This window comes from Lolium perenne, chromosome 6, assembly GCF_019359855.2.
Source record: "Lolium perenne isolate Kyuss_39 chromosome 6, Kyuss_2.0, whole genome shotgun sequence".
Taxonomy (NCBI): Eukaryota; Viridiplantae; Streptophyta; class Magnoliopsida; order Poales; family Poaceae; genus Lolium; species Lolium perenne.
Window position 1 is genome coordinate 192,928,720 of NC_067249.2, and position 72,089 is coordinate 193,000,808.

Below are 72,089 nucleotides of genomic sequence, written 5' to 3' on the forward strand. Positions count from 1 at the left end.
CATCTTCATCTTCAAGACATACTTGACACTTGATATCCTTCATCAATTTCTTCTTATTGCAACCTTGAAGCCAACATATGGTTCAAGAATTGCCTATGGATAACTCCTACAAATATAACTCAATGAAAACATTAGTCCATATGGATTGTCATTAATTACCAAAACCACACATGGGGGCTCCATGCACTTTCATATTCTCTGTTCGGTCTGCATACCGTATGTTGGTGAGCACAAAGAGGAGGCGTACAGCCTGGCTTGAGGGTAAGGCAGCATGCTCTGATCATCAACGAGAAGGAAAGGACTGGACCTCGCTGTGGAAGGTCCAGGTACCGGCCAAGGTTAGAGTGTTCCTCTGGAGGTTGGCTAAACACTCAATTCCGACGGGCGATGTCCGTTTCCACCGCAATATGGCAACAGACAATTCATGCTCGCTGTGTGGGGCGGCAGACTTGTGGCGCCATTCTCTCCTGGAGTGCAACATGAGTCGCAGTGTGTGGGCGCTAGCGCCGGGCACGGTCACGGAGCACATGGAATTGACGTCTGAACCGGAAGCGAAGCAGTGGATTTTTACTATGATTCGCTCCCTGAACCATGAAGAGCTGACGAGATGTTTCCTGACACTCTGGGCCATCTGGTTTGCAAGACGGAAGGCTATCCATGAAAATGTATTCCAGAGTCCACTATCAACTCATATGTTTGTCGAGTCTATGATGAGAGATCTCGAGATGACTGTCACACGATCGACAAAGAAATCTGTTCCAGTACAGAGCGCAGAACCAGCTAGGTGGGTGGCACCACCGCAGGGATATGCGAAGATAAATGTCGACGCAGCAGTGCGGAAACAAGGAGAAGTAGGGGCAATGGCTGCGGTGTGCAGGAGCGAGGATGGGGTTTATCAAGGAGCCTCGGCAGTGGTTATGCAAGGTGTAGTTGATCCTGTAGTCCTTGAAGCGCTGGCCTGTAGGGAGGCGTTGGCTTTGGCTGCTGACTTGCAGCTAACAAGGGTCAAGGTAGCCTGTGATTGCTTGGAGGTCATCAAGAGCATGGAGGGCAGCTATTTAGGCAAATATAGTGTCATCCTCCAGGAGATCAGGAGGAGAGCTGGTGACTTCGCTTCGGTTCTTTTCGTCCACGAGCGGAGGTCTTCAAACACGGAGGCACACGGGCTTGCACGCTCGTCTGTTTATCGCGAGCATGGTCGCCACATCTGGTTGTTAGAGTCCCCAGATGAGTTTTGTATCCCTAAAAATATTATGAGTTAATAAAGTGGCGGCTGCTTATCTCAAAAAAAAAAAAAAAGCCAACCTAACTCTCCAAAATCTCTTTCTATAAATAAATATATAATTTCTCTGTTCATAAATAGATTTCTTACATTTGTCTAAATTTAAATGTATCTATAGTGTACGTAAATTCAAATTTTAAAAATTCTAAACATCTCTTTATGAGGTAGTATAAAAGATTGAAAGTGGGGTGATCTGAGAGATCTTAACTGTATAACAACAACATTCCACGATCAGAAACAAATCCATATTTAGCGCTAAACTATTTAAAGTTTTCTCTTTCTTTACAAGTCTTAAATACAATATATGTAGATTCATCTGATGTATTAAATGATGGAATGGTTTGGAAAATGTAAGATGGAAGGATCAAAAGATGCGTATATCAATCCACAAGCCTACTACTACCAGTTTTTCCGGGACCGCAATTTTCAAATGATTTTCTGCAAGGTGATATGTATTTATTATTATTATTATTATTATTATTATTATTTTCCTTGAGATGATATAAAGCTTATGGTAATGTGTACATTATGAAACTATACTGTTCGAACAACTTGATTTGATTGTAGAAAGTAAAAAAAGGGAACCTATAAATTATGCAGCATCATTAATTAAACTAATGTAGTCGACAATGTACATGTGATTTTCATGTCTAATACAACATGTGTCTGTCTGGATGTTTCTTGAGAGATGAGATGTAATTTTCATGTGTGATACAACAAGCCCCCATAAAAAAGGTGCGATATAACAAACCCCAGACCAAATGTCTCTCGTGAAATGACATCAAGTGAACTCTCATGAGATTACATTTTTTAGAGTAAGCAGTAGGACTCTACTGCGGTCTTTTATTAATGAAAATAGCACTTAGATCAACAATTGACAATGACATAAAACTGGGTGGATCCTCAAACCAAGCATTTGGTTCGGTATTACACGCCTTGGCTAATAAATGAGCAACAGAGTTTGCCTTCTCTAGAACAGTGATTAAAATCTACTTTTGTGAAGAAAGTGGCTTAAATACAAAAATCTTCAACAATTGGTACCGCAACAATCGCCGTAAATACTCCATCCTTCAATATCTTGATCATCTTCTGATTAGATCATTAGCTTATTTTCCCCCAATTAATTTCCACCTTTTTGTGATATGGGACGATAAAGGAAATTTTCTTGCAGCTTCTAATGAACATATTGATTTTGCTCTTGATGCAGCTACTATGAAAGCATTGGTAATCAAACAGGGCCTCTATTGGAAAATCCTATTGAAGGATGTAGCAAATAAAGTATTCCACGGAATTGCAAAATATAAATTATAAATAATGTGTATTTTAGGCTACATAAAAATAACAAAAATGTGGATATGAGTACAGTGGTTTCAAATCTCCAAAAAAAACATCTAGACTCATTTTTGTGTAGCTTAGAGTACAAATCATTTTGAATTAAGATTTTGCATGTTTGTGGATACATTATTAGCTACTTTCAGGATTTTTCTTCACGATTCTTTGAAACTTGTAAACATATTTTTCGCTTTTTTTTAATTACAATAGAGAACAGTGGAGCTCGCGAGCATTTTTTTTTCGAGGGAAGCTCGGGAACAAAAGGACTTTCCGCAACGTTGGCACGTTGCCCCCGTTCTGAACTTTTCCTGGCCCAAACAGCCCAACACCATCTTCTCCCTTTCGCTTCTGGACCTGGCCATGGCGGCGCGCCGTACAACAGCGAGCCCGCGCTGCCGGCGCTCGCCCCTCCTTGCCGCTCCTCCCTCTCCCTCTCTCTAGTTCTCCCTCTTGCATCCCCGCGTTCTCCGTCGCCTAATCCCTGACCGGGCTGCCGCGTCCGCCCTCACTCCCTGCCCGCCCCCCGCCACGACAGTGCCACTGCGCCGGATTCCTGCTCGCGGCTCTCCCCGACGCGTCCGTCCTCCCTGGTCGCTCCCCACAGCTGCAGGGCGGACGACCTCCACGACGTTGGCTGCGCTCTGCCCGGTCGCTGGTCGGCATTCGCGACGGTGTACTCTGCGCTGCTGTCCCGGTCATCCACAGTGCAAAGTGAGTTTCCTCCTTTTATTCCCTTATTTAGCGAAAAGTGTATTTGGCTCATGGGCTCCAGTGCTCCTGCTGTTTAAAAAAATTCGAAAATCATACATATTTGTTTCAAAAAAATCTGAAAATAAATCTACACATAACAAATGACGTAACCTACAAGCGTGTAAAATTTTAATATGAAATTCTTTATATTGTAGACTACATAAAAAAGACAAAATCTGTTGAAATTTGGAGATTTGAAATATGCATACCCAGATCCACACGTTTGTTATTTTTGTGTAGCCCAGAATTTTTTTGTATTTGAAATTGAAATTTTGCACGTTTATGGGATAATTCATTGGCTACACCATGATTTTTTTTCTAATTTTTTTTGAAACACATAAATGTGATTTTTATTTTTTCTAAAATAGCAGGAGCACTGGTGCTCAGGAGCACCAAATCTCTGTCCCTTATTTAGTATAGTTCGTGACGAGTCGCAAAATTTAGAAATTTTCCGTGTTTGTGTGTTAATGAAATGCTGTAAAAAAATGCTGCTGAAATGCTGTAAGCGTGGTGCTGAAATGCTGTCTTGCTGAAATGCTGTCAAAGTGATACTGTAATCATGTTTAAGATGAACTGCTGCTGTTAAGAAGTTGCTGAAATGTATTTAATTGATGCTGAAATGAGAGGATGCGAGAGAGTTGTGTGTGAAGAGATAAGAGCACAATTGTCTTTGTATGTAGGAGTTAGAGCATCTCCACTCGTCCCCCCGACGAGGCCCCCGAGCGACGTTTTTTCCATCCGGACGGCGAAATTCGGCCCAGTCGCGCCCCCGGTTCCTCGTTTTCGTCCGGATTTGGCCCTTAATCCATCCGGCGAGCCCACGCCACCCCCGGCCCCCCGGGGCGCGCTCGGGGACTCCGGACGAAAGATTTTGGCGCGAAACGGCGTGTGGACCCGCGTAGTCGGCGACTGGAAAACCAAATCCTGTCGATTTTCCCTCCAATTTGCTTGCATATCCCCATTCCCTCCAATTTGCTTGCATATCCCCATTCGCTCCCGCCGAAATCCCCCAATCTCCTCGTCTTCCAGCTCCAGTTCCTGGCGGCGTCTTCTCGTCCACCACCACTCTCCTCCTCGTCTTCTCGTCCACCACAATGCCGCCGAAGGCGCCGGCGAGGAAGATGCGGGCGAAGAAGACGAAGCCGCCGGGCATGTCGAACGCCGAGTGGGCGGCGGACGAGCAACGGCGCGACGTGGAAACAAGCGCCAGGGCGGAGAGGGTGAAAAGAGCCGCCGCCAAGAGGTCGGCGGAGGCGGCCCAGGAGGAACAAGCGAGGCTGATCAGCATGGCCTATAGCGGCGGCATGTTCCCCGGCCAATGGCCGACGCAAGGTACAACAAGTTCCCCGTCTTCCTTCTCGCCTTCGCTGTACTCGCCGTCGCCGACTGCCGTGTTCCAAGAGGGCGCCTACGTCCAACCGTCCAAGCCCACACCGTCGCCGCCCGAGGTTGACGTCGGCGGCGGCGGCCTGTTCGAGGGCACCTCGCCGGCCCTGCGACGAGGGCCGCTCACGTTCGGTGCGATGGCGGCGCCGAACGAAGAGGAGATCCACGAGATGATCACCTCCGCACCACCGCCGCCGCTGCGAGCCCGGGGTTCTTCATGACCGCCGCCGCTGCGTGCCCGGGTTCTTCACGCAAGAGGAGACGAGGGCGACGGCACCGTGGCGGCGCGCAACGAGCATCGGGAGGATGTTGCCGACGGAAGCCAAGCCGTCGAAGAAGAAGGCGAGGAAGAAGAAGAGCCAACTCAATCCGCCGCCAACTTTGTCGAAGGGGAAGAAGAAGAGGAAGAAGGACTCGCCGCCCGCCGAACCGCGTATCAAATGGACGCCGAAGGAAGAGGAGTGCCTCGCCGAAGCTTGGATGACCGTGTCCACGAACGGCATAATCGGGGCCAATCGGTCGTTCGACACATATTGGCTTCGAGTGAAGCGAGCGTACGAGGAGCGCAAACTCGTCGATCCCTACTTCAAGAAGACGAACATGAACGTGTTCGGGAGACAAGGCAATGGCCACCCATTGGGGGCTCATGCGAGACGGCGTGCGGCAAATGGCACGGCATACGGGAGGAGTGCGAGAAACGGCCGATCAGCGGCCACGACTGGGAGCAAAAGGTATGCTTCGTCGACCACCGCATCACCGAGGTACATCGTCGTTAGCCGACCCGTATCGCCGTGTTCTTTTTCCCAGCTGCGCCGAGCTTTGGACATGTACACGGACGACACCGGCTGCGGTTTAAGTTCCTCAACGTCTCGCCCGCCTCGAGAAGCTGCGAGAAGTGGAAGGAAGTCCGCACGACCCTCTCGAAGAGCAAGACCGAGCAAGTACAACCCCGACGCTCCGGCGGCAAGCGCGACGGAAGGGCGCCCCGAACTCAGCCGAAGAAGCTCAAAGAGCTCAAAAAGACGGGCAATCCCGCCGACGGGATGCGGCGTCGATCGACAAGTGCGGGCCGACTTGAGGACGCACGCCGACGGGAGGAACGACAAGTTCGACGGCAGGTGGCGGGAGATGCTCGCCAACCAAGGCGTCCGGATCGCCTGTCGAAGACGACGGCGGCGGCGAAGAAGAGGAACACGGACTTGGCGTTCCTCATGGGCGGCGGCGACATGGAACCGATGGACGAGGAGACGAGGAATTGGTACCAGGGCCACCGCAACGACATCCTCCGAGCCACTCCGGCCAGTCCTTCGTCGTCTCCGCCGGCTCCTACCTCGTCTGCCTCACCATCTACCTCGTCGACTGCGGCTGCTTCGACGTCCACTGCCGCTGGTTCATCATCCGCCGCCGCAGCCGCTTCGGCCACGACGTGTGAGGAAACTGGTCCGTCGGACGAAGCCGTGCCGGCCGGGACTGCCGACGAGCCTGTTTCCGTGTAATTTCCCTCCGATCGCCGATCTGTGGCTGATCCTTTTGCTCCTTTTGCCGATCAACTGGCCGTACTTGTAGCGCGGGACGGCGGTTTGTTTGAATTTAAACTCTATCCGCCGAACTCCGGGTGGACGACTGGAAATACGGTACTCCCCACGCCTTAATTTCGTCCAATCCGGAGGTAGTTTCGTCCGGATTTGGGCGTGGGGAGCCCAAACGAGTGGGGATGCTCTTACTCTCAGCTTGTGTCTAGTGCTATTTTGGCATAAAAAACTAGCTTGCAATGATATTTTGGCAAGCTTGGTTTTCGAGTCGTATTTTGGAACTTTAGGTTTTCAATAGCGGTATAGTGGCTGTTCGCTCTTGCAGTTTCCATTATGCTTGTCACTTACAAAGCTGTATCATTTACAGGGAGAACCAAAGCATGGAGGAGGGTTTCAACAAGAAGAGAGCCGTGTTGACGTTGTCGCAAGAACCGGAGGTTGGGGCAATGGCGGCCGCGCCTGTGGGGACTGTACACTGGTCCAAATGGTCCTCGCTCCCAGGCGACCTCGTCCGCCGCATCGCCGACTCCTTCCTGGCCTCTAACGACCTCGACCACTACATGTGCCTCCGCGCCGTCTGCACCTGCTGGCGCTCCGCCACCGATGAACCCAAGGATAACGCCTCCGACCCCCGCTTCCAGCCGCGCCGGTGGATCGTCCTCGACGAGGTCTTCCAGACCGAAGGCAAGCTGCTTCTGTTGAACACCGACACCGGCCGCTTCCTCCACAAAAAGCTTCCACTGCTCCGCGAATACTACGTTGTGGCCACCACTCCCAGCGGCTTCTTCGTCTTGGCGGACAGGAGCCCTCCTCATGCCGCTCGTGTTTTCAACCCTCTCACCGGTGACTTGACCCGTTTCGTGGCGCCCATGCCCCCCGAGGTGGGGGTTGCCGAGGTCATCTGTGACAAAGGCGCGCTCTACCTCCATTTTCTCGGTGACTCAACATGCAAGATTTACATGGCCCTTCCGGGAAATCAAGGTTTCGTCTCTACAGACTGTGGGAAAAAAGTTTACAATATTTTCCGGGATGCTATCCTAGGTGGTGCCTACCCACAACGCATCTCTGGGCCGGCATTGGTTGCTGCGTTTGGTGAGTTGTACGATTATGTGAGTTCTCCTCATGGTGATCCGCTCAAGGTTTTCTCCAACCTTTCTGAAGAAGCTGCAAACAATATCCGGTTCCGTTTTTTTGTAGTGGGTTTGGATGCACAACTTTTTCTGCACATCGAAATACAAGGAAGAACCCCCTTTGTGTTTAAGATGAACAACGGGATTGGTAAGATCGAGCCTGTGGAGAGCATCGGCAGATTTGCCATCTTCATTGGTCACCACGGGTGCCTAGCTGTCGATGCTGATAAGTTCCCAGGCATGGAGGCAAACTGCATCTACTACACTCAAGACTTGGGTTCGTCGGCTCACATCTGCAAGTACAATATTAAAGACAAGAAAGTAGAGAGGCTCTCTGAAGTCGCCGAATTCATGAAGCAAGACAAGAAATTTGTCCTCGTTACTGCCCGTCCATCCACAATCATCCAGCTTCTCTGCAGTTACACAATCAAGTGCAGGGATTCTGAACTAGTCTGGCAACAAACACTATAAGGCACAGGGATTCTCAAATCTCAACTGGCCATGCAACAACTGGTATAAGGCGCCGACCAATCTTGTTCTGAACTGCCCTTTTGCTAAGTAACTCTTCATGTTGCCTGTCTAGTGTGTTGGTTTGTTGGTTTGGTTAGGCCTTGGCATGAAACATTTTGTATTACATCTGGCAGTGACAACCTCTGCATATAGCTCCTGCATTTGGATCGCCTTGCCTCGTTACTTTCATTGGGCTTTGTTAATTTTTGAATCTGCTGTTGGTAAGAAAGAGGTTTAATATTTGCTCACTGGTGGTGGACCTGGTGGTCTGTGGAACTGTTGTATGCTGCCTGGGCTCAGAACATGGTGCGCGTGTGAATATTTCTCGTATTTGTGTAATGATCCTGGGCGTCTATGCTTAACTCGTTTGGTACTACTACCAGCACTTGCATTTTAATCTGTGCCTTGTTGGATTTGTGCGCATTTCTGTAAAACACAATTTGTCCCATCATCTATGCAGAGTACTAGTACTCAGGATGTGCTTTGCATCTCGGCAATGCTGCAACTAATTGTTTTCTACGTGTCCACTTGTCTTGTTTTACTTAGCATTGCAATGTGGTGCTTAATTCATGGCAGTAGTAAATGGCGTCCCATTTTTTTTCTCAGGTTCTGAATTTAGCTCCTGCGTTGGACTGTCAACATAGTACTATGCCTTGTTGTACTACATATTAGCAGTGCAATCTGGTGCCTTGTTAATTTTGTAATGTCATGTAGGGAGAAGAAACAAACAGGTTTTACATTACATTACATTTAGCGTGTCAAGGTGTGGGATCCCATGGGATGTCATTTTATACTATGTAGTTCAAATTTTGATGTTAAAATTTGTACTAAAAAAGTCAAATTATCTGATACTACACTATTAAAAGTGAGAGAGGGTGGTGATCCAATACATCGTGGCCGTCAACAATCTGATCAAATGGTTCACATGAAATTGTCCGCCAGACGGACCATGGACGGATCGTGCTAATCCAGTCCCCTGGAAAAGCATCCATAGCATAACTTCTCCCTTTTTTGTTTCTCAACCGCAGACATGCGCCGCCCACGCTGCTGTGCCCGCGCGAGCACGCCGCCGCCCTTTTCCCTGACGTTAGGTGGCTTGCCTGTGCCCCAGCCCTCAGCTTCAGCCTCCGGCCGCCCATCGGCGTCGCCACACGCCCGCGCCCATCGTCTTCGCACACGCCCGCGCCCATCGGCCCCACCACTCTGCTTCGCGCCTAACCATCACCGTTCACGCGCAACCGTCGCCCGTCCGCCCCATCGTCACCGGCAGCCCGGCCGATTCGCGCGCATACGACCTCATCGACGACGCCATGGATTACTTCCAACACGGCACCGGCAGCCCCGCCCATCCGCGCGCCTACGGCTCATCGAGGACGCCGTCGACTACCCCCCTGCACGCCGTCGACCTCGCCCCGCCTTCGCGCGCCCCTGCATGTCATCGATCCGCAGGTGAACAAGTCTCCGACCGCCAGCAGAGAGACTCTTAGCTCAGTGCTTCTCCGCTTGGGTACAATCAACTCAATTGTTGCTTTCCTAATCCTTTTTCGCGAAAACGCAAAAGACTTGCGTTTCGATGCATTGATAGAAAGAAGGTTTATATGTACATGCCCCCCGTGGGGGGCCAACACTCCGCACTACAACTCAACCCAAGAAAAAGAGACCCTATTCTAGGGGAGAAGAAGGCGAACACCCCGGGCTCCTGCGTCCGCCCATTGCCGCGCTTCAGTCCTGATGTCGTCGAATAAGGATGGCACCGAGGGCTGTGCATTGTCGAAGATCACAACGTTCCGATGCTTCCAGATCCACCACGCCGTGAGCATGATGATCGACGAGGTACCTTTGCGCAGCAGGCGAGGGGTAGTACGCACTGCCTGCGACCACCACTCCGCAAAGTCGCCCTCCGAAGGAGGTCCCGAGGTGGATCGAATCCACGAGAGGACCTCGAACCAGATCGTCTTGGAAAAAGAGCACCCTGTGAGAAGGTGCGTCATGGTCTCCTCAGCCTGGTCGCAGAGTGGGCATCTAGGCTTTCCTAATCCTAAACTAAACTAAATTGCAAATATCTTCAATGTGTGTGTACTCGCTATGGAATTTGGGGATTTTCTCAGGGTCTGACATATCATCAATTAGTGCAGACAATATATCATGGATATATCTTAAATGTGTGTGTGCACGCACTTTTTAATTTGGGGCATATTTCTCACATGCATGACATATCACCAATTACTTGAGACAGTATACCAGGGATAGTTCTTATAAAATCTCCATAGATTCACCCAAAAAATCCAGAGCAACTCACTATGATTCTAGAATGGAGATACATGTTTTAGTTAAAAATCATTTGTAAAGTCCAGTTTTACAGTCATGCTTTTCTGTTCAGATATTACATGAATATTATTCAGAATGTAGTTTATTGCAATTTGTGAGGTTTTCATAAATACAATTTTCCATGGACCTTCTCCACTATGTATAGGCGGTCATGCTTTTGTTTCACACAATTTCATCTTACAAATTTTCTTATACATATACTTAATCGAATATGGATAGTTCTTCGTCACAATCTGTGGGGTTCACTAATTTAAAAACCTCACGAACTCAGCCACAAGTGTGGCTGCAAATACCAGGAGTAGAAATAAACCAACAAGTTGTCGAGGTTGGTATGCCCGGCTGTCCGCTGAGAAAAAAGGCCGAGTACCTAGAGAAGCAGCTTATGGCTTGACGGCAAAAGAATGCTGCAATTGTCTCTGAAAATTTAACTAAACCTCAATCGAGTGGCCAAGGGTATTGTGCCTGTTTGATCGATGAGAACAAGGTGGAATCTGGACCATCCTCACGAAGGGTGTCACCTGGTAAGATGAAAATGGATTCTGTCTACCATTCATATGAAGACACTTGTGGTATCATCAACTGTTTCTCTCGACAATGTAGGTATGTTGCAGATGGGGTCCGGACATTCCTGTATTATTGATCAAGTGTGAACACCAGCTGTACTAGGTACAAAAATCATCCCACAAATTTTTATGCATCACTGCTCAATTTAAAATATTCTTTCCATACTATGACCATCAGCAAAACCTAGGGGCAAACCATTTCAACAGTTGGTATTTACCTCCCTGAACCTGTATTCTCACATGGCCAACTTTAGGTTACATTGTCAAGGGGCGTGTCAAGGTAGACCACTCGGATTTTGGCCAAGGCAAATAAAGACATAGATCCCATGGGGAAAAGTAAGCACATTGTGTACAGATAAAATAGGTTTCTTCTTCCTTCATTCTGGTTATTTATTAATATTAGTTAATGTTCTTTCTGCATATATATTTTCCATATCCTTTTTATACTACTCTTTCTCCTTTTCTGATTTGTGTATGTTTGTGTTATGCAGCAGCTTCAGCAGCTGTGACCAGGTTATGACATAGGAGTTGTCCACATGTCTTGATGACTTGTAAGGTTTCTTACAACCTATCAGAATTCTTGGTTTCCTTCTTTCTCGAGAGTCTTGCTGTTTTTCTTTTTGCTACGTTGTTCCATCAATGAGATGTAAATGACAATAAAATGCAAACATAGGTCTGTGTATTTCGAGGAGCTCCAACTACCTCGCCACCTTGCCACTGTCATAGGTACATCTTTGTCTCCTCTCTTTGATGCTTTCACTATTATAATGCCAGCTCTGATTCTCCAAAGTATGGCTGATTTGTGTATTTAGGAAAACAATTCACAGTTGCCAGAAAGTAGTTAATAAATTGGCTACCTTCTATACTCTGTTCTTAATGTACAAGTACGAGGGCTACTCAAATCATAAGAAGGCGGAGGTGCATACTTAACATTGTTTTTTTGTGTGTACATCAAATAGAGACCGTAGGCTTCTGATGCACTGAAAAAGTTAATCTTTTTTCTTTGAACATAAAGGGCCAGAGGGTCCTGGAATCTGTATTATATCGGCAGGGGTCTTACAACTTCAGGAAGGACAGATAAGAAAAAGGAAATTACAACAGAGTCCCTCAGTTTTACAACAAACACCCCAGTTGAAAACTCGAAAACGCGATCGAGTCCTTGGTCGATGCCGATGATGGTTGACTCTCCGGCGTGGCCGCCGCTGCTTCCACCGGGGACGAAACCACTTGGGGAAGCTGCAGCGATGGACGCCACACCGAGGTCGATGAAGATCCTCACCCGAAGGAGGAAGAAGAAGCTCGTGCCGCGATGGCCGAGCGCAGCAGGGCCACCCTTGTGACCGGAGATAGCCACGGCGAAAAGGCGCCGCCGCTTGGAAGCTGTTGCATGGATCACAGATTCCAAAGATCCACCGGACCACCATCTGCAGACGCTGACGACGATGCTCTCACCCACAACCTCTCCCTCGCCACCAAGGCCGGCCGAGAGGAGGGGAGGAGCAGCACCACAACGGAGAAGATGGTTGCGCTTTATGAGACAGGGGCTCACCAGAAGAGGATGCTCCGGCTCCTTCTTCCATGGAAGCTTGCCGGGGCGCTCTGATGGCAACTGATCTGTGCCGCGCAGATGCGTCAGAGCAGCGGAGGACCCCCACCAGCCAGCAGATCGAGCGGAGTTGTCCCTGCTTCTCTCCCTCTCCTCGCCTCCACAGCCGACCAGAAGGAAGAGAGACAGGAAGACAACAGCGGAGATTGCTGGATGGCCACCCTTGACCTTATTGACGGAGATAGATGCGCCAACGGTGGAAACCAGCAGCTCCGCCCATCGGAGCTCGCCGGAGAAGAACCACCACCAGTTGCACAAGATCTGGTCAAAAGAGATCCGTGCACGTCTCCAGACACTGGCACAACGCCAAACCTACAACTATACACACTAAGAGGACTGGCGCGGCGCCTCAGCCACTCTCCGGCGGCAACGCTGCCGGAGAGGGCATTGGCCCGGCCAGATGCAGTGGAGAAGCCGCTCAGCTACTGTAGCAGGGTGAGAGAGGGAGGGGGGGGGGGGGGGGGGATGAGCTGTTCTGAAAAAGTTAATCTGATACTGCCTATGCTAGGGTGATATCCAGGTCCAGCCATTTTTTTGTATGATTATGTCATAAAGTAATGAGTTCCTTCCGTAGCCATTTTAACCAGCGGGTATATGCTCTATATCTATGCAACCATAAATGATCTTCTGTAACACATGTATACTGCTGATATATACTTTCTATGTTCTTAGATATAAGTTTTGCTTTTCATGCTTGTAGCAGAATGGATATCCTAATTATCTAAATATATGTAACTTCAAAATTTCCCATTTAAGATTTAAGATTTTATTCCTGCTAATTGTTAATAATCTACATTTCAAATTTTCTCTGTCCCAGTGTTTGAGCTCACTTTCAATACAGTTTTGAGTTTCAGATTTTTTGTTGATTTTCATTAGGGATAGCTCCTGGGACTAAACATAGTCCATACAACTTTTTTTTACTTACCCGTGTCATTGAGAGCTACCGCTGCCAGGCTCAGCAAGCTCTCGATCGGAAGACTCATGGCTAATTAGCTATGTGTATTGTGTGTTGCATACCGTCCTTACATGGTTGGGCATGAGCCACATTCAAAATTGCTCTTTAAAAAAATCCGCTAAAAAATAAGATTCATAATGAAATCTTTTTATTGTAGATTGTAATACGTGCGTGGCACGTGCACCTTTACTTAACATGTAATGCCCTATATATGTAAGAAGGCTATATCATATAAGCTATTTCAATTTTCCAATCTGCTTTGAATTCACAACCATGGTTTACTAAGATGATAGATAAATAGTGTCACTGACTTAGTTTTGTCAATATGTTTCAGGTTATGTATTATGAAGACGAGTTTACTCGGAGCCCTCCTCCTAAGTTATGATTTGGCATGACATGTTTCTTGTTTCCTGCACTTCCTCTAGCATTTGGAGATATGTGCACGTTGAAATATTGAGGAATTTGGGAATTGGCCAAGTCAAACAACTCAAATTTTCTCTGTCCCAGGGTTTGAGCTCACTTTCAATACAGTTTTGAGTTACAGAATTTTTGTTGATTTTCATTAGGATAGCTCCTGGGACTAAACATAGTCCATAGAACTTTTCTTTTTTACTTACCCGTGTCATTGAGAGCTACCACTGCCCGGGCTCAGCAAGCTCTCGATCGGAAGACTCATGGCCAATTAGCTATGTGTATTGTGTGTTGCATACCGTCCTTACATGGTTGGGCATGAGTCACATTCAAAATTTGCTCTTTAAAAAAATCCGCTAAAAAATAAGATTCATAATGAAATCTTTTTATTGTAGATTGTATTACGTGCGTGGCACGTGCACCTTTACTAGTACTACAAGTGGGACAAAAGTGGGATCCCACCTGACACCCTTAATTACATTTGCTTATTGGTGGTCAGTGGAACTTCTGTTCAAGGCTCAGAACAGGGTTTGCAAGTTTTTTTTTTCTTCTAATGCTCCCTGGCATCTACCCTTGTACTAGCTGCACTTGTAACTTGTTCCTTGTATTTCCGCGTGATTCTCTGTTAAGTACTGAATATACGGTTTGCAGCTCGTCGTTGCTGAGAAGAAAACCTGAGACGCTGTCTGCATATAAATATGCGAGACAGAGTTGGTCCTGCTGTTTCTGAAGGGAATTTGTTGAATCTCTATGTATATTTTCCGAACATGCGTTTGCTCTTCACAGTTACTGAATTTTGTTTAAATCATACGTATGAATTGATTTGATGATATACTATGAAACAAGAGGTTGAAATTTCCTTGTAGCGCTGCGACGGTAAGCAGAGAACAATAGCTGAAGCTAACATAGATCAGTGGGTGAGCTTGTACATGCATATCACTAGTGGAAAACAGGGCTTTCATGAGAGCCTTTTGTCGCGGGCGCGACTGCATCCGCGACAAATGGCGTGGCCACGTTGCCCCAAAACCATTTGGAGCGAGCCGGGCCTTTTGTCGCGGGCCGGGGTCTGAGCTCTGGCGCCTCCTGCCGGCACCCCTTTTGTCGCGGGTCGTAATACGGCCCGCGACAAAAGGGCCATGCCTATATATACACGCAGCCAGCCCCCCCCCCCCCCCCCCCCCACCTCCCTACATTTTTTTCCTTGGTGGTCAAAGGTGGAGGTGTATGCTACCTCATTTTTTCTTCATGTGCACAAGAGGTGTTTGATGGAATGCTTGTGAGGGATGCCACTTGATTTTATTTGATAAAATTTCTCCTCTTTTTGATCCTAAAAGGTTAGCAACTATTTTCTCGTATATACATAGTCCGTACAAAACTAATTTTAGCAAGGTGATTGCATCTGATACATAATTGTACTTATGATGCAGATGAGTCATCCATGGATGTACGGTAACCGATGTGCTCCCGCTTTCAGAGAGGGCGTGAATTCTTTCCTGCTTGTGGCCGAGGCCAACAAGTCGAAGCAAGGTTTTATGTGCTGTCCATGTCTGAAATGTAAGAACGAGAAGGATTACTCTTGCTCAAGAGACATTAAGAGCCACCTGCTTCGGTTTGGATTCATGTCCAGCTATAATGTTTGGACCAAGCACGGAGAAGAAGGGGTTATGATGGAAGACGGCGAAGAAGAAGAAGATAATGATGACAGTACCGATCTATGTTCTCTGAATGCGATGATACCGCAATGGAAGACAATGAAGAAGGAGGTGAAGAACAGGCAGCAGATGATCCTGTTGATGATCTTCGTCGGGCCATTTCTGATTGAAGAAGAGACTGTGGCACGGATAAGGAGAGGTTGCAGTTCGACAAGATGTTAGAGGACCACCACAAATTGTTATACCCAGGTTGTGAAGATGGGCAGAGAAAGCTGGGTAGCATATTGAAATTGCTGAAATGGAAGGCAAAGGTCGGTGTGACTGACTCGGGATTTGAAAAATTGATGATAATATTAAAGAAGTTGTTTCCAAGAAATAACGAATTGCCCGTCAGTACATATGAAGCAAAGAAGCTTGTCTGCCCTCTAGGATTAGATGTGCAGAAGATACATGCATGCATTAATGACTGTATCCTCTACCGCGGTGAGAAGTACGAGAATTTGAATAAATGCCCGTTATGCGGTGCATTGCGGTATAAGATCAGAAAAGATGACCCAGATGATGTTGAGGGCGAGCCACCCAGGAAGAGGGTTCCTGCGAAGGTGATGTGGTATGCTCCCATAATACCACGGTTGAAACGTTTGTTCAGAAACAAAGATCATGCCAAGTTGTTGCGATGGCACATGGAAGAACGTAAGAAAGACGCGATGTTGAGGCACCCTGCTGATGGTCGGTAGTGGAGAAACATCGGGAGAGAGTTCCCGGATTTTGCAGGTGAGGCAAGGAACTTATACTTTGGTCTAAGTACAGATGGCATGAATCCTTTTGGGGAGCAGAGCTGCAGTCACAGCACCTGGCTCGTGAATCTATGTATTTACAACCTTCCTCCTTGGTTGTGCATGAAGCGGAAATTCATTATGATGCCAGTGCTTATCCAAGGCCCAAAGCAACCGGGCAACGACATTGATGCGTACCTAAGGCCATTAATGGATGAACTTTTGGAGTTGTGGGCCAAACCAGGTGTACGTGTGTGGGATGAGCACACCGAGCAAGAATTTGACCTACGAGCGTTGCTATTCGTAACCATCAATGATTGGCCTGCTCTTAGTAACATTTCAGGACAGACGAACAAATGATACAATGCATGCACATACTGAGACTGAAAGTAAATATTTGGGAAAAAACAGAAAAGTTGTGTACCCGTTCAATCGTCGTTTCCTTCCGCGCAAGCATCCCTTAAGGAAAAAAGGCAAGCATTTCGATGGCGAGGCAGACCGCCGTCCGAAGCCTGTCCCCCGTAGTGGTGCTGATATATTTGACATGGTCAAGGATTTAAATGTTATCTTTGGAAAGGGTCCAGGCAGTCGACCTGTTCCGAAAGACGCTGACGGACACGCGCCCATGTGGAAGAAGAAATCTGTTTTTTGGGAGCTAGAATATTGGAAAGTCCTGGAAGTCCGCTTTGCAAGCGACGTGATGCACCTGACCAAGAATCTTTGTGTGAATATTCTAGGTTTTCTGGGCATGTACGGGAAGACAAAAGATACACCAGAAGCACGGGAGGACCATGAACGTCATAAAGGACGAAACGGCAATCATCCAGGGCAGTTTGTAGGGCCTGCCAGCTACGCTCTTACCAAACAAGAGAAGGAGATCTTTTTTGAAGCCCTATTCAGTATCAAGGTTCCGTCTGGTTTCTCGTCGAATATAAAGGGAATAGTAAATATGAAGGAGAAAAAATTTCAGAACCTGAAGTCCCATGACTGCCACGTGCTTATGACACAATTGCTTCCGGTTGCATTGAGGGGACTTGTACCAGAAAATGTTCGACTAGCCATTGTGAAGATATGTGCATTCCTCAACGCAATTTCTCAGAAGGTAATGGATCCAGAAACTTTGTCAAGATTACAGGAAGATGTGGTCGAATGTCTAATCAGCTTCGAGTTGTTGTTCCCACCATCCTTCTTCAATATTATGACGCACCTCCTCGTTCACCTAGTTGAAGAGATTAGAATTCTCGGTCATGTATTTCTACACAATATGTCCCCTTCGCGAGGTTCATGGGAGTCTTAAAGAAATACTAGACCATGATAGCGCGCGTTTGCCGCGCCCGTCCAATTTGAAAATAGAATGATAGAAAATTACGTTAATATAGCGAGACACAAAACCTAGAACTTAAGTTTCTAGTTCCTCAACGTATATAAACTCTGGTTAAAAGATTGAATGGCTCAAATTGAAATATACACCACATACCAGGTAGTGAAGTATATAGAAACATGGAGAACTTTTCCTAAAAACATTCTTGTTGGAGGCGATTATACCACGCATCGGTAATTCCAAATGAGGTGTGAAATGTGACTAAATAGTACAAAGAGACTCATCAGGTATGTTTCCGCGTTGCTTGATGATATTTTCCAGTCTTACCTTAAAATTGGAAATATTATCTTACTTTACACATTTTTTTTTTACTCAAATGGCTATACATGAGCACAAACAGGTCGTAGCCAACGAATAAAAAAAGCAGTGCTAATTGATGATAGGTCAAAAGGATGCATGTTTATAAGATTGCTATACCATCCAAGACACTCATCAGTACTACTTGAAGCTCATTTTTGTCAAGCTACCACATAATTAGTGCTAACATACTCTAGTTGCTACCATTAAGTACAAGGCCCGCATCCATTTAGAAGTTCCCAATTTGACACACTAGCATCACCAAGCAACAATAGTGGGGTAGGGTCAATCTGTATATTTTGTTGGGCCTTAAATATGAAGGTATTGTAGCTACAATCAAAATTATACGTAGCAGGTAAGGAGACTAAGGCAGGGAACCATCAGATTTGTTGGACCTTAGTTCTAGTCACAATAAAAAAGATCCTACAAATGCATGTTCGTACAGAAGAAATATATATAATTACACAAATTATCTGGTTACATGTAACCAACGAACATATAGGAGTAAGCTAGAAAAAAATGCGATCAAAATTAATCATGTGAGCCCACTGGTTAAACTTCATCTCAGGTTGTCCGAATTACAGTTCATGGGAAATTTAATGTTGATACTACTATGCCACATAGACAAATCTAACCAAATTGAAATGAATATTAGAGTTGTACATAATGCCATTTAATTATAAGCTATCTTTGCAACGGAAACCAAAAATGGAGATAGCTACATGGATCCTGTTATTTTTTCAAGATTCGAAAATGGCATTTAAAGTTAAAAAAAAAACTGAAAAATCTTAGGTACAGTAAATTGTGTATTCTATGAGTCTGCAAAATCTGAAGGTGAAATACCTAACTAATATTCTAGGCTACACAAAAGTTACAAAACCTGGCAAACTTTGGAGATTTGAGAAGTTGTACTGTTCACTATCTTAGATCAACAATTCTGTCATTTTGCACAACCCAGAATACAAGCTGTTTCACACTGATTTTCTGCACAATTGCAGAATAAATCATTACCCAGATGTACAATTTTTCAGATATTTTGGAACTTTGAAATACCGTATCGAATTTTTCATAAAAATGGGTTACATATTGCCCGAGGTCCAAAAGTCTGCACTCATCTTTGCAAGCTTATTTCCGAAACAGAATACTGGAAGGCTGCAAAGAATAATAAAAGTGTCCATTAGATACCATAATTCAGAATTGCACAACGGAGCATGAGATTGTAAGTGAAAAAATGATGTTACAAGTTACAACTGTTGGAAACTATTGAAAAAAGTATTCACATGTACATATATGTTCCTTTGTGTACATGTAAATTTTCATGGAAAGGAAAATTTTTGCAGCCTTTGTTAAACAAACAACTTTGGTTCTTAAAAATTGCTGACAATGTACACGAACGCAAACAACTTGTTAATATACTGATAAATATTAAACCTTTCTGCCAATGTTATTTTCCACCAGGGAGTATGTCCTTCTCAAAGACTACCGTCCCTAGACTCTTCTTCGGCCACAACTCGTAAAACTTAGAGAACACAAAAATATTAGAAAACCAAAGCCACAAAAAGGTGCTCGCAATTAAGAGCATAGCAAACTGCATCAATACAATGAAAATGAATCAACTTAAGGAACATATCGATTTAGAGTATTTGAGCAAATACCGTATATGCCACCAATTCCATGACAAAATGGGCTCAGATAGTAAAAGACAATGAACATTGAACATACTTTCTCATTGGATAATTACTCCACTATCCATGAGAATAAGAGGAATCTGGTTAAAGTGTGTAACCTCCAATGTGGACTAATGTTCATTATATGTGTTTAACAGGAATAAAGACAGAATTTTAAACAGGAGGCTAAATTAATAGGAAAGAAATATTTAATGTACCTCATGTTTTAATAAATAAATCGAAAAGGGAGAACGACTGTGTTGTTTCTAAGGCTACCTTCCCGGTGACTTCATATAAAAGGTATGCTATCATTTCACTTCAGGCCAAGATTTCAAAATGAGCTAGAACAACAACAGTACAAAGATGAGAATATCAGATATAAGTCAAAAGTGTGTGTCTAATGCACACATGTAATATTCCTAATACAAATGGTAAAAGTTGTGGCAGTAACATAATGACAAAAGTATGCTAATATCTTGTCGACTAAGTTACATATGTAATATTTCTATTACATATGTGAAAAAAGGTAATGACCAAAATATTCTACAGATTTTGCAGAACAAAGTTAAACACATAACTTGGAAGGATTCTTTGAAGATCGATAGAGAGAGGTGTGAGTGTGACAACACATTAAACATTTCTCTTAACAATGTACAAAATTGAATACGACCAAACCTTGAATTGCTGCTGGAAGTAACTGAAGCCCTCTTCTTGCATGATTTGGATTAATCATGGTTTCTAGAAGATTTATTTTGCTTTGGGTTTCATCTGTAGTCATTGGTCAAAGATGACACTGATATTTTGCTGCATAGGAAAATTAGGTTGCTAAAACTGATTTAATTAATCAGATTGTCATCTACCTTTGTAGGTGCAGGTTCTTGTTTTGGTGCCTCACATCTGCAGAAATGCATCACACACTTGCGCTCCATAACTGAAGCCGCACGTTGAACTGCTAAATTATTCATGGGCGGCAAAGCATCATTAGCATCCAAATTTAGCCCTGAGAAGGAATCTTTAGCACTAAAAAACTCGTTGGGCAAACTCACTTACACCACCTCACACAGGAAAATATAAATTGTATAGCAAAACAGCGTGTTATATCAAAACCAAACAATCACGTTCTAATAACTGGGCTAGCTAACTCGAGGTTTTGTTGAAGAATTCGGTAGACCTTGGCATCGGTACATGTCTCAGCCGAAGCTAATGGTTTAATTAACATAGCTAGAGCAAACACTATCCTACACACAAATATTCTCGTTCGTTATGGGTTCCTACCATGTGGAACCAAGAGTGCTCGTGCCAGAGCGTCCTCCCGCAGCTGCGACTGTGGTGCTGAGCATTAAATTCGTCGGAGACAGAGGCATGGTGTTCCCGTTGATCCGAAATGATGTACGATTGGATTCCCAACAACCAAAAGAAGAAGCATAAACACAAATGGGGGAGGAGAGGATTCGTACTCAGCGACAGAAGGTTGAGAATGTGCAGCTCTCTGACTCATTGAACGGCGACGACATCTCCTGGCGGCTCTGGCCATCCATATGAATCGGATCGAGGGGTGCGCGGTAACGGTAGGGGGAAAAACATAGCTGGCATTGGGAAGCTGACTCTTCAGCAGTGGTCGCCGCTGCTCGAATTAGCATGCGGCCATGCACTAGGGAAAATTTTCTCCCGCATACTACTTCCAATATTCCCCTTCACATCTTCCTTCCGCTCATTCGCCGCACACCCAGGCTGAGATCAGGAGGGGATTGCGTAGAAGTGTAGAACGGCGTGGTCGTGGCGGCGGGTGGGGGGCATGGAGGACAGGAGAGAAGCGGATGCATGGATTGCACGGGACGGTTCTCCTGTACATACTTGTTGGGCCTATGGAATGGGTTCCACTGTTGGTCGGCCCAATCAACGAGAGCACGTCCAGCTCGGCCTGCGGAGTAGCAGCCCTAAAACGTTTAGGCGGCCCATTTGACGCAAATCGACGATCCGAGGCAGTTTCAGCGTCCTTCGGCGAGATGAGAAAATCAGGACCGTCGAACTACACAATCGGACGGTGGAGAGCTCAAAATCGCTGTGGAGGGCTGTAGGTGGTTGAGTTATACTGTTAACTAATGTTCATAACCGAGCTAGGCCGGAAGGAAGTATCTCAAGACCAAGCAAACGACAAAAAGCAAAAAAAGAAAGGAAGTTTCCCAACTCGGAGCACAGCCCAAACAATTGATCCCAGCACTCAAAGTGTTTGATGTTCCCAAGCTGTACCGGGAACATGGTGAAGGTTTCAATATGGAAGAAGCTGCGATGCTAGCGGCTTCGATGGACTGTACCGTGGAGGAATTGCTGGGTGCCGCAGATGTTGCCCATTGCTGAAGTAGCTCCTCAATTTGTCTACGGGGCCGACTTGGTCAGCAGAGAGCGGCTGCTTAAACTGCCAATGCATATGCGAAATTTGCATCAGTGGTACCTTGATGCTGCAAGGAGAATATAACTTTCATCGTGGCGAAGATCCCATTTGAATATTACTACCGAAAGGAGGAGATCCATATTGAGATGAATGAACTCTGGCAGTTATTCAATTTAGAAGCCCTCGACAAATCTCTCATGAGCTGCTATTGCTTGTAAGTTGTTAACTACATATAAGTTCATTTTCATTCAGTTCATGTTCGTTTTCATTGCATATACTCATTATATCTTATGTGTTCTCTTATGCAGACTGAAGATCAGTGAATGCAAAAGTAATAATATTATCAATATTGGGTTTGTTGACCCAGATAAATTACATGTTGAAACGGTAAAGCATAAACGCGAAGAAACGGGGGGAAACCTACTAAGGTTTTTGGGGGAGCAACATTTCTGTGATTCAATACTGTTTCCTTACAACTACGAGTGAGAGTCTTAATGATCTTTTATGCACATTCAATTTTTCTTACAACTACGAGCTTCCACTGGATTCTACTAGACATTCAAGTTGAGAGGGGAATAGTTGAAGTAAGGGACCCATTGAGTAGAGGCGTGGACGGGTTCTGCGACTTGCAGAAGTTGCTCCAAGTGTAATTTCCTTCATCGCCGCGCTATATCTTTCGTGACATATCAATTAATTATCCACTCATTTAATCATTATTTTGCCTGGCAGGGCTTGATTGGAGAGCTTTCAGGAACCATACTAAGGGTACCTGGGCAGAGAAGCTAACATTTACTCCTGTACCGTGCGCCCAGCAGCCACAAGGGACGAATCTATGTGGATACTACGTTTGCGAGTCCATTCGCATGTTAACCACAGAGAAGCAGAACAATAATAAATTCAACGTAAGCAATAACATTCACAACTTTATTTATTATCGTCAATATTTCGTTATCAAGATTGATATAGTCATACTCATCTCATTTTCATATATAGGTCGACTTCATGCGGGACACACTCCAACCAAAGGAACACCTACTAGGAATTGCGGAGGAAGTGGCGAGACTTTTGGTTAGAGAAGTAATAGACAACAACGGCTTGTTTAGTCCAAATAGGCGCTCTCCCTCTCCCACCAAATAGACGGTCTTTAGTCCCGGTAGTCGTGAGCTCCATGTATATATGTAAGGGAAATCTACGAATATGTAAGGGGAATCGACTTTTGTTTGATCGATCTATATGAATGAACATGTACAACTTCTAGTAGCGTACAAATATATGCAACTTTTATTTCGAATGAAAAATGAAATAAAAGGGGGCGGTGGCGGGGGGGGGGGGGGGGGCTGCACCCCTCAAACCCTAAAGCGGCAGCGTTCTGCGCGCGCCACGTAGAGGACCGTTTGTCGCGGGTGGTAATACAACCCGCGACAAAAGGGGCTGTCCCCTGCGCGCCCCGCGCCTACCACGTGGTGGACTATATGTCGCGGGTGGGAAGCGACCCGTGACAAAAGGGTTGGCCTTTTGTCGCGCCTTCGTTGTCGCGGCTGGCCGCCCGCGACAAACGGCTTTACGAACCGCCACAAATGGCCTGTTCTCCACAGTGTCTAGAGCCGTGGACAGACTAACTTTTCCCGTATCCGAAGCTCTCTCTCGAAGTGGCAAAAGCAAGATATCCCTCGCAGGGAGGGGCCTGGCCCGGCCTACTGTAAACTGTTACAGGCCGGGAGTGCAGTAGGCTGAAATTATTTGTTGCGCCCCATTGTTCCTTTCGCCCGTCTCATCGTGTTCCTCTCTCTCTGTTTGTTACCCTTCCCCTGCACTTCGAATGCGTTTGGATTGAAGAGAAGGCAGAGTGTTAGGTCAGGCTTCTCTCATTAACCCTTGTACTGATACCCCACGCTACGGCCTTCTGTTGCGTGCGGAAATTCATGTCTGCGAGCTGGAGTTTGTTCTTCGTGTCTACCACTAGCTTCTATGTTGAATTCTGTTTCCGTGCTCTTGTTTTCCATGGGGCCGAAGAAAAGTGAGCTAAGGAAAGATGTTTCTCGCGTGACGACATGGCAGAGAGTGCCCGAAAACCTGAATGTGTACCAAACGTGCATATAAAATTTGTAGATAATCCATTGGCATTGTCAATCTAGATCATCATTGATGTGCATGGATCATGTAACATTGACTAGCAGCATCGAGCCAAGCAGGTTTGGGCGCACGTCGTTCACGTTATTGCTACCTTCACGCATGCCACTTCGTGTGAAGGCGCTGATTCGCCGGCGTCAGCCGGATCTATCCGCCGCCGACGAGATCGGCACTGATATGTCCGAAGCGGGAGGACGTGGACGTTTGCTAGAAGTTCCGTTCGGGCTGGTCAAAGGCGATAGGCCTAACTATATACAGTACCCAACCCAAGTCTAGCTGTTGCACGTTTGCACTTGCACCGATTGGATTTGATGAGACCGACTTGCATGCCTCGTGGGAGTTGGGGGCAAGGAGCTCAGCATGCTGGCGTTACCGAGTTGCGAAATGGAACATCTTGACACAGCCTATATATGGCCTCGTGTCGAGGCCCGGAGAAAACTCTGCTAGTGCTTGGCCAGTTAGGTGATGGGAGATCGGCGACGGAGATATCGCATCAGAAGATCGACAGCGATGTCGCCACGACACGGCCGGAAAGAACAGACGAACGATCAGTGCCAAGGACAGCGAAAAGGATGGCACTTCGGGGAGATCAAGCAATCTGGTTTGGAAGAAAAGGGAAAGATCGATCGAGCAACCTCTCAACTAACGAGGAGCGCAAGCTAGCTCGCGTTTGTATCCCGGAGCAGGCAGAGGCGCATATATTCTTGTTATGGCTGCAAGAAAACCTCGAGAATCGCGAGTGACTCGAGGTTAACTTGTCTTATAGTTCTATTTGAGATTGACCTGAAAATAAGTTGAACTAAGTTGAGCGTTTTATGTAGCTCGACCTAAAAACAAGCTAATCTTGAGCGACCATGCCCGTTCACTCAGATTTCAGCTCGTTAGCTCGAAACAATATAATCTTTTCTAATAATTTTGTAATATCTTAAAAGTAAATAGGATAATTTGTTACGTTCAACGATGTGAGTTTATATTTTCCTTTTTCTATGTGCAACAAAATCTGGAAGGTTAGTTATGCGAGTATTTTAGAAAACAATGGCATGTGGATTGCCCCTCTAAATAGGTACTATGTGTCTTCCGGCCACAGTTTGACTGCAGACATTTTTATTATTTTTATTTTTGTTCAAATAATATTTAGTAATGTTTTGTTCTGTTGATGGGGAGTGGTGTATTTGGCTCATGGGAGTATATGCTTCCTTTGTTTGAAAATATATCTTAAACATATTTTAAATGTCACAAAATTTGAAACGAAAAGTTTGCACACACATCTTCACATGCTACACGTCCACAAAGTCGTTTCATGAAAAAAATGACTTGTCATGTAGCGTGTGGAAAAAAAGATAAAATTCGGTGCTAAAAATAAGACGTTTCACAAGATAATTTTTTGTTTTTTTACATAGATCACAAAAAGTATCGGTTTTTGGTGAAAGTTGATGAACACACTCGTATATTATGGAGATGTATATGTAGAATTTTTTGTCAATTTTTTTTCGACACTTCAAAATATGTTTTTCTGGTAGAGGAAGCATATGCACCTGGGAGCCAAATTGAATTTTTGTAGATGTCGCCATGTGTCTTAGTAGTTAAAAATTGCATTCATATATGAGAAATTTTCTTGTCAATTTTAGCTCGAATCTAGCTCGAGATTTACTCAAGATCGGTACAAGCTGAGTATGAGCCAATTTTACCGCTCAATCTTTCGTTCAACTCAATCAAAGCTTGCCCAAACTTTAAGATGGGCCAAGCTAAGCCTAACGCAAGTCATTCGAACTCAACTCGAGTGGTGCCTCTTGATACATGCGCAAAGATCAAATTAATCCCCGTGTACCAACATGGCGAAATTAACAATTTGCTAGTTGAGAACTAATTTAATTCTTAGTTAAGTGTATGAGTTGCAACTACAATCGAGATTTTTTCAGTTGCAAATAGAGATGCAACTAAAAAATTCAAATTGTTAGATTTATTTTAGACTCATACTAGTCATAAGTTGCAAGAGAGAATTGATAACTTCATCTAACTGATGGTGGGGTAAGATCTAGACACCCCCATAAACTAAACAGTCTTCTTATCTTGTCTGAACAAGCCCCGGTTGTTGCAGCTGTTCTCGTCACCAGCCTCCATTATTTCTCAAATTAGTGTGGCTTTCCATAATCCATTAGCTGAACCACTATCTCTAGCTGACGCAGCTCTCTTGGGCACCATCTGAAACACATGATGGGAATAAAAACGGAGTAGAGTTACGGGGTCTAAGTAAAAAAAAACGCAATTAAAATGAAAAGCCTCCTTTTGGATTTCATTTTTTGTTGATGAGGTGGACATCGTGAGATCAATCACTAAAGTTAAAGGTGGCGAAAGAAACACATCAAATGGGCGGAGATGCCGGGAGCTTTCAGTTCAATGATTTTCCTGTCGAATCTTTCCTTGTTTTCTAGGGACAAAACCTACTCAAAGCAACAAAAAGGGCCAACTAACTGCTCACTGATAGCGCTAGTGCTAATTCCCTAACCACCGCGAAGAACTAATGCAAGTACATGCCCTTTTGGATTTGACATGTGTACTCTAGAGAATGAGAGAATTTGACTGAGCCATTGGATTAAAAGTCAGCAGGCTTAATCATAAGAAAATAGACCCTACCATCACCTATGTTGCGTGAAATGGACGAACGGGTGTTCTCTGGATAATTAAAGGTAGATGATCCGGTACAGTTAACTCTCCCATTCCTAATCCTGTAATCCAATTGGGAGACGAAACTACATTATGTTATTAGAATTACGAGAGCAGATGATTAACCTAGAGTATTTGACAAGTTGCTTTCTCTGAACGAAGAATGCCTTGGTAGAAACTCACAGGGCAGATGTGCCAAAGTACGGCTGATGGCAGCGGATGGGAGGATTCGCTGCCGACAGGCCGATTTTCGGCCGAGATACGGCGCCGCATTGTTCTTCGCCAATTCGGGTGTAGAAAGCATCACCAGCACACAACGCTATAGGAAAGAATCAGAATGTGTGGTCGTCACTTACTCAGATACCAACACGTGTGGAAGAAGAACAACGTGTGATCCGGTGGTAATGGAAAGATCTTCCACTTCCGCTCAATTCATGAAGTTCTATTAACAATAATTACTTATTCGTCAGGTGTAGTTCTTTCTTCTACCCCATCGAAAGAAGTTCTATACAATCACGAGCTGGTGGTTCTACGAAGAGTAAATATCACGAAACCATGACTATTGAGTCATAGTTATAGAAACCACAATTTCTAGTGCATTCTCAGAATAATTATATTTACAGTTCATAGATATTGTAACGTCTAAGTTCTGTGGCTCGCCCGTGATACAAACAAAATAAAATTGGTTGCTAAGTGTTCAACCATCTACTTTCCTCCGATTCATATTACTTGTCGCTAGTATAGATGTATCTAGAACTAAAATGTGTCTAGATACATTAATGTTAGAGATAATTAATATGTATCGGAGGGAAGTAGTAGGTTTCGGTCCTTTGCTCATTCGGTGTGGTTTAGGCGATCAATGAGGTGGTGTCATTCATTTGGTTACTCGCAACACCTGCTTGAATCGTAGTGGCTTTGTGCATTATCAAAGTGTTTTTCATGTGGAAAAGGTGGTCCAAGTGTGGTGGGTTTGAGATATTCAGTCATATAAAAGCATTGGAAAGGAAAGACATTTCTTCGAAAACAAAACTAGTATGAATAAAATTTCAAAAGGTTTATGGGAAAAATATTTGTTTCAACAAATTCTGAAAAAATGCTAAGAAAGTAAGAAAGTCAAGAATGAAGAAATATTATGTGAGAACACATTTTATTTCAACATCTAGAATATGCATAAAATCTTGTACAAAATTCTGATCTAACGAATGATATATTTTCAAACATAACCCTCCAAAATTGATCAAATTGCTACATGGTTTCTCTAGAATAGCTTGTACCTTTTCCGAAACTTTCTATCTTTCTCCACTTCATTCATATATTTGTATATGTATTTTTTGGAGAAAATAATGTATCCATTTTCTGAGTTACCAAAATTCCGAGTTACCATATGTTGTGGGTATACTTTATGGGTATATCAACGGCATGGCCAAGATCCGGCAAGCCCGGGTGGCCCATAGTTGGTGGTGAGGCATGTGGCCCATCGGGCGGCCCAGTTGCTGTAGATCATGAAGGATGAAGTCCAGCCCAGGAACGAGGAGCCGGATCCCAACCGACCTACGAAGGAGGCCGGATCCGTTGAAGCCCATGAAGTATCCGGATCCAGCACGGCCTAGAAGGAAGGCGGATCCTTGACGTACACGGCAAGACTTTGTACTGTAGTTAGGCAACTTGTATTCCGGCTAGGACTCTCCATGTAAACCCTAGATCCGTGCGCCTTTATAAGCCGGATCCCGGGAGCCCTAGAGGCACAACCACAACTCATTGTAACAACGCGAAAGCGCCCAGATAATTCCAGACAAGCAGCAGTAGGCCCTGTCATCGTGCAGGTGTTCCGAAGCTGGGTAACTCGCGTACCACCGTCCCGTGTGCACTCCGCCCTATGGCCCCTACTTCTTCTCCCCCTCGTGAGGATCCCTCCTCCGAGGTACCGTCGAATAGGCAACGACAGTTGGCGCCCACCGTGGGGCCTGTGGCGTCTGGAGGCCGGAACCGGGAGGGTTCCGCCATGGGAAGCTACGACGACACCATCGCTGTGGGGCGCGTCCTTTACGCCGGAAATCTGCCGATCGTCCCTCCGGATGAGTGCTGGATTCCAGCTAGGACAAACCCCGTCAAGCTCTCCATCGTCCCAATTGGCGGCATTCACATCTTCATCGGGGAAACCGTCGATTCCGACGGAAACCCACTCGTAAGTAACGCAGACGCGACCGCCGCAGAGCTGGACGCTGTCGCGAAGATCCGATCTGAGATGCAGGAGCTTCCCAAGGAAGATTCCGCCTCGGATCTGGAAATTTCAAAGCCCACCCAATCCGCCCCTGTGCAGGAAACAACCGTGGAAGACCAATGCAGATCCGCCTGGGTCTCCCAGGTGTTAGAAAAGCAGAGGTGCCACTTCGTACACTTCTTGGCCCATACCGCCGGAACCGCCCCTCAAGAAGCCGGAGCCGGTCCTGAGCAGGTAGAGGCACCGGAAAACGGCGCAGATCCGGATCAGGCTGAGCCTGTCGGAGAAAGCGAAACTCCGGTTGAAGAGTCGATTTTGGGCAATCTGAGCCCAATTTCCGGAGATACCCCCTCCATGGAATCTGATGACTTCGTCCGCAAACTAGGGGAGTACGGCTTCGGCGATCAGCCTGAAGTCGACTCCGCCCAGCCTAAGCAGGTTCTCGCAACGGTAGCAGCGCTGGGACAAACCGGATCTGAAGAGCCAGCCAGCCAATCCGACCCCCAACCATCCCAACAAGGATCTCCAATGTCTCGGGTGCGACCCCACAGGGATTCTTCCTCGGAGGAAATCCTGTCAGCAGAGGAGATGGTCGCGCGAGCAGTTCTTAACACACCTATAACCCCGGGCGAAGCCGCAGATCTGGAGGCCCTAGAGGCCACTAGAAAGGAAATGCTGGCCACAGCCAAGAAGCTCGCCGATACCGAAGCCGCGTTAAGGGAAGAGAGGGCAGAAGCTGCAGGATTGGCGGAAAACTTCAACAGACAGGACCGCGAGATTACTGCTACACTCGAGCAGGTCAAGAGCATGAGGGCTGAGTGGGAAGTAAAAATGATCTATGCGCAGGCGGAGGCCGATCGAATTGTTAGAGAAGCAATTCCGCCTCGCAGGATACCCTTCAACACGCCCGCAGAGCACCAGCCGCTGGAAACCCCAAAGGACAACATGCAAAAAGCTGCGGAATTGCTGAAGAAGAAGGACGAAGAGGTTGATATCAACTATCTCCGCACACTTGTCGCTTCAGCAATGCAGCAGCAAAGCAAGGCGGATACTTCGCGCAGGCTGGAATCCAATCCGGATAACTGTGTATCTACCGCGCAGAAGGACGCCCGCGCTAATCGACATCCCGACGATGAATCACACACCGGATCCTCGGAGCGCAGAAGAAGGACCAGGGAACACCCAAATCCGATTCCTGTTCCGTCAAAGACGCCTTCGTCAGATCCACGAAAGGGAAAGGATGCGATGTACTCTGGACGAGACAAATACCGCAACCCCTCTCCTCCGCCCAACGGTTACCCGCGACCCCCTCGCCGCCGTAGTCCAGCCGGAAACATCAGGCCCCCAGGGCATGGTGGGATTGTTATCCGCGACAACGTGCTGCCAAGAAACAGAAACAGGGAGCGCTCGCCGGAACCTCGCCGGAACCAGAACAATGTTCATGAGCCCGAGCCCAGGAGGAGTCGGAATGAGGACCGCGGTCCAGAACTTCGCCGGAACCGCGGTCCAGAACCTCGCCGGAACCGCGATCCAGAACCTCGTCGGAGCCGGGACCCAGAGCCTCGCCGGAGCCGTGACCCGGAGCCTCGCCGGAACGACCAGGGCAGCCAGCGCCAAGGCGAAGGCAGCCACAGGAGCCGGAGCCAGCACCAGGAAGGCCGAGGAGATTCAGATGGCGGAAGCAAGAAGTCGGACCGCCCACCTCGCAGGTCTCCCTCACCACCACCTAGCGGTGGCGGCGGAGGTGGAGGCGGAGGCAATGGTCGGAGATCTCGCTCTCGCTCAAAGTCTCCTCGCCACGACTCGCGCGACGCGCGGGACCGCCTTAATGAGTACAGAACCGACTACATTGGTCCGAAGTGCTTTGGCAGGATGATTCGAGAGGAACCAAAGCCAAGGATGAACCTCAAGCTACCCGGAAATCTGAAGCATTATGATGGCACCGAAAGGCCGGATACCTGGATTGAGGATTACTATAATGCTGTAACCTTCGCCGGAGGAACCCCTAACATCGCCTGCCGCATGCTTCAGTTGTACCTTGTAGGTCCAGCCGGATGCAGCTCAGCGACCTCGAGAAGAATTCCATCTTTTGCTGGTTCGACCTGAAGAACGCTTTTGAGAAACACTTCAGGGGCACCTACAAGAGACCTGCCACAACAAGCGACCTGCAGGCATGTATCCAGAAGAAGGGCGAAACATCGAGGAATTTCCTCACCCGATGGTTGGCATGCAGAAACGAGTGCGAGAACGTCGACAACCGCACAGCAATGCACGCCTTCATTGGGGGCTTGCAGCGAGGAGGATTGCTGCGACACAAGCTAACTTGCTTGGTTAATGCAAATAAACTGACGTTGGACGACATGATCACCATCGCCAGCGATCACACTGCCGCCGATGACGACGCAGGCGGTGATCTCGCAGCTACAGCAATCCCCCTGCATCAACAAAAGAAGAACCGTGACAACGGTAGCAGCAGCAGCCATAAGCGCAAGAACCACGATGACCGTAAGAGTGGCGGATCCGAGATGGTCGCCATGGCGTTTCAACGTGGAGGTCCGGGGAGGCGGAAGAGGACACGGACGTGGAGGCGGAGCCGGCGGGGGTCGGCGGCATACCTCTGAGGTCACTGCTGGCGGATCCCGCGCTCCGCAAACCTACGAGGAGTACAGAGACATGCCCTGCCTGGCCCATCTGGATCCGGTTACAGGGAAGTCCACTCACACCAACCGCAACTGCAAGTGGGTCAATGATCTAAAGAACGACCCGGAGGCAGGATACAAGCGCGCCCGGAAGCACCGACCACGTGGCAAAGGTGGCAAGGGAAAGAACAAGGACAAAGAGGATGATAGTTCTGAGGCGATGGATGAGGATGATAACTCGCCGGATCCCAAGGCAGGACCCGCAGGAAAATCCAACCCATTCGACAAAAAGAGCGTGGGGGCTTACCACACTTTCCTCGGGACTCCAACAGTACGCGCCTCCAAGTCAGCTACCCGGATCCTGAACGCCATAGTTCCGGGTGTGCCGCGATACGTCAGGTGGTCGGAAATCCCGTGCACATTTGATAGGAAGGATCACCCCGCAATTGTGCCAAAAGAATGCTACGCCTTGGTTGTAAGTCCCCGCATAGATGGGTATGACTTCTCCAAGTGCCTCATGGATGGCGGAGCCAGCTTGAACATCATGTACCTGGAGACTCTAGAGCGGATGAACCTCACCAAGGAGCAGTGAAGCACAGCAACACTGAGTTTCATGGCGTGGTTCCGGGTAAGAAGGCGAACTCCCTCGGCAGCATCACACTTCCCGTGGCTTTTGGCGATGTTCATAATTTCCGCGAAGAGAAGATCACGTTTGAAGTTGTGCCCTTCAAGAGCTCCTACCACGTCATCTTCGGCAGGCCCACCTACCACAAGTTCCACGCAAGAGCGTGCTACATCTACAACAAGCTCAAGATTCCGGGTCCTAAAGGTATGATTACCGTATCCGGAGACTACAAAAAGGCTCATGAGTGCGAGTTAGGCGAAGCCGCCTTCGCAGTCTGTGATATCTGGAGAAGAGCTAAAAGGCTACAGAGCCGCGGTGGATCCGACTGAGATGCAGACCACCAAGAAGCAGATCTCCGAGCAAAAAACCTCCTTCAAGGCCGCGATAGAAACCAAGAAGCACGACCTCATCAAAGGCGACTCTTCCAAGCAGGTTTCAGTCGGAGCCAACATGGACCCCAAATAGGAAGACGCGCTCGTCGAGTTCCTCCGCGCTAACATGGATATCTTCGCATGGCAACCTTCTGACATGTCCGGAGTACCTAGGGAACTCGCCGAGCACTACCTCAACATAAATCCGGGGGCTAAACCGGTGAAGCAAGCTATGCGACGCTTTGGAGATAAGAAGCGCCGCGCCATAGGAATGGAACTAGCAAAGTTACTAGAAGCAGGTTTTGTAATAGAAGTTATCCACACCGATTGGGTCGCGAATCCCGTCCTTGTACCCAAAAAGAACACTAAAATACTAAGAATGTGCATCGATTACTCTGGCTTGAACAAGCATTGCCCGAAGGACCCGTTCCCCTTGCCGCGCATTGACCAAGTCATTGATTCGACGGCGGGGGCGGAACTTCTGTGTTTTCTTGATGCGTATTCCGGGTATCATCAGATCCGGATGAAGGAATCCGACCAAAAGGCGACTTCATTCATTACCCCGTTTGGTACTTACTGCTATGTTACTATGCCTTTTGGTTTGAAAAATGCAGGTGCTACTTACCAACGTACAATGCAGCGGTGCCTGAAGGACCAAATTGGCCGGAACGTGCACGCTTACGTCGACGACATCGCGGTCATGACCCGGAAAGGATCCGACTTGATCAGCGACCTCACAGAAACCTTCGACAACCTCCGCAGGTACAAGATGATGTCGAATCCGCTGAAGTGCGTCTTTGGCGTGCCAGCCGGAAAACTCCTTGGCTTCATAGTCTCTCACAGAGGCATTGAGGTTAACCCGGAAAAGATCAAGGCAATCCTGTGCATCAAAAGGCCAACTTGTCTCAAAGATGTGCAACGACTAACTGGTTGTGTTGCAGCAATCAGTAGGTTTGTTAGCCGTCTTGGCGAGAAGGCGCTACCTCTGTGAAGGAGATATGCCCTAGAGGCAATAATAAAGTGGTTATTATTTATATCTTTATGTTTATGATAAATGTTTATATATCATGCTAGAATTGTATTAACCGAAACATTAGTACATGTGTGATATGTAGACAAACAAGAAGTCCCTAGTATGCCTCTTAAACTAGCTTGTTGATTAATGGATGATTAGTTTCATAATCATGAACATTGGATGTTATTAATAACAAGGTTATGTCATTGTGTGAATGATATAATGGACACACCCAATTAAGCGTAGCATAAGATCTCGTCATTAAGTTATTTGCTATAAGCTTTCGATACATAGTTACCTAGTCCTTATGACCATGAGATCATGTAAATCACTTATACCGGAAAGGTACTTTGATTACACCAAACACCACTGCGTAAATGGGTGGCTATAAAGGTGGGATTAAGTATCCGGAAAGTATGAGTTGAGGCATATGGATCAACAGTGGGATTTGTCCATCCCGATGACGGATAGATATACTCTGGGCCCTCTCGGTGGAATGTCGTCTAATGTCTTGCAAGCATATGAATGAGTTCATAAGAGACCACATACCACGGTACGAGTAAAGAGTACTTGTCAGGAGACGAGGTTGAACAAGGTATAGAGTGATACCGAAGATCAAACCTCGAACAAGTAAAATATCGCGAGACAAAGGGAATTGGTAATATATGTGTATGGTTCATTCGATCACTAAAGTCATCGTTGAATATGTGGGAGCCATTATGGATCTCCAGATCCCGCTATTGGTTATTGGTCGGAGTGAGTACTCAACCATGTCCGCATAGTTCTCGAACCGTAGGGTGACACACTTAAAGTTGGATGTTGAAATGGTAGCACTTGAATTATGGAATGGAGTTCGAATATTTGTTCGGAGTCCCGGATGAGATCCCGGACATCACGAGGAGTTAGGAATGGTCCGAGAATAAGATTCATATATAGGATGTCATTTTATGTGAAATAAAATGTCGCGGAAGGTTCTATGGAAGGTTCTAGAAGGTTCTAGAAAAGTCCGGAAGAAACCACCAAGGAAGGTGGAGTCCACAAGGGACTCCACCTCCATGGCCGGCCAGCCCTAGATGGGGTGGAGTCCCAAGTGGACTCCACCATAGGGGGCCGGCCACCCCCCACATGGGAGGTGGGAATCCCACCTTTGGGTGGGAGTCCTAGTTGGGCTAGGTTTCCCCCTCCTATGGAAGGTTTTGGGTTTGGGTCTTATTCGAAGACTTGGACACCAACACTTGGGATCCACCTATATAATGAGGGGCCAAGGGAGGGGGCCGGCCACCCCAAGACCATAAGCTGGCCGCCCCCCCTTGAGTGGCCGGCCACCCCCTCCCAAACCCTAGCTTTGCTCCTCCACTCCATATTGCCCGCGTAGCTTAGCGAAGCTCCGCCGGACTTCTACACCGCCACCGACACCACGCCGTCGTGCTGTCGGATTCAAGAGGAGCTACTACTTCCGCTGCCCGCTGGAACGGGGAGGTGGACGTCGTCTTCATCAACAACCGAACGTGTGACCGAGTACGGAGGTACTGCCCGTTCGTGGCGCCGGAACCGATCGTGATCAAGATCTTCTACGCGCTTTTGCAAGCGGCAAGTGATCGTCTACCGCAGCAACAAGAGCCTCCTCTTGTAGGCTTTGGAATCTCTTCAAGGGTGAGACTCGATACCCCCTCGTTGCTACCGTCTTCTAGATTGCATCTTGGCTTGGATTGCGTGTTCGCGGTAGGAAATTTTTTGTTTTCTATGCAACGTTATCCTACACTCTGTACAAGCTGCTGAAGAAAACAGACAAATTTGTCTGGGACGACGCAGCTGACGCAGCTCTTCGAGGGTTGAAGGAAATACTTACCTCCCCACCTATCTTGGCAGCCCCAGCAGAGTCAGAGCCAATGCTCCTTTATCTGGCAGCTACCAACAAAGTCATCAGCCTCGTCATTGTGGTGGAGCGAAAGGAAGAAGATCATGAATACGACGTCCAAAGACCTGTCTACTACATTAGCGAGGTCTTGTGGAATCAAAACAGAGATACCCTCACTTTGAAGCTAGCTTATGGTGTGTTCCTAGGCAGCCGGAAGGCTGAGACATTACTTCCAAGAGCATCCAAGATGTGATCGTGAGCAAGGCTCCGCTGTCAACAATTCTCAACAACGCTGACGCAACAGGACGTACGGCTAAATGGGGCATTGAACTATCCGCCTTCGACATCGCTTACAAGCCCAGGACTGCGGTTAAATCCCAAGTCTTGGCAGATTTCGTCGCAGATTGGACAGAAACTCCGGATGCAAGTCTGGAGCCGGAACCAGAAACATGGGTCATGCACTTCGATGGATCCAAGCAGCATCAAGGCTCAGGAGCCGGAGTCACCCTGAAGTCCCCTACCGGAGAAGAACTGCGATGCGTTCGCGAGAACCACTTCGAAGCTACAAATAACATGGCGGAATACGAGGCTCTACTACACGGTCTGCGCATCGCTAAGGAAATTGGGATCAAGCACATCATATGCTCTGGAGATTCCGACCTGGTGGCACAACAAGTAGCCGGAACACAGAACGCCGAAACTCCGTCATGGCGGCCTACGAGAGATGAAGTTGATGAGATCGCCAAGTGCTTCCTCGGATACGAAGTCAAGTACGTCGGAGAGACGATAACACAGCGGCGGACATGCTATCCAAGCTCGGATCCGGCGAGAAGCGAATTCCGCTGGCATTTTCTGGAGCATCTCCGGATACCCTCGATTAAGGCGCTAATCCGGAAAACCCGGAGGTGGCGGTGTCTCCGGCTAGGGAGGTGATGGCTATCATTCCGGCTTGGACACAGCCTTTCTGGACTACCTCGTCGATCAGAAGTTGCCAGAGGACGAGGTCCTCGCACGACAGATCGTCAGACGAGCGAGAACCTACACAATTGTTGATGGACAGCTCTACAAACGAAGTGCAGCAGGGGTGTTTCTCAAATGCGTCTCCAATCAAGATGGCATTGAAATCCTCAGAGAGATCCATGCAGGGGATTGCGGCATCACGCCGCTCCCAGATCCCTCGTTGCCAAAGCATTCCGGCTAGGATTCTACTGGCTCACAGCTAAAGAAGATGCTAACAAGCTGGTAAAAACCTGCCGAGGTTGTCAGTACTACGCTACTCAACCAAACGCTCCAGCCCAAGAGCTGAAGACCATACCTATCACCTGGCCATTTGCGGTCTGGGGGCTTGATATGGTTGGTAAGTTAAAAAGATCATCTCCTGGTGGTTTTGAATACCTTCTGGTCGCTGTTGACAAATTCAGCAAGTGGATCGAGGCAAAGCCAGTGAGAAAAGCCGATGGTGCTACGACACTAAAATTCGTCTGCAGCCTCGTGATGAGATTCGGCATCCCACACAGCATAATCACAGATAATGGCACAAACTTCGCTCAAGGAGAGTTGAGGGATTATTGTGACACAATGGGGATTCGACTGGACCTTGCATCTGTGGCTCATCCACAATCTAACGGTCAGGTTGAAAGGGCTAACGGTCTAATATTATCAGGAATTAAGCCGCGCCTTGAAGAACCACTGCGACGAGCAGCTGGAGCTTGGGCTGACGAGTTGGAAGCTGTTTTATGGAGTTTACGAACTACCCCTAACAGATCAACAGGGTTCACCCCATTTTTCCTGGTATACGGATCCGAAGCCGTGCTTCCCTGCGACATCATCCACGATTCACCGCGAGTTTCCGCCTACAATGAAGAAACAGCTGACGAGGCCAGACAGCTATCTGTGGACCTGATCGAGGAAGCTCGGAACCTAGCTGATCAGCGCTCCGCCATCTACCAGCAGAAGCTCCGACGCTATCACAGTCATCGAGTTCGGAATCGCTCCTTCATGGCAGGAGACCTGGTCCTCCGCCTTCGACAGGTGAAAGACCATAAGCTGCAATCTCCATGGGAAGGACCCTTCGTCGTTAGCAAAGTGCTCCATAACGGGTCGTACTACCTTGTTGATTTCCGCGAGCTGAGGGATAGACTTGCTAACTGGCACCGGAAACGCAAGCGTGAGGATCCGGATGACATCTACGATGAAACAGATCGCCCTTGGAACATCGCACAGCTACGTCCTTTCTACACTTAGCATATATTTTCCGAGTTATAAACTCTGTAATAGTTATACATGATCAATGAAATAAAGCTTATGGTTCACTCTTTGAGTCTTTTACCTCCTTTACTTGTTCATTTTAGATCGTGTATGTTTTTTCCGACTAAAACCGTAGAGCGGGATATTTCCGCCTAGGCGTGTATGAAAGTTGTGATTTCCAAAACCGTCCTTTAGGACGTAAGCTTAAGTTTTCTGATTAAGTTGTTATCTGTTGCGAACTTGTGGATTCCTAGTAGCGATTTCCGGCACCTATGCCTGGGGGCTTGTTTCCGCGGTTATGGACGGACTGCCATTGGGCTTCGTCGCCGCTGGCGAGCATTTCCGGCTAAGGTTTTCCGGCTCGCGGAAGGTCAAGCGGGTAAGCCGGAAAACAACGAAGTCAGCACTTGCTTTCCGACATAAAACGAAACATGCACATAATATTAACGGATAGCAGGATAAGTGTTTCCGCCCCATGCATAATCGTTTCGTTCCTAGCTACTTAAGAATTTAAAGTCTTATTACAAACCCTCGCTGGGGCCAAAATGATGCATTGTCTTTCCCGCAGGAATAAAAGTTTTCATTCCCCCTTAGCCGGAGAAGTCTTGCCCTCTGGATCCTTTTCCTTGGCGCCTTCGGCCGGAGAAGACACGTCTTCGTCACTTTCTTTTTCTTCAGAAGCTGCAGTGCTGGTCTTGGGTTCTTCTTGGGGAGCGTCCTTGGAGCTGGTCCAGGTATATTGAGTCCCGGATTCCGCGGGTCGCGCCTTCGCCTCGAGCTCCTTTTGAAGTTCCGCTTCCAAGGGCTCGTCTGCGGGAAGAACGACCTTGTCGTAGAATTCTTCATGCCGGATCCTGCGCGCGATACGGGTGTCGTAGCCGCTCACTGCATCCAGCAGCGCGTTGACATCCGCATCCGGAGGAACGCCCGTGGTCACTTGATCAAGATCAAGATCCGGATTATGTGCTAAGCACATGGTCAAGGCCATTGCAGCTGCGCCTCGGGCTGATGATGCTTGTAGATCCGTCACCAGCTCCGGAAGAATGTCCATCTTTCCAACAAGCTTCCGGACGTTGCAAGTGCGGCTCCTCTTGATGAATAAGTTATAGCATATCTTGCGGGAGGCGGAGATGAGATCTTTGCAGTCATCGCCTGCGAGTTGAAGAAGGTCATCCCGTGGGAACAAATTCCGGCGCTGTTCCGGATACCCAAGCGGCTCTGCATAAAAGATAATCAGGATATAAGCATGCAATTTGAGCGCAAAGTAAAAAAGTCGGAGCAAACATCTTGACGAGGTTCCGGTATCGTACCCAAGATGTTCTCATTGAGCAAGTCCCAGTGATGCTCCGCAGTCTCCATATACTTCCGGAGTCCATTGAGCTCTTTCTGCTGCCTCTTGATGGTTTCGCTGTCAGCATTTTTCTTCAGCAACAGCTCGCCCTTTTCCCTGATATGTTCGGAGTTTTTCTCCGCCAGCTGCTTCTCGGCCTGCTCCCTCTTTAGTTCCGCCTCCTTTAATTTCGTTTCCAAATCTTGGTACGAGGAGCGCAGGTTCTCAAGTTCAGACAAGGCTGTAGCAAGGGAAGAGGATGCACCTATAATAACATAAGTTAACAGCAAGTTTCAAGTCGGAATCTGACCAATGACGAAGAAGACGGAAACCAACCTTGGGCGTCCGCCAGTTGTTTGGCCAGCTCCGCATTTTCATCCTTCAGAGTCCGGATATTTTCCGCTTGATTCAAAGTAACGCGGCGCTGAAGGGCGATGTTCTTGTGCAGTTCATAATGCAGCGCCTGTTGTTCCTGTAAGACAGAGCAGGAGTAAAAATTCCGCCTGTAACAGTGGTTTCCTCAAAAGCATTATTGCCGGAACTTTTCCGCCTAATGCTTGGGGGCTACTGATCCAATTTAAAAACCTTCCCGGAAGTAATCTTTCTCTAAGCATCTAAGCGCTAACTACTTTTTGAGTTTCCGCCTACATGCTTGGGGGCTACTGGGGAGTACCTTTTGCTTGCAGACGAGCTTGTCGAGGAACTGGCCGACGTTCTTCTTGAAGTCCTGAATTTCCGATGTTCCGGCGTCAGGTTTCCCCCAGGCATTGTTCAGCATGGCGTTGAGTAAATCTTGTTCAAGCTCCCATTTCTCCGCCTCGGACAGCTTGTTGAAGAACTTGGTAGCATATGCCTTGGGGGTGGAAGTGGTGTCAGCCGGATCTCCAAAGTTCTTCGGAAAAACGACAATGTCGCCAGCGCCTTCTCCAGCCTTCTCAGAAGAAGTGACTTCAGCCTCTCCTTGGCCTTGTTCTTCCGCGTCTTCTTGGGCAGGGCCTTTGGCCTTAGGATCTTCTCCGCCCACTTTCTCGCTGCTAACCGAAATTATTTCCGGTGGAGTGTTTGCGGCAGGAGGGGGAGATGGATCAGCCTGAGGAGGAGACGGCTGAGGAGTAGGGTGGGAGGCACTTGGCGGAACTGGGGTAGAAGGACCAACTGCCGGAGACTTTTTCATATACTTGGTGATAGGTTCTTGGCTGGTGGTCCGCGTGGCAGTGGTGTTCGGATTCCTGCAAACAAGTGAAAGGGGTTAAATAAGAGATAATTTCGCTAAGATAAAATCGCATCATGTTCGGAAACTTACGGGGCGCCGGGGATGATGGGGCGCGAGCGCTGACCAGCTGTTGAAAGCATTCTCAGGCGCGCACGCTCCGCTTTCCTTGAGTCTAGCGGAGGTGGCTTTGTGGTCTTGGGCTTCTTGGCGGAGGCCTCGCCGCTAGCTCCGGCTTCAGAGCCGGAAGCCTTGGCGCGGGGACGCTTCGTAGGACGAGGGGCCGCCTTGCGGGGTGCCTGTTCCTCTTCCTCCTCATCGTCTTCTGGAGCCTCCTCCGCCGCGTCGCCGGTGACAGGGACGCGAAGAATGGTGCGGAAGCTTTCCTCCGCCAAAGTGTTGAGCTGGAAGGAAAATGAATAAAAGTTAGAGTTAACATCCAAAACTTGTGAAGTTTGAAGCAATGAAAAGAACAAAGCTTACCGGAGGACACTTGTCGTTCGTGTAAATGTCCTTGATCAGTTCCGGGACCTGTTGGCCTCTCGGAATCTTCACCAGCGTCTTGAACCTTCTCTTCAGAGAGTCGGCCGGAAGATCGTGGCGGGTAACCCGGAGAAGATCGTCCGCCCCGGTATAAGCGCACATCAGGCGCGCGTTGTAACGTAGAGGCTGGATTCTCCGGGAGAACTAGCTAAGAGTGAGCTGGGCTCCGGTCAGTCCATCGTGGACTAGCCAGGAGATTCTCCGCGCAGCCTTCTCCAGGATCGGGGTCTGGGCGAGCGAAGGGACGAAGCTCCAGCTTGCAAGCTCTTCCGGAGGTTCGTTGACGAACTGGGGCAGACCTTCATGAACATCCGGAACTGAAGCATTCTTCTCATAGAACCATCCGGCGTTCCAGTACCGGACGGATTCGTGCGAGTCGTGGGGAGGGTACATGCGGCTAGGGCGGAGCATAAATGTCATGCTTCCGCAGTTCACCATTGCTTTGTCAATGGTTTCTTTCTTCACCCGGAAAAAGAACTGCCATAACTTGATGTCTGGCCGGATCCCAAGGTGCCCTTCGCAAAGAGTTACGAAGTTGGACAGAAGAAGATAAGAGTTTGGGCAGATGTTGTGGGGCTGGAGCCCATATGTGTTGAGGACGGAGAGAAAAAACTCCGAACAGGGAAGTGAAAGTCCGCGTTCCACCCAAGCTTTGGTCATAACAATTTCTCCGGCTTCGGGCTTGGGGACGTCGGAGTCACGCGTGAAACTCCAATGTGTGGAGATCATGCCCTCGTTCTGGAGCTCTCTAAGCTCCACATCGGTAGTTGCGCAAGGCCACCACTGACCCCGTTCTCCTTCGCGGATCCGGGCTTTGGACGCCCTCTTGTTTTCCACCTCCTGCACCTTTGCTGCCATCCGAGCTTGTCCCTCGAGTTCTTCTTGGAGCTCTTGGAGGGAAGGGATCCGGCCTGGAGCGGTGCTGGAAGATGCGGAAAAAGGTTGAGCTAGTCTAATGTCGGAAACATATGGTGGCAGGAATGATATGGGATCTGGGCATATGGGTTCTATTTGATTGGGATCCGGGCTACTCGGAGAGCTACCAGTACAATGCGAAGAATCGAGTGGCATGCTTCCGGCTGCACCCATACAAAGTGTTTGAGTACCCGGATCACCTAAGTCTATTTTCTACACTAAGTCTAAATCTATCTTCTACGGGGCCGGCGCACTTACCGCTAATGGCGCGGTGGCTCGACGGAGCTCCGGTGAAGATGGGGTCGCCGGACTTGAAGAAAACCGACCCGCGAGACCACGAATCGGCGGCGGAGGGAAATTCCCGTTCAACCGCAGGAATCTTGGCGCGAGAGGGGTCTTGGTTTGGCGGCGCGTGAAGCTCACCGTGGCGAAGATCGCCGGAATCGAGATCCGTCGGGCGGCGCGGCACGAGGAGGAAGACGAAGTGGTGAGGAGAGGTGAAAGAATGAATTTTTACCGGGCCGCGGGGTATTTATAGGCCGCACGCGGAGATGCGGGATCCGGATCCGACGGTGGAAACGGAACGGTCGCACCGTTGGATGGATGACACGTGTTTTAGGTCAAGTGCGGTAAAACGACGTGGAGGTAACTTAACCATGCACTCCCGAAATTTCCGGCTAAAGATTCGCATCTGCGAAAATTTAGCGCGGGAAATGAGGAGGTTGTGCGCGGGAAAATTGGAACTTCCGTTGTTCAGCGTGATCTGAAGATGAAGGATTTCCGAACCCGGAATCAAGTAAGAAGTTTTGAAGCTCTTCAAGATTCTCTTCGTTTCCGAGCAGAATGGAGTCGGAGGAATGATGAATCTCGGAGAACTTCGGGGGCTACTGTTGTGGGTATACTTTATGGGTATATCAACGGCATGGCCAAGATCCGGCAAGCCCGGGTGGCCCATAGTTGGTGGTGAGGCATGTGGCCCATCGGGCGGCCCGATTCTTTGTAGATCATGAAGGATGAAGTCCAGCCCAGGAACGAGGAGCCGGATCCCAACCGACCTACGAAGGAGGCCGGATCCGTTGAAGCCCATGAAGTATCCGGATCCAGCACGGCCTAGAAGGAAGGCGGATCCTTGACGTACACGGCAAGACTTTGTACTGTAGTTAGGCAACTTGTATTCCGGCTAGGACTCTCCATGTAAACCCTAGATCCGTGCGCCTTTATAAGCCGGATCCCGGGAGCCCTAGAGGCACAACCACAACTCATTGTAACAACGCGAAAGCGCCCAGATAATTCCAGACAAGCAGCAGTAGGCCCTGTCATCGTGCAGGTGTTCCGAAGCTGGGTAACTCGCGTACCACCGTCCCGTGTGCACTCCGCCCTATGGCCCCTACTTCTTCTCCCCCTCGTGAGGATCCCTCCTCCGAGGTACCGTCGAATAGGCAACGACACCATATATCCATGTGGTGAAAACTGAAACCACATCGTCATGAAACCAGTTTCACTGGATAACATGCATAAGCATTATAGAGAAAATTGTGCAATTTGATAAAATTTAGAAGTTTATTGTTTTTATTCTTATAATTTGTTTTTCATAAAATTCTAGAGCATGTTCTAAATATTTAAAATAGTGTAACACTTGACGGACCTAATATTTTGGGTCTAAGAGTTATGTTACTTAACGAATTTCATTGTAGTTTACCGACGAATAGTATGAATGTCCCGTTTTTTTAAATAAGGGTAGTGACACAAAGTTTCACTAAGGTTTCATCTTCATATTTGACATACACACTAATTACTAGAGAAAAGTGTAATCTATAGTCATCAATATAAGTTTTACCATGAATATATTTTTGGATACTATTCATAGCTATATTTTTGGTCTATGAATTGACTATTCAGATGAAATTTTGTACCCTTATGGATTTGTTTTGTAAACTTTACACAACTTATAGTTCTCAAAGGCATAATAGCACTATTATGTCCCCCCTCTCCTTACATTGCAAATTGGCACAAAATCGAAGAATGTAGCCGATCTAATTTGCTGAGATAATGTATATGGCCGAAAGAAACAAGCATCCATGAGTGCCTCTCGACTACTCACTGAAAGTACAATGTCGGTAACCTGGGGGGGGGGGGGGGGAGTGAATAGGTTCTACAAAATTTCCTTGACTTGTTTGCAATTTATACTACAAATACAAAATAAACTAGGATTGAGATTTAGGCGGATCCCACATTTCTAGGCTGCACGACACTGATTGGCACCGCTATGATGGAGAAGACATACTGGTGACTACGGCCTCCGATTACAAGTTAGTTGGCAACTACCCCATCTACCAAAAAAATACTACATAAAATTTACATATACTTGAGTCCATTCAATTCTAATTTGGTATATTTTATAATTTGCCACACTTTTCTTGAAAGTGTCTATCATTTGCCACATTACCACTCAGTGATATAGAAAATGGCAGAAGTACAAAGAAAAAGTGTGGTGGTAAATTTGTAAAATCCCACCTCTAATCCACCAAATTGTACAATCCTTCTTGATTAGAGAGGCTCAGGGGGCAGTTGTCGCGGTATTAATATCACCCGCACTTTTCCCATCCTTCGTTTCCGCACCTCGCTCCACCTCCGCCTCCTCCCACCCCTCGCCGCAGCTCGGACCTCGGAGGAGCGCCGCCGTGGTGCTCGAGGTTTTCGCTCCGCCTCAGCCTCGGCTCCGGCGCCCACTCCTCGCGTGGAACTAGCGTCACCCTTTGCCGCCGCGGTGGTTTAGGGCAGTGGCGGGCTCGGATCCGAGCGCGGGGGATCCGGTAGAAGGCCCCGGAGGGGAATGTGGGTTCCGATTTGCGGCGGTTTTGCGGCGGGAGGCTACGGTGAGTGTTTTCCGGGCTGCGAATTGTGATTCGGGGCGGGTGCGCCCCCGTGGCTGGGGGTGGTTGGGTTTGTTTCAGGGGCAGGTGTTTGGAATTTTTCGCTAGTTCCTCTCCAGGTTGATTCGTGGAAATCCTTCGATTAATGTTAGCTGCAATCGCCTTGTGGCGCTTGCTCTGACCCTTTGGCCGATTCCGCTTCGGTCGTGTGGATTCCGCCGTTCCAACGACTAATCGTGCGGATTCCATCTCATAATTGGTGTTTTTGTGCTAAATTATGGTCGTTCCAACTGTTTGATTAACCGCGGTCGAGAGCTGGCGATTTTAGGCGATAATTTCACGCTTTGACGTGCGAGCGCGCGATTTCAGGTGCTTTTTGAGTGACCCAATTCGTGGATTCCTGCTTGTCGCGTAACTCTCATCAGTCGGTGAATGAACCCACTGGGCTAATTCCGTACCCGATCCTTCTATTTTAGGGAATTCTCTAGGTATGTCGTGGCTGGCAGAACTGTAGAACTGGGCTTAATATGGTACACAATTTATATCTGCGCTCATGATTGAGGTGTTTCCAGATTCTAACTGTTGCATACACTTTGACCAGTCTTTCGGATGGGAAATAGATTTGACCACCACCTAAGCTTGCTATTTTACGTGGAAGGATGGTATGAATTCGCGGGCTACATATCTAGCTGCTTAATTCGGCATCTTTAAATGAACAGATTCATAAGTGTCGTGGTTACGAATTTGACCCGTGTGTGGACGGTCTTGTCTATAACTTTTTCCTGCGGTGTTTCGTGAATTGCGATTGAGATGGCACTGAGCTGTTGGATTCCTGGATCCAATAGGAGAGTTTGACTTATTAGCACCCTAGTACATGTATTTCTGGTCTTGGGCATCGATCGCCTGGCTACAGTGGCTGCTGTGGTGTGAACAATTAGTGAGATTGTGCCTTTAGGCATATAGGATGATATGGAAAAGGAGCACACAGTTGAGTAATTGACCACGCGCATGTTTACATTTCTGCATGTAGCATGTACTTTTGGATGTAATATTCGTTTTACATGAGTTCACTGGACATGAATCTTTTAATCCTGTCCACTTCACTTTAGTTAGGCATGTTCGTTGCAGTAGCCACTTTTAGCTATAATTTAGTAATGGAAAGTATAAAAAAATGTTCTAGCAGGATGAGTACTGATTTTTTTTTTTGGGTGTATACAGGTCGAGTGGAGTCACGTTTTGCTGAGCTGGGGATATAAATCATGGGTGCCTTCACCCAGTAAGCTCAGTATTTGTGTGTCAAAGGGTTGATGTCTTCAGGACTATGGCAGGGAATGAGGAAGTTGCTCCGAAACCTGCGTCATGCGGGGCAAGGTTACGTAGGAGACTTGATTCATCACTAAAAGAGGAAGTGCCCACGAGGGACCCATTCTTGAAGCACAGAGGGAAGAAGTTTGATCTATCTAGCCTAGATTGGATTGATCAGATTCCAGAATGTCCAGTTTTTTGTCCTTCTGTTGAGGAGTTTGAGGATCCATTTGTTTATCTCAGCAAAATTGCCCCTGTTGCTGCAAAATATGGTATAGGTTCTTCTCTATGTTTGTCTGTGATTATTTTCTGCGAGTAAGGCCAAGGACATGATAACAATTGATTGTAAGCTGGCAGAGAGCTAATGTTTGCCAAATCTGATCTCATGAAATAGAATAAAGATAAATTTGCTCACAATTCGTAACCATCCCTGCTACTTCCATGTTGTATTAAGTGCCAAATGTTCAATATTAGGAACCACCAATATGGTTTTAAAGTTTATAGACCAAAGTGATGCCAATGCACCCCAATACAAAAGTTTAGGAACCTCTTGTGCAATTTACTCTAATATACAGGACAATTGGAGTGGCTCTCCTGTGGTATTCTCTTCACATTTTTTACTCTCGGAGTATACATCCAAATCATGCTGCACCTCCAGTTGAGCTTGTCTATTATCATAATGACAGCAGAACTGAAACATGTCATAATATTTATGGGCTTTGTGCACAGGCGTGAAATAGATGAGCCACATACCAAAACAAGCATTTTCTTAGCAAACTGATTGGCAGCAGCGAATATCTACCGATTGGCAGCAGCGAATATCTCAAACCAAATCGTTTGGCGCCTGTGTTTTTTTTCATGGCTGAGACAATCTGTGATTTTGCCAGGTATATGCAAGATTGTTTCACCTATATGTGCTTCTGTACCTGTTGGAACTGTACTTATGAAGGAAAAAGGTGGGCTAAAGTTTACTACCAGAGTGCAGCCTCTCCGTCTTGCTGAATGGTCCGCGGATGACAAGTTTGCTTTCTTCATGAGTGGAAGGTCTGTTAGCCTACTGATGATGCGTTACTGCTTCATAGTTATGTTTGCCATGTATAATGCATAACTTATGAGTTTGTATCAACAGAAAATACACATTTCGAGATTTTGAGAAGATGGCAAATAAAGGATTTGTTCGGAGATACTCTAGTGCTGCTTGTCTTCCACCAAGGTATATGGAAGAGGAATTTTGGCATGAAATAGCATTTGGCAAGATGGACTCTGTTGAGTATGCATGCGATATTGATGGTAGTGCTTTCTCGTCTTCTCCGAATGACCAACTTGGAAGTAGCAAATGGAACCTAAAGGTACTTCATTTATGTACCATATTTAGAGCTATTTATGTACCAACCTCACTAGGTAAAATTTCCTTGGCATTTCTGTATTCAATTTCGTTCAGTTATGCAGTGGCTAGAATGTATGCTTGCTCTACATTCCTTTTTTGCTGTATGTGTTGAGTGTAGTGTGGGGTTACACAGCTGCGCTCTTGCAAATATGCGTTTATTAAGCTTACTTGTCCTTATTCAATCATTAATTCATTATATGATCTTATCTATTGCAAGTGTTACATTGCTTTATGATATGTTAAAATATTTCATTGTGCTCTGATCCAGAAACTTTCTCGGTTGTCCAAATCAATTCTACGTCTTCTGAGAACAGCAATTCCAGTGAGTACATTGTATCAATGGAATTCCCTGCTTTATTGTTTAGTACTCACTGTTGTTTATTTCCTGGAATCTCCAGGGAGTAACTGACCCAATGTTGTATATCGGAATGCTCTTTAGTATGTTTGCCTGGCATGTGGAAGACCATTACTTGTACAGGTGCATGATTAATAGTTTTGTTATGTCCCACTTTCTACACTTTTGCAACATGCTGCAGACTGAACCTTCTGTATATTCTAATCTGATTTTATGATTTTGTAGCATTAACTATCATCACTGTGGGGCTCCAAAAACATGGTATGCGGTTCCAGGAAAAGCTGCTCCAGAATTTGAGAAAGTGGTACGTGAGCATGTATATGATCATGAAATTTTATCAGGTGAAAGAGAAACTGCAGCATTTGATATCCTTTTGGGGAAGACTACAATGTTCCCTCCAAATATTCTACTGCATCATCATGTTCCAGTTTACCGAGCTATACAGAGACCTGGAGAGTTTGTGATCACATTTCCTCGAGCGTACCATTCAGGTTTCAGCCATGGTGAGGCTTTCTTGGAGCTTTTGTGATGCCAGTTATCTTCCAAATTCTCTGAATATCTGTAATATGTATTTTATAGGATAATATGAACAGTGGGAAATGCTTATAACAAATTTCAGGTTTTAATTGTGGCGAGGCAGTGAATTTTGCTGTTGGTGAATGGTTCCCGCTTGGAGCAATTGCTAGTCAACGTTATGCACTTCTAAATAGGATACCACTACTGCCTTATGAGGAACTTCTTTGTAAAGAGACGGCACTTCTTGCTCACGAATTTTCTATGTCTGGTCATAAAGATATTACAACATCAACTGGCGATAGTCACATTGAGCAGTGTATGAAAGTTCCTTTTGTGCAGTTGATGCGTCTCCAGCATTGTGTCCGTTGGTCACTTATGAAAATGGGAGCTCGCACATACTATAAAGCAGATATTGATGTGACAGTTCTCTGTGGCATATGCAGACGTGACTGCTACGTGGCTCATCTTATGTGTAACTGCAGAGTTGATGCAATTTGCCTTTGTCATGGTAAGGAATTTTAACATTAAGTGCAGATGTCAACCTCTTGAAGCAACCTTCTCACTTGTTTGCCTTGTTTTGAAGAGGAAGAGATTTGGAAGTGCCCTTGCAGCTGCGATCGTACTGTATTTGTGAGGAAAGACATCTTTGAGTTGGAAACATTGTCAAAGAAATTCGAGGAGGAAAATGGAACAATCGATTTAGTTAGAAAGCAAATCTATCATGGCTCTAGCATACATTCTTACTTCAACAGCATTAATCATGATGTTGAATACTTCCCGTACTGTAAGATTCACATAGATGTATCTGATGAAGTTCATAGTATGTCAGAGGCACGTGTTCTTCCATACGATCTGAACAAGCCATATCCTGCTGCATCAACAATAACATTTTCCTTTGGACCCCATGATTATTCTACACAAAGTGATGTAAGGTTCATTCCAGAGTTTCTTATGTTGCTGAACTGTATTGGGGCAAATAAATGTGTTGATATTAGTTTTTATTTGCAGGAGTGCACTAGTTCTAACAGAAGAATCTTCTCTAGCTCTTGTCCTGAGAATTCATTTACTCCTGAAACTGCAACCATTAATGCATGCCCTTCGTCTGCACCTGATCAAACATGCTCTTCTGAAAAATTGGCTGCAGAAGATACTTCTGATTCTGATTGTGAGGTATTCAGGGTGAAGAGAAGGTCAGGCATAACTCCTGATAGAAGGCGTACAGAAGATGCAACAATAACAAGTTTCACTGAGAATCAGGTACAGATATTTCTGTGCCAGTGCTCATTTATTTGCGTCCCTCTGCATTTATAATTTGATGTCACTATCCATGTTTGCACTGTAACTTCAGTAACACTACAGAAACTAATGGTGAGAGGAATATCTCGTGGGCTTTGTCAGTGTCTAAGATGTGTAGAATGATGTTATTTCTTCACTGTTCCACATATTTGTTAACCATTCCTTAAAAAATCAGCACATTTCATTCTGATCTAGCACAGGATCCACTAAGGTCACTCCCTGTGTGGATTGGCAACCAAAATTACTCCCTCTATTTTTATTTAGTTCACGTTTTCGGTTTAGTCAAAGTCAAACTTTGTAAAGTTGACTAAATATTTAGGAAAAAAAATCAACATCTATAATATAAAGTCTATGGTATTACAATCGACAGTAAAGTCTATTTTTCATTTTATATGCTTTTGTTATTGTGGATATTGATATTCGTTTCTGTATTCCTGGTCAAACTTTACAAAATTTGACTTTGACTAAACCCATAACGCGAAGTAAATAAAAACGGAGGGAGTATAACCCTGTTTGTGTAATCGACCTTAGTGCTTAGCTTCAGTCCAATATATAGTAAAATGGTCATTAAACCTGAAAGAGTAAATAAAGGATTTCCATTTCAGAACTTATAACCACTTCATAAATCTGAAGGGACATGATACATCTGTTCATAAGTTGCGACTAGAGCAATTTAGTGAACAGCAAGTTCATTTCATGGATTGATTGCACTGATAAACAACCTTTTTCCCTGAACATCCAATATTCAGTTTCACATATACAACTTTGTTTACTAATGTCATCTCCTTGATCCCAACTTCAGGTATTAAAACGGTTGAAGAAAATCCATACAGATGACAGACAGCAGCAAAAGTTAGTGGAAGTATCCAGCGGCAAAAATGATCCTGTCCATACCCATTATTCTCGACATTGTCTTGATTTTATTTCTGGCAATGGAGATGACTCAATAGCTACAACCAAATTGAAGACGAGACGTCAACTAGATGGAAATATTTTGGAAGATGAAGTTGCTTCCAGCCAAAATCCTAATGGCTGCAACTACCTACCTCCATCTGTAGAGCTTGGGCCGAAGCGCTTGAAAATTCTTGGCCCATCCTTTCCCAGTGGGAATAACGCATTGGAAAATTGTTATACATTCCAGGAAAGTGACTTGGCTAGTCAGTATGACCAATGAACTATAACTAGGCAATCGGTGCTAACAGCCTAACATCACGTATGTTAACAATATCATTCTCAACTTCTGGAAGCTTACAACTCCTTTTCGCAGTATGGATGGTTCAGAAGCAATTCTTTCCGCAGGCCTGCAATAGAGGCACTGTCATGGCTGGATTCTTGATTTATTGCCAGGTCACCATTGGGGACCTGAAAAGAGTAGGCAGACACTATCTGATGTTCTTAAGTTGTACATCTTCACTTTCCTTTCTTCTTCTAGGCTTTCCACTGTGAAGAGGTTAGTCCATAACTTTTACAGTTTCTTTCATTCTTTTTCGACAGACACACATGTACCTAGAATGCTTTAACAGATGCAAATATCAAACTGATACTGTACATCTCCTGAGGAACTGCCTGTCTTCACTCTTTATGTAATCTCTGGTCATTAAGGTCACCAACTTTTTTGTCATTATTGTTTCTGGTGTATTTGTCTCCAGATGTGTTAATAACTTGAGAAGAAATGAACCGAAATTGCTAGCCCAAATGTACATTTGTTTCCAGAAGTGTTAATTACTTGATGCTAACTAGAAATTACTAGCATAACTAAATGTTATGTTTCATATGCAACAAAGTTGATTCCTTGTGATAATGCATATCGAAGCTCATGTAAATGTTCGAATCAATCATGTTTCATTGCGAGTGGGTGTAACAGAAGGAATAAAGGCGAACAATTCAGTCGCACATCATAGTTCTTAGACTGATCTACTTGGCATATAAGATTTACTTTCTCCCATAGCTGTATGATACAATATTTTCTTAGCCAATTATATTTTGTTTGAAAGTAATGGTTTGGTTAGCTAAGTATAATTTGACTAATTGTCTGGTGAATGTCTTCTGTTTGTGGAAATAAAGTTATCTTTGCAAATTCTTAGCAAGACTCCAAGTTGTCCAGGACTCCAGGGAGAATGACGTGCTGTTTCTTGTCTGAATGCTTTGCCAAAATATGCAAATTAGGCATGATGCTTCTTATCGTATCATTGGGCTTGCATATAGTATAGTTATTGTGCTGTGATGGTGGGACGAGCAAAATAGCCCGGTGCACGATTACATACTTTCACTAACCCATGCCACCATCATTTTGCTCCACCTGTTGCTGAAAATGCCTTGAGGGCCTAGAAGAACTATTAGCGCACCAGTTTGGTAGGATTTTGCACGGTTATTATGGCTTTACATTCACAAAGAGGCTATTCCTCCATGGAAAGGTGATGATGGGTTCATGACCAAAGATTTGAGATCCTTTTTTAACTTTTTCAATTCTCTTTTCACTCTTTTGTGTATGTTCTCAAATAAAAATACATGCCATCAAATCATAGCATGTCTTTAAAGACAAGTTAAAAAAGAAGGATTCTCTTTGCTGCCACTCGTTGGTGTCCATGATGATGAACTGCCGAGTGCTGACTGAAGCTTTGTCAAGACTCGGTACTGCACTTGTACCCACATGCTCTGTTTTCATTCGGTTACCATGTCGGTGTCATCCCAATGAAAAAGATCCAGTTTCCTAATTTGCAAGGGCTCAGCCTTAAGGCAAAGGTATGCATCATATAAAATGTAAGTGCACATAATAAACTACCAGTATAATTTTCCTTTAGATTCATGCCATCTCTTATCAGCGAGTCTTGTTGAAAGATAAATATTCTGTGTCCTAATGAGGAAAAGACCGTGGATTCCAGCGTGTCATGTCGTCTAATTCAAGAAAACAAACTTCTGGTAGGAATCCATCAATTGCCTTGTTGTCTGTCAATCAGACACCCTGAAAGACATTCCCCTGTATCCGACCAACTTGGTTGGAAATGTGATCATCCGACCCCTCTCCATACAATTGATGGTCGATACTAGGTCATGGTCTGAAGGTCCTTATATGACAGAGTACTACCACGCATGTGTTTAATCTTTCAAAATGCCAATAACTCATGCTAGTCATATAAGGACCTTACATGTGGTGTCTGAAAGCCGTAAGTGGTCGATACTACCACGCATGAGCTTACATGTGGTGTCTGAAAGCCGTAAGTGGCCCTTGTAGACTGGGCCTGTCGAGTCAAAGCCTGGCCTCCTACAGTTTCCTCTTGCATGTACATCAGCTCAGTTGATGTTCATGGCAGAAATTGCTGGAGTGCCTCCATGGGTTCACCTGTCCTCACCAGATGCTTGGTTCCAATCTATCTAGCCCTGTGTAGTCTCGCCATAGGTCCATGACCATACCATGCAGGCAATGGACACTGGTTTGGTTTTGTACCATGGCGAGTAAATTGGCGTTGCGTGGCCTCTGCCGCTGCCTGGCCATGAATGGCTCTCAAAATCCTCAACAGGATGTGACCACACTCTGAGCGGGGACAAGCCATTTAAGGCCCCAGAGTTCAAGGCCTCCATGTCTAATGTCTTGACCTACATGCCCACTGCTCTTGGCATTTCAAGCTGTAGCGGTATAGTGGTAGAATCAGGCCATCAGCTGATAGCGTGTTATTAGATATAAAATCTAGGGTACGGGGCACATTGTTTATGAGGTTGTGACTTCTGAGAAGGGTCTCTCTTGGTCATGTAAGCTTACTTTTAGACTGAAAGTTTTGTGGTGGATCCAGTAGTTCAAATTTAAGCCTGCCAATGTAGATAGTATTGTCAAGCTAGAGGAGGATCCCTTTGAATAGTACACTTTCACATGGCTCGCTCTAGGCCTTGCAAAGTCAAGCAAGACCAAACAAAACCTTCTGTCTGAACCGATCTAGTTAGCAGTGTTTGCTGTGACATTCCTATTGGCCTGCCATATAAAGAAACCAATGATCAAATTCTTCTCCTGTGTAGCTCCTCCTTAAAGAAAACAGCTACTATTGGACTAAGTAAACCAGGATTGCTAGCATAATCATTATACAATCATATTCCTTGTCGGCATCCATCATGCTATTCTATTCCACCTGCTAGATCAAATCAGATTTGTTCTGTAGTGGCTTCCATTGTCAGTTTTATCAATTGCTGAATCCAGTCAGTGACATGTACCTTCCCGGCATTAGTTTTTCCTGGGCTCTTTGACTCACTAGTCATTTCCCCACGTCCACATCATTAATTTAGAAATCATCTTGTCTGTACACGGAATCTTGTGTAGTGTTTATCAAATCCTCAATACTGGTGTAGATTCCCTTGGTATGCGTGTGCATTACAGTCAGCACAAGATAACATGTGGACTAGTGATCTCATCTATCCTTCGTAGCAAATTTTCAAAAAAGCTCCGTGATTTTTATTAGGGGCGGCGAAATTGATCTCGATGATATCCTTGAGGGGCTCCCGCTGGAACGTGCTTCCTTCCCTCTCAAGTACCCTGGGTTGCCTCTCTCGGTTTGGTGGTTCAGGATTCCCAACACCTTGAAGACAAAGTGGCCGGTAAAACCCTAACTTGGAATGGGAAACTTATCACAACATGACAGCACACCTTCCTTGTCAAGGTGGTTCTTACTTCACAATCAATCTATCAATTGACCCCACTCATTATGCCACCCGGGACCATGCACAACATCGAAGGCCTTTTTACGGACGGCCACCGAAAATGTCCCCAATGGGAAATGCAAAATGAATTGGGAAGCAGTTTGCATACCAAAAATACCTTGGGGGTCTCTTGGTGTGCTCAACACTACTCTTTGCAAGGGTCCTAAGATTGAGATGGCCATACCTTGAATGGAAGGACTCTTTTAAGATTTGGGGGTGGCTTGGGAAATGCTTCCACAAAATTAGACATGGAGATTCTCTGTGCTGCCACCACAATCGCAATGGGAAATGGAGAAAAGACCCATTTTGGGAGACCCCTTGGCTCAATGGCCGGAAGCCGAAAGACATAGCTCCCCTCATCTACATGATTTCCTTGAGAATGATTGGATTTTCAAAATCAACATGAACGCCAACTTTTCCATGGACCACATACGCCAATTAGTTACCGTTTGGACTCTTCTTCGGCAATTAACCTCCAGTGATGATTTTATGGACAACATCAAGTGGACCCTGACCGAAAATGGACAATACATGAGCATATCCGCCTACAAGGCGCAATTCCTTGGAAAGCATGCCGCCTTGAGAAGAGAGGATGACTAAACTATGACGTTTGCTTGCCTATTCAAACGAGTTTCGTAATCGGTTGATCATCTGTTCGTCTATTGTAGATTCACTATAAGGCTCTGAGACATTATCAAAAGTTTCCTCGGGCTTCACTTCATCGACCTCTCCTCTTGGCAGGTGCAACCAATCCTCTCTTGGTGGACCTCCATGACGAAGTGCAAAGATTTGGCATCCATCACCCTTCTGATAGAATAGCGTGTTAGGTCTAACCTTCTAGCTAGCCTAATATGACATGGGTATCAATTGTATGATTGTATTATGAGCTCTTTGTACCTACCGCTAATATATAACCGAGGCCAGCCGAGCCCTATGTGTATTGAGCGTTGTTCCCCTCAACCGATCTAGTGTTTTACATGGTATTAGACTTGGTGATATAGAGCCATGACTTCCGCTTTCGCCGAGCCCGCCATCATAAACTCCATAGCGGCTATGTTTGTCAGACCCTTCACCTCCTTCGTCATCGTTGAGTGCTTTCGGTGTGGTCTCTTGGTGCCTGATCAACATCGGCCATCTGACCACGCCTCCGGAGGTTGCATGTCGCTTCCCTTTTTATCGTTGAACTCATATCTTAATTAATAGATTGGAGCAAATCTTTTGCCCCTTCTGCTGCAGCCTAGCAGAGTAGTAGAAGAAGAGAAAAGGATCGGGTGCTAAAATGATGGTCAATTTGTGGGCAAGATGCAACTTTGACTGTCGGTAGCCGGACAAGGGCACGGAAACGGCGGGGGCCATGCAGTGCAGGAGGGCGCCGTATGATAAGCGGGGCCAGCCGGCCACGATCCATGCACAGTGACTGTAGTAGCTGCAGTAGTGGTGCGGTGGTCGTTGGCGATCTATGTATGCAGGTCACCCGCTCCTTGGGCATTATGTGCGTGTGTGCCTCCACTTAGCTGAGGTTGGTCTTCGTCCTGTCTCCATCCATGCACATGGAGATTGTTCCTGTGCATTTCTTTTTCTTCTCTAGACCAGAGAGAGCAGCTACTCATGCTTCAGCGAGACATTGTACTGCAAATAATGCGTGCAGATCAATCCATGTATGTCTCCACCATACAGTCCTTTGTTTGAACGTTTCACGCGCAAGCAGCTAAGCTAGTAGCTGCTGAGTTGCTCTCGCTATCCGAGCAGTTTAGCGTCCAGAAACAGATGGGCATATTGGTTCCTCAGATTACTTGTGGCAGATGGATCGGCGAAAGCAACAATTCGTTCCCCTGTAACGCTCGAAATCAGAGGACCCATGCGCGCATGTTTGTTCCTCTCTGGCCGTATATATACAACAAGCACATAGGATAGGAACAAGATCACTACGGAAACAGTTGAATAAACAGTACTTTCTCTCCGTTCACTGTCTTTTAGATATTTGATAGTGGACTAATTAGGAGCAAAATAAGTAAACCTACGTACTAAAGCGCATTTAGATACACAATAAAAATGAGTTCTCCAGCTTTGTTTAGATACAAACGTGCAGAGAGCGAGTAAGACACATTGCCTCACTATGTTTTTAGCTCCCGAGCTCCAGTGCTCTCACTATGTTAAGAAAAATTTAAAAATACTTTTACAAGTTATAAAAATCATGAAAATAATTCTGAAGACTGTCATTGATACATTCCACAATCATGCAAAATTTCAATCCGAAATTCTTTTTTATTTTGAGCTAGATAAAAATGACAAAATCTGATATATTTTGAAGATTTGAAAATGACTACTTAGATCTACAATTTTGTCATTTTTGTGTAGCTCAAAATATTAAGTATTTGAAATTGATTTTTTGCACGTTTGTGGGATACATCATTGACTATTTGCAGACTTTTTTCCAGATTTTTTTGAAACTAAAAAATATGATTTTTTTTTTTTTAAAAAAAACGAGATCAGATGATGTATCCCACAAACGTGCCCTACTTCGGATGTATGTAATGTTGGTGATCTTATTATTAGGCCTGTGTCCATCACCGATTTGGCAAGTAAATGATGGGGCCTGGGTTAGCTGTACGGGAGCTAACTATCACTGCTCGCTACAGTAGTGTAAGTGCGATCGCATTCATTCAACCAATTTGGCCCCGATTCGGGCTTACTAAGTACGTGCATCACTGTATCGGGTCGCAGAAAGGACCTGTCACGCTACTGTGCGCCCGAGATCTATCAAACCACGACGGAATGTTCACATCGCATTTTAATTTAATCGGCGGTACGTACTTGAATGGATAGATCCCGGAGTTGTTAAGACCTGGCGGAAGCTGCAGATCAAGCTAGCTGCTTGTTGGTAAACGATCCAAGCGTACGGCGGATCAATTTTATGCACCGTCCTATAGCTGCCGATTAATCCGTCGACCGATCTCGTCGCGTGCGCGGACGCGGCATGTGCGCACGCGCGTGCCCCAGAGACCGACAGCGAGGTGATTTCATCAGTTATTAAGACCATCTCCAGCCGTTCGAGCCCAGGACGAAAATTCGGATATAACAAATGCAAGATTGGATATAAAAAGGGTGTGGGGATATTCCAGTCGCACCCCCGGCATTCGCCCATCAGCGACGATAGTTTCAAAAAATCGTCTTCCCGCTACACAGAAGAATCGCCAAAATCCGACGATCGGATCAGCCACATTCCAGCGATCGAAATAGAAACTAGATGATTACAGGCTCATCGGTGGTTCCGTACTGCTCGCCCTTGTTATTGTCGAGATTCGTGCGCACCTCCTTCCACTTCTCGCACTCCTCGTTGCGGGCGAACACGTTGAGGTACTTGAACATCTGGCCGTCGTTATCGTCCGCGTACATGTTGAGCGTCCGCCGCATCTGCAAAAACAGGCCGGCGATTCAAGATTAAACCTCGGACGATGTACAGTCGACGGAGGAGTCACGGCGAGTGAGCATACCTTTGCTTCAAAGTCCTCGCCGCTCACCGGCCGTTCGTCAATCTCATCCTGTATGTTGTGCCACTTGCTGCACGCCGCCTGAATGATCCCCAATGGGTGCCCATTGCCTTGTCGCCGCGTATCATCATCGTCTTGTTGAAGTACGGATCGACAAGTTTGCGCTCGTCGAACGCCACCTTGACCCGTTGCCAGTACGTCTCGAAGTTCTAATTCGCGCCGGTGATGCCGTTCATGGAAACGGTCTTCCAAGCTTCGGCGAGGCACTCCTCTTCTTTGCCCGTCCATTTGATCCGCGGCTCGGCTGGCGACTAGTTCTTCTTCCTTTTCTTCTTCCCCTTGGACTGCGCCTCCGTGGGTTCAGGCGCTTCCTCTTCGTCGACGTCCTGGTTGAGGTAGGTCTGCTCATCTTCTTCGTCGACGTCTTGCGTACCGTCGTTCTGATCGTGGTGATCGTCCTGGTCGAGGTTCACGCCGCCCCGCGATGCGACGGCTTTCGTCGCCCTTGCCTTCTCTTGTATGAAGAATCCCGGGCTCGATGCGGCGGCCATGGAGCCCGACGTGATCATCTCGTGCATCACAGGCTCATTCGGCGGCGGCATCCCGGGGTTGGAGAAGGAGAGCGGCCCACGTCGCAGAGCAGGCGATATGCCCTCGTACATAGCACCGTCGTATGCCGGCGGTGACGGCGTAAACCCCGCCATGCCGGCGGCGTAGGTGTCCTGGAACATGGTCGTGGTCGGCGACGCCGGCGAGAAGGAAGGAGAGCCGATCATACCTTGGGTCGGCCATGGCCCAGGGAATTGACCGACGCGCGGCTGGCCGAAGTTAATGGAGATCAGCCTCGCCTGTTCCTCCGCCGCCGCCACCCTCTTCACGTTACACTTCTTCTCCCTCTCCACCCTGCCGCGGGTTCCGTTCCGCCACCGTTCCACATCCGCCGCCCACTGCGCGTTTGTCCAGCTCGGCGGCCTCTGTTTTGGCGCCCGCGGCTTCCTCGCCTTCGGCATGCCATCGATGGCGAGCTTCTTCGGCGGCATGGTGGTGGAAGGGAAGAGGAGGAGCTGCAACTGTGGGGGAGAATGGCGGTTGCTCCTCCGAAATTCGGCGGGGAAAATGGTTCTATGCGGCGCATTTTGGAGGGAAAACGAAATTAATGAAGGGAACTGTGTCGCCGACAATGCGGGCCCGCTCGACGTTTCGCGCACTTTTGTTTCGTTCGGAGTCCCCGACCGGGCCTCGGGAAGCCGGGGATACTCTGGCCTCTCCGGATGGATGAAAGGCTAAATCCGAGGAAAAACAAGGAACCGAGGGTGCTGGACCGAATAACGTCATCTGGATGTAAAAAGCGGCTGCCGGAGACCTCATCGGGAGGAGACGGCTGGAGATGCTCTAAGAGCTAACAAATCGAATCGATGCGCATGTACACGTCAATGTCGCTACTGTAGAGATTCGGGACGGGCTTGTTCGATCGATCCGTTGCATCGCGTACCCTGACGCGAGCATTTGCTTCGCCTGGGTATCCAGGATGATTCATAAATTTGGTTGGAACAGGACACAGGAGTAGCTTCTAGCTAATCTCCTGCCGCTTGCTTGCTACTATGGGAGATATATTAACTCCGGGAGCCGATCGAGTGCAGTCGAAAACCCTCTCAGAATGGTTTAGTGTGTATGGGCCCGTCTTCAGTTTTCTGCACTTGTTTGCCGTATATTGATTATTGAACCGGTTTGGTGCTTCGGTGCTTGTTTAGCTAGGCTTCAGGGGAGGGAACTGGAGAAGATGCTCCCCGCCTTGCAAACCACTTCAAGCTCGATTGTGTCAAAAAATTGTGTAAAAAAAAAACCACTTCAAGCTCGAACCAATTCCGTGCTCCGGAGGCGTGTCTTTGTACGGAAGAGAAGACAGAGTTTAATGGCCTCTTTTGATAGTAGGAATTAAATTTATAGGGTTAAAGTGTCAAGCACCGTAGATTCCTAAACAGATCTTGAAACACAGGAACTTTTGGAAGTAAGTTTTGGATGGTGCATAGGAAATGAAGAGAGGCAATGGGCGTGTTTGGTAGCCTGCACGTGATTCATGCACCACTACGCCATCGAGATGGGTCTCCATGTGCGTTGTGAACGGGCCATGTGCTATGAAATGCAGGTCGTTTGGTATCCTGGGTGAACTTTTTTGCGCCGGAGAAGGAAGTCAGACCCCATTGTTTGGTTGCCCGTTTCCAGCCCAAGTTGCACGCAGGAAAACAGGAATCAGCTGTTTGGTTGCTCAAATCAAAGTTCCGCATCCTTATCATAATTCAAATAGGGTGAGATTACCATGCCATAGCATGTTACATACGATCAGACACCATTCGGAAGAACAAGATCCTCACGATCACCACGATAAGGAAGACGATGATGTAATCTTTGACCCGACTGGGACGTACCATCGGTGGTGCTCCTTGTAGAGCATGTACCTCCTCTGGCGGTAGCTGTGCTAATGGCACTGTCTCATCGATGGCCTCATCTTCCAGGAACTCCTCTTCCAAAAAGGTGAGGTAGTCTTGCTGTGCCTTCTCCAATGTTTCCATACACTCGATAGCTGTTGTTGGAGTAGCCATTGACCTGGTCTTGACAGACCCTCCATGAGCTGTAGATTCCTCGAACCTTTCCGCGGAACACCACATACCACTAGCACGACATAAGAAGAACATGTAACGATCACAACCATGAAACAATTCATAACAGAGCAATAGAAGCACACAAGTGTTGATAACAAGTGATAAACTAACAGGACATGCATGATCATTCCAAAAGTGGGTCACAGGTTCATCCTACACTACCATGGTGTCATCCTACCACCATAACAAAAGCGGGTGTCATCCTAACACCGCAAGTTCACCATCACCTGAGGGGTTAGTATATACCACCTCATCATAGTTACAAAAAGGAGCCATCAAATGTTTTTCAACCCTAGCTACTGCCAAAATGTACATCATCATCATCATCATCATCATCATCATCATCAAGTTCATCACCTCCATGCATGCATCCCCTAAACCACCCCCTCAAGGACACCACTACACCTTGCAGTGGTACTTTGCAAGGTAGTTTGTAAGGGTACATTGCCCATATGTGTGGTTTTGATAATTAATGACAACCCCTATGAACTAATGTTTTCATTGAGTTTATATGAAGGAATATTTCATAGGTACTACTTGTATTCCATGTGTTGGATTCAAGTATGGATGCCATGAAGATAAAGATACACCTTGTGTATTGGCATCAAGATCATCGATCAAGATAGTATGATAGAGCATGAGAAGATACAAAGTTGACCAGTACAGAGAGTAAAGAATAGATTCAAGTTTGGTCAACACATGAAGCATGAAGAATCTGCCACGAGAAGTCATGTGGTATGGTAAGCCGTGTCAATTATGCTTTATGAACTAACCCATCATATATGTTCCCTTGTGTTGTCTATGTGGGTTAGGTATCTTTCCATGGGCATGCATCAAAAGTGAGATCTCATATAGCCCATGAGAGGATGACGTCAAGTGGTGATCGTCATCAAGATTGAGTTGGGCAAGTTCAAGTTGAGCATCTTAAGAGGATCATATGCTTGAAGCTTGCCGTCCATTTAGTGATAATGGACATGTGAAGATGTGCATCAATGGAGCTTTCCCATCATGGTGTATGGGGGAGCATTTGTGAGTCTTCATGAAGCAACAATGATCAAGTGAGGCATTCCGGCTTGAGTGGAGCTTGAATAGTTATCATCAAGGTCAAGCGGGATGCGCAAGGCAAAGGTATGGCCTTGGTAGGTTTCCCTTTTACCGGTCTCAAGGTGGTTGTTGGGAGACCGGGTTATATGATACATAGCCGCACTATCAAGAGGGGCTTTCGGTTGGGTAACTTGATCACATCGTCTTAGGGAGCTCAACCCTTTGCATGTTTTTCATTCCATAAATATTGTTTCTTCTTGATGTTTATCTGTGTGAGGTTCTTGAAATTTTTGCTAGCTTTACAACAAGCCCAAGTTCACCGAAAACCGAATTCGTATGCATCTTCTATTCCGTTTTCGAGCTTGGAGGTTTTACCAGTGTCTCTTTTATAGGTACGTCAAAACATTCATCTTGTGGTTTTTACTCCGTGGGTGGACAATGATGTTTCTATGTATAAAGTTGTAGGGCTTGTTGTTCTGATTCCAACAAGCCCAAGATCATCGAAATCGGAGTCCGGACGCAAAAGTTATCATGGTGTTGGCGTCCGAAACTCACCGGCGAGCAACGGCTGGCAACACGAAGAGCCGGGAACAACCTAGGGCTGCGGCTGGCCCTGGTCCCTCTGAGCAACGGCCCGCAAAGCTCCTGGTACGCACGTCCCGATGCTGGTGCAAGGGCGTGCCACCTGATCTATACCTGATCAGGAAGGTGATGGATTTGCTTCGCTTAGTTTCCTGCATGGCATACACGTAAACATTAAATACGAGCCTCGATCGGCTCTCAGGTTGTCCCGTGAATTGGCTCAAGGAGCCGATCCACCCATGACTCGTATAGGGTTTACGTTTGCATGGTGGTCCTGCTTGATCAAAACAAAGCTAAAACGACCTACGACGATCTAGGGTTTTCACCGCATAATCGGAACGTCCTACTCGTGATTGAGCCTGGCAGCCACGCACGGTAATAATAAACCGACCCTAGACAAGGCCTAAAAACCAACATTAAGTTGATCCCCGGAACATCTTATCTAGGGTTAGCAAACTACACCCTACGCACTACTGGATCATTCAACCCGTTTGTAAGGCCTAACTATGCAGATATTAAACTAATCCTTGAAGAATCAAGGAGCAATCATAACGGATCGGATCTACTAAACAATGATCAAGCAAGGTGCCGCCCTTACACCTAAGAAAGGTGTAAGGACGGCTAGACGTCTAAGGGTTGCATGGACGGAAGCATGTAGCACGGTAAAACAATGCTAACCCTAACACATCTATGATAACTACGTTGCTCGCCATCAAAAAGGCTTCAGCACGAGCAACGCATGAACGACGAATAAACGTATACTGCCTAGATCGCAAGATGCGATCTAGGCAGCATGATGCTTACCCGGAAGAAACCCTCGAAACAAGGGGTCGGCGATGCGCCAAGATTGGTTTGTGATGAACGTGATTGTTATCTTTCTTGATAACCCTAGATACATATTTATAGTCCGTAGACTTTCTAACGTGGGAATAATCCCAACCGTGCACGAGCCAAACTCTAACTAACCGACACGTATCCTAATATATTTACAGATACAAGGGCAAACTGCCCAAACTTCGTGTACAAGGCTGGTTCACGTATTTCTTCCATGTATATTCTTCAAGCCCAATCTTGATCGCGGCCCACCTCTGATCCGGTCAAATTCTGGTGATAACACATGCCCCCCTGGTTTTGGAATTGATAATTCCAAAATCACTCTGCTTTTTCTTCGTCGGGTCATGTCGTGGCAGAGCAGAACCGTCGCAGTATCCTTCATCATGATGCCCTGCCTTCTCAACTTCTCCGCGTGATTTGACCGTTGTTTTCTTTTTTTCTTTGGGCACCACCTCCTCGGAAACCGCTGTGGCATTGAATCTCCACTATATCCCCTTTATTTAACCGCGCCGAACAGTTCGCCTCTTCATCTCCTTGCTTTGTTCTGGCTATCGGCACCCAAAATCCCAATCCAGAGCAATGGCTTCCTCCTCTTCCTCCTCCGCCTCATCGGATCTCTCCTCCCAGTCCTTCTCCTCTTCGTCCTCCTCCAGCTCGTCGGTATTCTTCGATTCCTCCTCATCCCGTGAGCCGACGCCAGAGTGGGACCCGGTGGCTGCTCAGATGAGGGCGCACAACAGGCGCGCCCCAGAAGAGTGGGACCAGGAGGACCACGCCTCCTCCGTTTGGTCCGAGGACGACAAGTCCTTGACCAGCGGAGATGAAGAGCTCCAGTTCCTCGCCGACGGGGAACTGGAATCGGAGAGCGAGGATGACTCGTTCTCCTGGGACGGGTACACCTTCTCCGAGGAAGAGGAGGAGGAAGACGACGACACCGACTCCCTCGAGGATTACCCGCCGGCGAAGCGGTTTCGCGCCGGGTCAGATGATGATGACGACGACGACGACGACGTCGACGATGAAGATGACGAGGCCCCCCCTGGGGGCCGCTGGAGCAGTGACGAGGAGCCCGCCGGCAGCAGCGCCGACGAGAGCTCCGACGACGACGAGGGCAGCAACGGCCCGTAGACTAGGACCTAGTAGCATAGGCCTAGCAGTAGTAGATCGGCCAATAGGCCTTTCTTTTGTTCTTCCTTCCTTGAGCAATCGGCTCTTTCTTTGTAAGAAATCCTTTATTAATGAAGAAATATTCCCCAATTAATTTTGCTTCCTTGTCGATTTTGCCGATTGTCAAATGAAGTCAATGCACAAAGAACCGATGGCAGGGCATCGGCTTATGCCAACCTCAAATCCCAAACGCACAGATTTCAGCAAATCCAATCGAGAAAATCATCTCAAATGCCATGGGCTCTGGCTTGAACCTGACCTGTTAACCTGCTCAATTGAGCTTGTTCTGTCTAGAGTCGATGGTAATGCATCGGCTTTTTCATTATTCTAAAGTCGATGTCCATGCATCGGCTGTACTGATATCTATATTTCTCAAGTCGATGTCTGTGCATCGGCTATGATTTGTATATAATTTTTTTTTACTGGCCGATTTCTTGAATCGGCCCCCATTTTACTGGTCATTCCACATGCTTGGGAAATATTTCTTGAGATGCTGACCATTGACAGCTACTAGGAACTTAGCGCCGTCCAGCTGCTCCAGCATGTATGCATTACCCTTCAAGGCTTGAACGACTTTGTATGGACCGTGCCAATTAGGAGACCATTTGCCATATGCTTTATCCTTGGTTCCTAATGGCAACACGGCTTCCCACACTAGATCACCAACTTGGAACTCCTTTGGTCTCACCTTCTTATTGTATGCACGAGCCACCCTGGCTTTATTCTCTTTAATCTTTTCCAACGACCAAAGTCTAAGTTCCGTTGCATCCTCAATAGTGTCACTCATCAGAGCTGCGTATTCCTCAGCTGTTAGATCATTCTGAAACGTGACACGTCTTGATCCAGCCGTAATTTCCCAAGGCAATACGGCTTCCTGCCCGTAGACGAGCTGGTAAGGCGAAGTCTTTATGGCTCCATGGCATGACATGCGGTAGGCCCACAAAGCTTCTGACAGTGTTTCATGCCACACCCTAGGGTTCTCGTCAATCTTCCTCTTGATCAGCTTGATCAGGCTCTGATTAGACGCTTCAGCTTGCCCGTTGGCTTGAGCATAGTATGGAGATGATCGGATCAGCTTAATCCCCATGTCATCGCAGAATTTTCTGAATTCTTTAGAAATAAAGACCGAACCTCCATCGGTCGTGATTGTTTGGGGAATCCCGAACCTATGAATGACGTGTTCTTTCACAAATTTGATAACATCTTCTGATTTTACCTTCTTCATAGGGACGGCCTCCACCCATTTGGTGAAGTAATCTGTAATGGCCAGGATCCACTCGTGGCCTTTGCTCGACAACGCAGATGGATTTTGCCGATCATATCCATGCCCCAACCTCGGAATGGCCAAGGCTTGATGATGGGGTTCATTGCTGATGCGGGTACCATCTGAATTTTCCCGAACATCTGACACGCTTGGCATCCCTTGTAGTACTTGAAGCAATCCTCAAGCATAGTGGTCCAATAAAATCCTGATCGCCTAATCAGCCACTTCATCTTATGAGCCGATCGGTGAGTTCCACAGGCGCCTTCGTGCACCTCATGTAAGAGCCGATTAGACTCAGTTGGTCCCAGGCACTTGAGTAGTAACCCTTCCAACGTCCTGTAGAACATGTCATCTCCTATAAGGACATATTTCATGGCCTTGTATCTTATCCGTTTAGGTGCCCCCCGAGCCGAATCCTTCAAGTAATTTAAGATATCGGCTCTCCAGTCATCCTGTTCCAGGAACTGCACCTGAACTTCTGACCCATCTGGTATGTCCTTGTACCCTGACGCCATTTGCGCGAGATCATTGGCGTCGGTATTCTGAGATCTTGGGACCCAATTGAAATTGATGTACCGAAAATGTGTCATCAGCTCACGACATTCCATCCAATATGGGAAGAGCGACTCACTCTCGCACTTGTATTCGTCCGTGAGTTGGTAAATTACCAACTTCGAGTCTCCAAAAAGCTCCACCGCTTCTGCCCCGGATTCCAGCAGCAACTCCAGTCCCTTGCGTACTGCCTCATACTCAGCGACATTGTTTGTGCAAGGAGTAGATAGTCTGATGGAGAAGGAGTATGTTGCCCCCCGAGGCGACACGAGCAGAATGCCGATGCCACAACCATCGTCACAAGCCGATCCATCGAAGAATATAGCCCATGCACGTATAGATAGTGCTGCTATATTAGTATTGATCCGTTCAGCTATGAGATCGGCCAACGCTTGTCCCTTGACTGCTTTTGCAGGCTGATACCGGAGATCAAACTCCGATAACGCAAACATCCACTTACCAAGTCGGCCTTTCAAAACAGGAGCCGACAGCATGTGCTTGACAACGTCTGACTTGCATATGACGATGATCTCTGCCGTCAAAAGGATGTGATGGAGCTTGGTGCAGGTGAAGAACAGGCAGAGGCATAACTTCTCGACCTCAGGATACCTTGTCTCTGCATCCAACATCCTTATGCTGAGGTAGAATACAACCTTTTCAACGCCCTCGTAGAGTTGCACCACCACTGAAGCAATGGACGTGTCAGCTACTGATAGGTAGATGTAGAACGGCCTGTCCTGCTGAGGTGGAACTAGCACAGGCGGTGTTGTTAGATACCGCTTAATCTCGTCAAACGCCTGCTGCTGTTCTGCCCCTGCTTGATACGCGTTCAACACGCGTCCGTTGGGAACCCCAAGAGGAAGGTGTGATGCGTACAGCGGCAAGTTTCCCTCAGTATGAAACCAAGGTTATCGAACCAGTAGGAGCCAAGAAGCACGTTGAAGGTTGATGGCGGCGGGATGTAGTGCGGCGCAACACCAGGGATTCCGGCGCCAACGTGGAACCTGCACAACACAACCAAAGTACTTTGCCCCAACGAAACAGTGAGGTTGTCAATCTCACCGGCTTGCTGTAACAAAGGATTAACCGTATTGTGTGGAAGATGATTGTTTGCAGAAAACAGTAGAACAAGTATTGCAGTAGATTGTATTTCAGTAAAGAGAATTGGACCGGGGTCCACAGTTCACTAGAGGTGTCTCTCCCATAAGATAAACAGCATGTTGGGTGAACAAATTACAGTTGGGCAATTGACAAATAAAGAGGGCATGACCATGCACATACATATCATGATGAGTATAGTGAGATTTAATTGGGCATTACGACAAAGTACATAGACCGCCATCCAACTGCATCTATGCCTAAAAAGTCCACCTTCAGGTTATCATCCGAACCCCCTCCAGTATTAAGTTGCAAAGCAACAGACAATTGCATTAAGTATGGTGCGTAATGTAATCAACAACTACATCCTTAGACATAGCATCAATGTTTTATCCCTAGTGGCAACAGCACAACACAACCTTAGAACTTTCTACATCCTTGTCCCAGGTGTCAATGCAGGCATGAACCCACTATCGAGCATAAATACTCCCTCTTGGAGTTACAAGCATCTACTTGGCCAGAGCATCTACTAGTAACGGAGAGCATGCAAGATCATAAACAACACATAGATATAACTTTGATAATCAATATAACAAGTATTCTCTATTCATCAGATCCCAACAAACGCAACACATAGAATTACAGATAGATGATCTTGATCATGTTAGGCAGCTCACAAGATCCGACAATGAAGCACAATGGGGAGAAGACAACCATCTAGCTACTGCTATGGACCCATAGTCCAGGGGTAGACTACTCACACATCACTCCGGAGGCGACCATGGCGGCGTAGAGTCCTCCGGGAGATGAATCCCCTCTCCGGCAGGGTGCCGGAGGCGATCTCCTGCATCCCCCGAGATGGGATCGGCGCCGGCGGCGTCTCTGGAAGGTTTTCCGTATCGTGGCTCTCGGTACTGGGGGTTTCGCGACGGAGGCTATTTGTAGGCGGAAGGGCAGGTCAAGAGGCGGCACGAGGGCCCCACACCACAGGGCCGTGCGGCCAAGGGGGGGGGGGCGCGCCGCCCTAGGGTGTGGCCCCCTCGTGGCCCCTCTTCGTTTCCTCTTCGGACTTCTGGAAGCTTCGTGGCAAAATAGGACCCTGGGCGTTGATTTCGTCCAATTCCGAGAATATTTCGTTACTAGGATTTCTGAAACCAAAAACAGCAAAACAAGAAGCGGCACTTCGGCATCTTGTTAATAGGTTAGTTCCAGAAAATGCACGAATATGACATAAAGTGTGCATAAAACATGTAGATAACATCAATAATGTGGCATGGAACATAAGAAATTATCGATACGTCGGAGACGTATCAGCATCCCCAAGCTTAGTTCTGCTCGTCCCGAGCAGGTAAAACGATAACACAGATAATTTCTGGAGTGACATGCCATCATAATCTTGATCATACTATTTGTAAAGCATATGTAGTGAATGCAGCGATCAAAACAATGTATATGACATGAGTAAACAAGTGAATCATAAAGCAAAGACTTTTCATGAATAGCACTTCAAGACAAGCATCAATAAGTCTTGCATAAGAGTTAACTCATAAAGCAATAATTCAAAGTAAAGGCGTTGAAGCAACACAAAAGAAGATTAAGTTTCAGCGGTTGCTTTCAACTTGTAACATGTATATCTCATGGATATTGTCAACATAGAGTAATATAACAAGTGCAATAAGCAAGTATGTAGGAATCAATGCACAGTTCACACAAGTGTTTGCTTCTTGAGGTGGAGAGAAATAGGTGAACTGACTCAACATTGAAAGTAAAAGAATGGTCCTCATAGAGGAAAAGCATCGATTGATATATTTGTGCTAGAGCTTTGATTTTGAAAACATGAAACAATTTTGTCAACGGTAGTAATAAAGCATATGCATCATGTAAATTATATCTTATAAGTTGCAAGCCTCATGCATAGTATACTAATAGTGCCCGCACCTTGTCCTAATTAGCTTGGACTACCGGATCATCACAATGCACATGTTTTAACCAAGTGTCACAAAGGGGTACCTCTATGCCGCCTGTACAAAGGTCTAAGGAGAAAGCTCGCATTGGATTTCTCGCTATTGATTATTCTCAACTTAGACATCCATACCGGGACAACATAGACAACAGATAATGGACTCCTCTTTTATGCATAAGCATGTAACAACAATTAATAATTTTCTCATTTGAGATTGAGGATATATGTCCAAAACTGAAACTTCCACCATGGATCATGGCTTTAGTTAGCGGCCCAATGTTCTTCTCTAACAATATGCATGCTTAACCATAAGGTGGTAGATCGCTCTTACTTCAGACAAGACGAACATGCATAGCAACTCACATGAAATTCAACAAAGAGTAGTTGATGGCGTCCCCAGTGAACATGGTTATCGCACAACAAGCAACTTAATAAGAGATAAAGTGCATAATTACATATTCAATACCACAATAGTTTTTAAGCTATTTGTCCCATGAGCTATATATTGTAAAGGTGAATGATGGAATTTTAAAGGTAGCACTCAAGCAATTTACTTTGGAATGGCGGAAAATACCATGTAGTAGGTAGGTATGGTGGACACAAATGGCATAGTGGTTGGCTCAAGTATTTTGGATGCATGAGAAGTATTCCCTCTCGATACAAGGTTTAGGCTAGCAAGGCTTATTTGAAACAAACACAAGGATGAAACGGTGCAGCAAAACTCACATAAAAGACATATTGAAAACATTATAAGACTCTACACCGTCTTCCTTGTTGTTCAAACTCAATACTAGAAATTATCTAGACCTTAGAGAGACCAAATATGCAAACCAAATTTTAGCATGCTCTATGTATTTCTTCATTAATGGGTGCAAAGCATATGATGCAAGAGCTTAAACATGAGCACAACAATTGCCAAGTATCACATTACCCAAGACATTTATAGCAATTACTACATGTATCATTTTCCAATTCCAACCATATAACAATTTAACGAAGAAGAAACTTCGCCATGAATACTGTGAGTAGAAACTAAGGACATACTTGTCCATATGCTACAGCGGAGCGTGTCTCTCTCCCACAAAGTGAATGCTAGGGTCCATTTTATTCAAACAAAACAAAAACAAAAACAAACCGACGCTCCAAGCAAAGCACATAAGATGTGATGGAATAAAAATATAGTTTCAGGGGAGGAACCTGATAATGTTGTCGATGAAGAAGGGGATGCCTTGGGCATCCCCAAGCTTAGACGCTTGAGTCTTCTTGATATATGCAGGGGTGAACCACCGGGGCATCCCCAAGCTTAGAGCTTTCACTCTCCTTGATCATGTTGCATCATACTCCTCTCTTGATCCTTGAAAACTTCCTCCACACCAAACTCGAAACAACTCATTAGAGGGTTAGTGCACAATAAAAATTAACATATTCAGAGGTGACACAATCATTCTTAACACTTCTGGACATTGCATAAAGCTACTGGACATTAATGGATCAAAGAAATTCATCCAACAAAGCAAAAGAGGCAATGCGAAATAAAAGGCAGAATCTGTCAAAACAGAACAGTTCGTATTGACGAATTTTAAAATGGCACCAGACTTGCTCAAATGAAAATGCCCAAATTGAATGAAAGTTGCGTACATATCTGAGGATCACTCACGTAAATTGGCATAATTTTCTGAGTTACCTACAGAGAATTTTGCCCAGATTCGTGACAGCAAAGAAATCTGTTTCTACGCAGTAATCCAAATCTAGTATGAACTTTTCTATCAACGGCTTTACTTGGCACAACAAAACACTAAACTAAGATAAGGAGAGGTTGCTACAGTAGTAAACAACTTCCAAGACACAAAATAAAAACAAAGTACTGTAGGTAAAAACATGGGTTGTCTCCCATAAGCGCTTTTTTTTAACGCCTTTCAGCTAGGCGCAGAAAGTGTGTATCAAGTATTATCAAGAGACGAAGTGTCAACATCATAATTTGTTCTCATAATAGAATCAAAAGGTAACTTCATTCTCTTTCTAGGGGAGTGTTCCATACCTTTCTTGAGAGGAAATTGATATTTTATATTACCTTCCTTCATATCAATAGTAGCACCAACAGTTTGAAGAAAAGGTCTTCCCAATATAATGGGACAAGATGCATTGCATTCAATATCCAAGATAACAAAATCAACGGGGACAAGGTTATTGTTAACGGTAATGCGAACATTATCAACTTTCCCCAAAGGTTTATTTGTAGAATGATCAGCAAGATTAACATCCAAATAACAATTTTTTTGCGGTGGCAAGTCAAGCATATTATAAATTTTCTTAGGCATAACAGAAATACTTGCACCAAGATCACATAAAGCATTACAATCAAAATCTTTAACCTTCATCTTAATGATGGGCTCCCAACCATCCTCTAGCTTTCTAGGAATAGAAGCTTCGCGCTCTAGTTTCTCTTCTCTAGCTTTTATGAGAGCATTTGTAATATGTTGTGTGAAAGCCAAATTTATAGCACTAGCATTAGGACTTTTAGCAAGTTTTTGCAAGAACTTTATAACTTCAGAGATGTGGCAATCATCAAAATTCAAACCATTATAATCTAAAGCAATGGGATCATCATCCCCAATGTTGGAAAAAATTTCAGCAGTTTTATCACAGCGGTTTCAACAGTTTTAGCGGTTTGCAGTTTCTCGCGCTTTGCATTAGAAGTGGAAACATTGCTAACACCAATTCTTTTATTATTATTAGTAGGAGGTGCAGCAACATGTGTAGCATTAGCATTACAAGTGGTGGTAATAGTCCAAACTTTAGCTACATTCTTTTCTTTAGCTAGTTTTTCATTTTCTTCTCTATCCCACCTAGCACGCAGTTCAGCCATTAATCTTATATTCTCATTAATTCTAACTTGGATGGCATTTGCTGTAGTAACAATTTTATTATGATGATTCTCATTAGGCATAACTTTCGATTTCAAAAGATCAACATCAGCAGCAAGACTATCGACTTTAGAAGCAAGTATATCAATTTTCCCAAGCTTTTCTTCAACAGATTTGTTAAAAGCAGTTTGTGTACTAATAAATTCTTTAAGCATGGCTTCAAGTCCAGGGGGTGAATTCCTATTATTGTTGTAAGAATTCCCATAAGAATTACCATAGCCGTTGCCATTATTATAAGGATATGGCCTATAGTTGTTACTAGAATTGTTCCGGTAAGCATTGTTGTTGAAATTATTATTTTTAATGAAGTTTACATCAACATGTTCTTCATGAGCAACCAATGAAGCTAACGGAACATTATTAGGATCAATATTAGT

General features: G+C 46.2%; 2 protein-coding genes and 2 long non-coding RNA genes across 6 annotated transcripts; 3 read left to right on the top strand and 1 right to left on the bottom strand.

Moving 5' to 3' along the window:
* Positions 1–2,916: 2,916 nt before the first annotated feature.
* On the top strand, positions 2,917–8,162 carry LOC127306580 (uncharacterized). 2 transcript variants are annotated; one of them, XM_051337236.2, is made up of 3 exons: positions 2,917–3,325; positions 6,650–7,374; positions 7,480–8,162. In XM_051337236.2, the coding sequence occupies exons 2-3, from the start codon at positions 6,663–6,665 to the stop codon at positions 7,881–7,883; spliced, it is 1,116 nt and encodes a 371-aa protein (XP_051193196.1). In that variant the 5' UTR covers positions 2,917–3,325; positions 6,650–6,662; the 3' UTR covers positions 7,884–8,162. The 2 variants fall into 2 exon arrangements, with proteins under 2 accessions (XP_051193196.1, XP_051193195.1); XM_051337235.2 differs by having other exon boundaries at positions 6,650–8,162.
* Positions 8,163–8,951: 789 nt separating this feature from the next.
* Positions 8,952–13,866, top strand: LOC139832874 (uncharacterized). Of its 2 annotated transcripts, none has more exons than XR_011747522.1 (6): positions 8,952–10,771; positions 10,851–10,916; positions 11,068–11,149; positions 11,305–11,364; positions 11,487–11,539; positions 13,709–13,866. It is a non-coding gene; the product is annotated as an uncharacterized lncRNA (long non-coding RNA). The 2 variants fall into 2 exon arrangements; XR_011747523.1 differs by having other exon boundaries at positions 11,308–11,364.
* Positions 13,867–18,788: 4,922 nt separating this feature from the next.
* LOC127306578 (uncharacterized) lies at positions 18,789–21,376 on the bottom strand. The gene is made up of 2 exons (XR_007854722.1): positions 19,323–21,376; positions 18,789–19,043 (listed from the first exon to the last, which is right to left on the bottom strand). It is a non-coding gene; the product is annotated as an uncharacterized lncRNA (long non-coding RNA).
* A 22,953-nt stretch (positions 21,377–44,329) lies between these two features.
* LOC127306577 (lysine-specific demethylase JMJ706) lies at positions 44,330–51,071 on the top strand. Its single transcript, XM_051337233.2, has 11 exons — positions 44,330–44,594; positions 45,810–46,168; positions 46,784–46,940; positions 47,026–47,245; positions 47,552–47,605; positions 47,682–47,761; positions 47,864–48,141; positions 48,258–48,662; positions 48,738–49,081; positions 49,163–49,411; positions 50,253–51,071. Exons 2-11 carry the CDS (start codon positions 45,913–45,915, stop codon positions 50,622–50,624), a joined length of 2,415 nt encoding a protein of 804 aa, XP_051193193.1. The 5' UTR covers positions 44,330–44,594; positions 45,810–45,912; the 3' UTR covers positions 50,625–51,071.
* The last annotated feature ends 21,018 nt before the right edge of the window (positions 51,072–72,089 follow it).

Coding starts and splice junctions, on each gene's coding strand:
- LOC127306577 (XM_051337233.2), top strand. CDS start 45,913: ATGGCAGGGAATGAGGAAGTTGCTCCGAAACCTGCGTCATGCGGGGCA. Junction 47,606..47,681: donor TTCTGAGAACAGCAATTCCA/GTGAGTACATTG, acceptor TGGAATCTCCAG/GGAGTAACTGACCCAATGTT. Junction 49,082..49,162: donor ATTATTCTACACAAAGTGAT/GTAAGGTTCATT, acceptor TTTTATTTGCAG/GAGTGCACTAGTTCTAACAG.
- LOC127306580 (XM_051337235.2), top strand. CDS start 6,663: ATGGAGGAGGGTTTCAACAAGAAGAGAGCCGTGTTGACGTTGTCGCAA.